This window comes from Euphorbia lathyris, chromosome 2 (assembly GCF_963576675.1).
Source record: "Euphorbia lathyris chromosome 2, ddEupLath1.1, whole genome shotgun sequence".
NCBI lineage: Eukaryota > Viridiplantae > Streptophyta > Magnoliopsida > Malpighiales > Euphorbiaceae > Euphorbia > Euphorbia lathyris.
This window is the reverse complement of record NC_088911.1, coordinates 122,057,011-122,129,099: the sequence shown is the minus strand read 5'-3', so window position 1 is coordinate 122,129,099 and position 72,089 is coordinate 122,057,011. Positions and strand designations below refer to the sequence as shown.

The 72,089-nt window shown below is 35.2% G+C and overlaps 1 protein-coding gene and 1 non-coding gene across 2 annotated transcripts; one reads left to right on the top strand and one right to left on the bottom strand.

The window, feature by feature from the left end:
- Positions 1 to 1,759: 1,759 nt before the first annotated feature.
- LOC136221392 (small nucleolar RNA R71) lies at positions 1,760 to 1,866 on the bottom strand. The gene has a single exon (XR_010685156.1). It is a non-coding gene; the product is annotated as a small nucleolar RNA R71 (small nucleolar RNA).
- A 49,964-nt stretch (positions 1,867 to 51,830) lies between these two features.
- On the top strand, positions 51,831 to 63,869 carry LOC136219764 (long chain acyl-CoA synthetase 6, peroxisomal-like). The gene is made up of 23 exons (XM_066007294.1): positions 51,831 to 52,191; positions 53,767 to 53,827; positions 53,927 to 54,004; positions 54,121 to 54,192; positions 54,283 to 54,364; positions 54,525 to 54,630; positions 54,716 to 54,792; positions 58,240 to 58,284; positions 58,404 to 58,490; positions 59,011 to 59,100; positions 59,211 to 59,290; positions 59,387 to 59,480; positions 59,893 to 59,981; positions 60,071 to 60,159; positions 61,290 to 61,419; positions 61,517 to 61,635; positions 61,739 to 61,862; positions 61,948 to 62,034; positions 62,275 to 62,378; positions 62,470 to 62,555; positions 62,965 to 63,051; positions 63,223 to 63,309; positions 63,420 to 63,869. The coding sequence occupies exons 1-23, from the start codon at positions 52,083 to 52,085 to the stop codon at positions 63,516 to 63,518; spliced, it is 2,082 nt and encodes a 693-aa protein (XP_065863366.1). The 5' UTR covers positions 51,831 to 52,082; the 3' UTR covers positions 63,519 to 63,869.
- The last annotated feature ends 8,220 nt before the right edge of the window (positions 63,870 to 72,089 follow it).

The following is a 72,089-nucleotide window of genomic DNA, read 5'->3' as shown; positions in this document are numbered from 1 at the left end:
GTTAAGAGTCGTGTCCGTTGTGAAAGGACGTCTTTATCCACTTGAACGAACGCGTTTCTTGGATTTTCAGCATGTGTTAAATGCTCTTGGTGAATTTCTGCACTTACCGAGGATAGTAATTCGCGGCCGTGAATGACGTAGCACTGAGCTTGAGCGACGGACGAAGGGGAGAATTGGTTGTACCGCGCGTGTCGCGGCCGCGGGTCTGAGATCCACTATTGCGGCCCGGCAGGTTTTCTTACTTCTTGCTTTCGTTCGTGTCCTCGACTTGGCGCTTTCGATTTACGTCGTCTTTGACTCCTTTTGTAGGGCTTTTCTTCTGTTTTAGATCCTTTTTCGTTCCTATTTGGATTTTACCAAATATTCAAGTACCTTGCAAGAAAGAAAGATATTCGAAAGTAAAAGTAATCTAAACAGATATAAATAACACAAATTCGTAATAAAAATGATGTAAATGTTAATGATATTCGAAAGTAAAAGTAATCTAAACAGATATCCCACTGTCGCGGCCCGGGTCTGGTGTTTTCATTAAAACGTAGTTAAATTCAAAATCATTACAAGGAAACTTTGTTGAACAACCTAAACAAGTTGGTACTTTTAATGTTAAAGATTAGTACCAGGTTGATTAGGGCACGATACTTTGGATTAAGATCGAAAGCAGTTCAAAGCCCAATACATTGAAGGAGCCTATGATATTACATTTTCATAATATACAAAGTTTAAAGTTGATTTCTTTGCTTAATGTAAATGAATACATTTAATTATCTTTTCTAAAAAGAACTAAGCGTTCCTGTTTTGTAAAATTCATCCCTAAATCAGAAGACATTTCTAACAATCGATTTATTCTAAATATAAAATCTTATTCCAGCATTTTCAAATACTCAAAGTTCATAAATTCAATTAAACAAATTTCCTAAATTCAATTAAACAATTTTCACTTTTTATTTACATTTAATAAATCTAACAAGTTCGAAATTAATAATTCAAAAATAAGTTTTTCGTTAAAAAACGTATCTCTGTGGGATCGATATTTTTATTACTACAAGCAAAACCGTGCACTTGCGGAAATCGCTCAACAAGTTTTTGGCGCCGTTGCCGGGGATACGCCAAAATTTTTGACAAAATTTTTGTTTTTCGTATTTTATTTTCGAATCTAGGTTTACACATTCTTTTTACAACTTTTATATTTTATTTATTTCAGTTTATTTAACATATTTATTTTCAATTTTGTTTTGAAGGTAGTTTGGTTCGTGCAACAATTTCAAGTTCATGCGCAGTTCGTGAAGTTCGGGCACGCCACTAGACCCTCTTGATCCAAAAATTGAAAGAACACTTAGAAAAAACAAAGACAAAACCCCCTTTAAAAACCAAATTAGTCCAGCCAGAAAATATGGCAACACTTATGGAGTACGCTAGGCCAGGAATGGCCGGTGTAACTAATAGTGTAGTTAGACCCCGTATAAACGCAAACCAATTTGAAATTAAGCATGCTTTGCTTAATATGTTGGAAAATAACGTAACGTTTTATGGGCTACCTCACGAAAATCCTAATACCCATTTGACAAATTTCTTAGAAATTTGTGACACTTTTAAAATTAGCGATGTGCCAGCCGAAGCAATCAAACTTCGTCTTTTTCCTTTTACTCTTAAGGATCGAGCCAAAGAATGGTTAACTTCTATGCCGGCCGCAACATTTGAAACTTGGGACCAACTTGCCCAAGCATTTTTATTGAAATATTTTCCTTTAGCAAAAACCGCAAGAATCATAAAAGAGTTGACATCTTTTTCTCAAAATGATAATGAAACTCTTTATGAGGCTTGGGAACGTTTTAAAGAACTTCAACGTTTATGCCCACACCACTCATTGCCAGATGCACTTTTAATGCAAACATTCTATAGTGGATTAAATCCTACGACTAGAGGGTCATTAGATGCTATGTCTGGAGGGTTATTTATGAAGAAGACATTCGCCCAAGCAAGAGAACTTTTGGAGGAAATGGCAATCAACAGCAGTATGTGGCCCGCAGAGCATGGACATATACCAATGGCAAAACCGTCACCCTCAGATACATCATCGGTTAAAGGTATAATGAATCTTGATCCAGTTGCGATGTTGCAAGCCCAAGTTTCTGCCTTATCGCACAAATTTGATAGGTTTATGGCACCGTGCGATCCTAATGGTACTCCGCTCCAAACAGATATTGATTACGAAGGTATGGATGTAATAGAACAGGTAAATTTTGTCCAAACTAATAATCCTTATTCTAATACTTATAATCCTGGATGGAGAGATCATCCTAACATTAACTGGAGAGATAATAATAATACAAGTGCTAATCAATATCGTAATAATAACTTTCAAAATCAATCAAAAGATACGATTAACACTTTATCTTCAAAAATCGACAAATTTATAGATGCTATGAATGGAAAAATAAGTAATCAAGATCAGCTTATTCAAAACCAATCATCTAGCATCCATAATTTGGAGGTTCAAATTGGACAACTTGCTAAATCAATTCCATCCCGCAAAGAGGGAAGTCTTTCCAGCCAAACGGAAGGAAATCCGAAAGAGCATGTAAAGGCTATCACTCTTCGTTCAGGGAAAAACTACTCAGATCCGGAAATACCCGGAGATTCAACTTTACCTGGAACTGATTTACAAAATTCCAAAGAAAATACATTAAAACAAAAAGATGCACAAATTGATTTTGGTAGGAAACCTTTTGTACCAAAACCACCTTTTCCACACAAGGTCCGAAATAAGGACCATGATAAACAACTTTTATCGTTTTTAGATAAACTTAAAAATTTGCATATAAATTTAACATTTATGGATGCAATTACGCAAATTCCTAATTATGGAAAGTTTTTGAAAGACTTAATTTCAAAAAAAATTAGTTGGGAAGGAATTTCATCCATTTCACTTACTGAAGATTGTAGTTCGATAGTATCAAGCAAATTACCTACTAAACTCAAAGATCCCGGATGCTTTACCATTCCGTGTAAATTGGGAGATATTGAATTCCCAAGTTGTCTTTGTGATTTAGGAGCTAGTATAAACTTGATGCCATTGTCTCTTTTTGATAAATTAGGTTTAGAAGAAGACATCAAACGTACTAATATGGTTTTGCAATTAGCGGATCAATCCACTAAAAGACCATATGGTATAATTGAGGACGTTTTAGTAAAAGTTGACAAAATTTATTTTTCCTACTGATTTTGTTATCTTAGATTTTGCTTATGATGCTAATTGTCCGCTAATCTTTGGTAGACCGTTCATGAACACGGGACGTGCTCTAGTCGATGTGTCAGAAGGAAAAGTAGTTTTAAGGATAGGAGACGATAAGATCGAATTTGACATAAATCGAGCAATGAAATATCCTATGGAGGATTTCGCTTGTATGAAACTTGATCTAGTTGAAGAATGTATTAACGACATTATTCAAAGAGAAGAAATAATAGAACCTATAATGGGTGAAGAATTGGAAGATAAGGACCCAGAGCCTTTGATTCGAGAAGATGGACCAGTTCCGCCTTCAGTAGTAGTTCCACCTAAATTAGAACTTAAAGAATTACCAAACCATTTGAGGTACACTTTCCTAGGCGGAAGTGATACTCTACCTATAATCATCTCTAACAAATTAACCGAAAATCAAGAAGAAAAATTGAAAGAAGTTGTTAGAAATAGAATAGGAAGTATGGGATGGCAGATTTCAGACTTAAAAGGAATTAATCCTAGTATTGTAATGCATAGGATTCACTTAGAAGAAGATAAGCCACCTAAAGCGGATAGACAAAGACGTTTAAATCCGAATATGAAAGAAGTAGTAAAAAATGAGATTACTAAACTTTTAGACAATGGAATCATTTATCCTATTTCGGATAGTGAATGGGTTAGTCCAATCCATTGTGTACCAAAAAAAGGAGGCATAACTGTAGTAAGGAATGATGAAGGTGAATTAATACCTACGCGAACCACCACCGGTTGGAGGGTTTGTATAGATTATAGGAACCTAAATAAGGCAACTAGGAAAGATCATTTTCCTTTGCCTTTCATTGATCAAATGATCGAAAGGATAGCCGGTCATGCCTTTTATTGTTTTCTAGACGGTTATTCCGGATTCTTTCAAATATATATTTACCCGGATGACCAAGATAAAACAACCTTCACGTGTCCTTATGGCACATTTGCATATAGGAGAATGCCTTTTGGTCTATGTAATGCACCAGCAACATTTCAATGTTGTATGACTGCAATTTTTAATGATTTCATTGAAGATTTCATGGAAGTATTTATGGATGATTTTTCAGTTTATGGAGATTCTTTTGATGCATGTTTAAAAAACTTAGATAGAGTTCTTTCTAGATGCGAAGAAACGAATTTAGTATTAAATTGGGAAAAATGTCATTTCATGGTTGATGAAGGAATTGTTTTAGGTCATAAAATATCTGAAAAAGGATTAGAAGTGGATAGAGCGAAAACTTCAGTGATAGAAAAATTGCCCCCGCCAACTACTATTAAGGGAGTAAAATCATTTCTAGGACATGCAGGATTTTACAGACGATTTATAAAAAACTTTTCTGTGATTTCCAAACCACTTAATAATTTGCTTATGAAAGATTCAACCTTTGATTTTAATGAAGATTGCATTAAAGCTTTCGAAACATTGAAAACAGCCTTAGTTAGTGCACCCATAATTGCTAAACCCGATTGGGATTTGCCTTTTGAAATCATGTGTGATGCAAGTGACCTAGCTGTAGGGTGTGTTTTAGGTCAAAGAAAGGATAAAAGATTACATGTTATATATTATGCGAGTCACACATTGTCCGGTGCACAGTTAAATTACACAACAACAGAAAAAGAAATGTTAGCCGTAGTATTTGCATGTGATAAGTTTAGGTCATACTTGTTAGGATCTAAAGTTATTATTTATACAGATCACGCAGATTTACGTTATTTATTTGCTAAGAAAGATGCAAAACCGCGTCTGATTAGATGGGTTTTGTTGTTACAAGAATTTGATATAGAAATTAAAGACAAAAAGGGAGTAGAAAACCTTATCGCCGATCATCTATCAAGGCTCGAAGATGAAAACGGTCCGATAGGAGAGACTATCGGTATACGAGATGATTTCCCTGATGAACATCTCTATCAGATTAAAAATGTCATATCCCCATGGTATGCGGATATAGCTAATTATCTCGCAGCCAATGTTGTTCCAGAAGGATTAAATTTCAACCAAAAGAAGAAATTCTTTTCTGATATTAAACAGTACCTTTGGGAAGATCCTTTCTTGTTTAGGACATGTGGTGATGGGATAATTAGAAGATGTGTTAGCGAAAATGAATATGAGTCTATAATATCGGAATACCACTCTAGTTCATATGGAGGGCATAATGGCACTAGCAAGACAGTGGCCAGAATATATGAATGTGGATTCTTTTGGCCTACGATGTTTAAAGACGTTCGTTTATTTATTACGCGTTGTGATAAATGCCAAAGAACAGGAAATTTAGGTAGAAAAGATGAGATGCCCCTCACGAACATATTGGAAGTTGAAATCTTTGACATGTGGGGAATAGATTTCATGAGACCTTTTCCGCCCTCTAATGGTAAAACTTATATTTTAGTAGCCGTAGATTATGTTTCGAAGTGGGTTGAAGCAATTGCGACCCCGACGAACGATTCTAGAGTTGTTACTGGTTTTCTTAAAGATTTATTTTGTAGATTTGGTTGTCCTAGAGTCATTGTTAGTGATGGCGGTACCCATTTCATAAACCGAAATTTTGATACACTTCTGAGGAAATATGGAGTACGTCACCGTGTGTCAACGCCATACCATCCTCAATCAAATGGTCAGGCGGAGATCTCGAATAGAGAACTCAAATGGATTCTAGAGAAAACAGTTTCGTCATCAAGAAAAGATTGGTCTAAAAAACTCAATAATGCGCTATGGGCATACCGTACTGCATTTAAGTCACCAATAGGAATGACTCCATATCGTTTGGTATATGGAAAAGCATGTCATTTACCAGTAGAATTAGAACATAAAGCCTATTGGGCTATTAGAAAACTTAATTTTGATTTACAACAAGCAGGAAAGAAACGTTTACTCGACTTAAATGAGTTAGTTGAGTTACGTCATCTATCTTATGAAAATGCGAAGATTTATAAAGAAAAATTGAAAAAATGGCACGATGCCAAGATTAAGGTCAAACAATTTAATGTTGGGGATAAGGTGCTGTTATTTAATTCACGGCTTCGTTTATTTCCAGAAAAACTTAGGTTCAGATGGACTGGACCATATTTGGTTCTCAATGTATTTGATTATGGAACTTTAGAAATTGAAGGACCTGACGGAGTTCGTTTTAAAGTTAACGGTAACAGATGTAAAATCTATTACGAAAATTTTTCAAACGAGGAAATTGCGTTCGTAACGTATTTTTCTGACGATTAATTCATTCAGATTTATTCCAATTTTACTTTTATTTTATTTTTCATTTTGTTTGTTTTTAATATGTTTTTAATGATTTTTAATTTTTACACATTCCAATTTTATGATTTTTCATTGTTAATAGACTTTATATTAGATTTTAGATACATGAAAATATGTTCAAGTCATAATTTTAATTAAATTCTAGGTATTTAATATGAATTAGAAGAAATTTAGTGATTCTCAGTTGAGAATTTGGAATTCTCAGTTGAGAATTCACATATTTAGAATTCTTAAAAAGGTAAGGACTTTTCTGAACTTACAGAGGATTTGGAATCCTCAGTTGAGAATTCAGAATTTTAAAATTTCAAGGGAAAGGAAGAGAAAACAAAAAAAAATTCTGAACTTACCAGGGATTGAAATCCTCGGCCGAGGATCAGAATTCTCTGTAACTTCAGCAGAAAAAAAAACACACAAATTTTTTTTAAATTAGCGTGCCGCGACCGCGGCTCAGTATCCTCGGTCGCGACACGATAAATTCTTGCAGACTCAGACCTGCGTTTTTCTTTTCCTGCAGACACAACTTTTCAGAAACGAAAAATTGAGTTTCTTCAATCTTCAGGAGGTCTGATTAAATACCTTTTCACTTCACAACAATACCTCATTTCATCCTAGGATTTTATAAATAAGTTATAAAGGATTGAAGTACTGTTACATTCTTTTCATCTCTGTCAGAATACCTCTCTGATATTCTTTCATCTTCATCAAACCAGAAACTAAGTTCAGAGATCTTTGCTTCCTTACCCATTTCCAAACAACATGACTTCTAAACACACACCATCTAAGAAATAGGTTTGTATGGTATTTTGTTTTCACACAATATGTAAATAGGTTTGTTTGTTTATAATTGAATTCATGTTTGATGTTTTACTTTATTTGTTCATGCATTTCTAATAAATCAATACTTTTTATTATTTCGTCTGAATACTGATTTTATGTCTGTTCAAATTTTATCAGTGATAATTAATCGCTCAGTATACTAACACACTTCACGATAATTCTCAGTTTATATTTGATATCTCTGTAACTATTACATGCGAAATTATTAAGTACATGACTCAGTTTCGAATCATTAAATATGTCGATTCATTTAACTTATATGATTAAGTGAACCTTACTGCTTCCTTCATTTTACTTCATAACTTTTATTCTTATCTTAATTGACTTAATTATATCATTTGTTATTTTCCCATTAATAAGGATAAACCTTTGGTTTACTTTCAATTTAATGTTTTCATATATGTTTTTAAGTTTCAGGTCTACCTGTTTTCATTTATAGGACATATTTACTCAAAAAATTGCACAAACAGAGTTTTATTCGCGTGTTTCAGCGATCGCGAGTCATGAATCTCGGTCACGACACACGATCTATAGGACGGAATTTGGATCTGATTTTGCACAATTTTTCAACTTTTTCCTATTCTTTCAATAACTCCTAAACACCTATATTTCACCCCTATATGTACTTATCCCTTACACAAACCTAACATCACCTTCCATTTTACCCAATTACACACTCCATACTCTTCCCCGTACAATTAAATCCACACCACATTACCTTTACTTTTACCAAATTTTTACCTACCCAATATACTTCTTTCCCAACCACACCTTTCACAGTTTTCCACACCATGCCTAAACATAAGAAGGGTAGCGTTGGGGATGAAGCGATTCGTCTTAAAGAGGATGGTAATGAGCAGACCCATTTTGGTGGGGATGACGATCTGCATTATGATGATGACAATATAGAGGAAGCAAAGCACAAATGGCATGTTGTGGAAGAGCACAACTTTGTTGGTGATTGCGTTAATTTTCAATAAAATTTCAACCAAATGAATGAGCAGAACCGGCACATGAATTTATGATCCGATGATATTGGTACAAATTTTCCAGACTTGTGTTCATGAATTACCTCGGTGGATTCCAACCTTAGTAGTTTAAGGAATGAACACACGTCAACCCGACGCCAGTTATTATCATTTTTCCGTCATTGAGGCGTAGTGATCACACTATCTCCACCGGATTCATCTTCACAAGAAAAGGTTTTATCTTATCTCTTCTTAATTATTTTATCTCTTATATTGCTTTACTTTTTCAGTTGGGTACAATTTTCAATTTTAATATCTTATGTTGGATGCTTTAATTTCATATATCTATATCTTATTTCGTACCATTTTTCGTGTTTTATCAAATTTTGCACCAATGAGGACATGGTCCAATTTAAGTGTGGGAGGAGATATTGCATATATCATTTTTAGTACGAATAAATGCAACGAATAAGAATAATTTTAAATGCAACATTCTTTTATGCAAATGCAACTTATATTGCAACACAAATTATTTAAATTATTTTTAGGTTATCATTATCGATAGAAATAATATATTTCTATACGGGTAATATTTTTCAAATTTTTCACAAATCTTCGACACGATTTTAAGTAAAATTATCTCGAGTGAATGTATTTAAGTAATAAATTCTTTATTTTTAATCTCTATTTCATATCATGAAATTCATGATACAATAAATCTTATTTTAAATTTTCAATTAGGTTTATAGGCACTAAATTGAACTAACAATTTTTTAGCTCGGTTTTGATTTTGTCTTACATTAACACCAATTGAAGTTTTTAAGGAAACTATAGCCATAATACATGTTGAATTTTAAGTCAATATAGGATGAATGTGCTAATTTTCTTTTTCCCAATTTACAAGTTATAATCAATAAATCGTATTCTTAACTTTTGGCCACGATTGAGACCAACCTTATCACAGTCGAGGTATGAAAGGGAAGAAATTAATAAGTAAAGCGTACTTTTGGCCACGGTTGCGACCACCCTTATCACAATCGAGGTATGAAAGGAACGTTTAAATTAGAAAAATTAAGCGTGTTTAAAGTTTAAAGTAACGATTGCGTCCACCCATGGCATGGTCGATACATCTTAAGCGAACACAAATAAAATGCATATAAAGTTACGATCGAGACCACCCTTATCACGGGCGTAACTAAGCAAATAAATTAAACTTAATACTCATATATAATAATTCAAGTTTGGGAAAGGAAATTTGGTGCTTTGAAATGCCTTGAGATGAAAAACTCAATAACATGCGTGCTTACATCGTCCCGAATACTTCAATTTAAACATTGAAATACAAGACGAATGATATATCGTATTTATACTAAGTTAGTTTGATATTTTGCGTATAAATTTTCCATGCGAAGTTAGTCTTTTCGGCTTAACTAATTTAAAAGATAAACACAAAGATCTATGTTTTATTTTCATAAAGAGATTAGTTAAGGAATAAATTCAGTGAAATTTTGCTCGGGACTAGCAAAAGATTAAGTGTGAAGATTTGTTAAGCCCAAAATATACCTAAAATATCATTAATATTTATATCATTTTTATTACAAATTCATGTTATTTATATCTGTTTAGATTACTTTTACTTTCGAATATCTTTCTTTCTTGCAAGGTGCCTGAATATTTGGTAAAATCCAAATAGGAACAAAAAAGGATCAAAAACAGAAGAAAAACCCTACAAAAGGAGTCAAAGACGACGTAAATCAAAAGCGCCAAGTCGAGGACACGAACGAAAGCAAAGAAACGGAAAACTCAGCATGCCGCGATCGCGAATTCACCACCCGCGACCGCGACACGCGTGGTTTAGCCACTTCTCCCCTTCGTCCATCGCTCAGCTCAGTACTACGTCATTCACGGCCGCGGATTACTATGCTCGGTAAGTGCAGAAAATTTACAAAGAGCATTTAACACATGCTGAAAATCCAAGAAACGCGTTCGTTCAAGTGGATAAAGACGTCCTTTCACAACGGACACGACTCTAAACTAAGGAACACATCACTTCAAACACAGCCCTTCAACACCTATAAATAAAGAGTTGATATGGAGAGAAAGGGTTGATATGAAATGTTATAATATAGATATAGAACCAGAGCGTAGAACTTATGTCTAAGTTCTAAGTAAAACATTTCGAAAGTTAGAAGTTCGATTCTGTAAAAAGCAATATGATGTACACACATTGTTTATAGTATAATTACAAACACAGTAGCGTTTAGATTCAGTCTTATTAGTTTACATTTTGGTAGAGGCCGTCCACATCCCTATAACGAAGATACAACGAGAAGATTGAGTAGAGGATCCGCCCCGGAGTCTGACAAACTCTAACGAAGCCCAAGGGAAGAATTGACAACCTTTCACTTGCAATCGTCAAAAGTTTCCATGCTTTCTGTTCTCTGTAAACTTGTTTCAATTTATATTTCATCTAATAAAGTTAGTTCTCTTCAATTCATTTTTAAGTAGCACTTATGGTAACCAATCCACTAAAGTGAGTTCTGGTGTTTTCATTAAAACGTAGTTAAATTCAAAATCATTACAAGGAAACTTTGTTGAACAACCTAAACAAGTTGGTACTTTTAATGTTAAAGATTAGTACCAGGTTGATTAGGGCACGATACTTTGGATTAAGATCGAAAGCAGTTCAAAGCCCAATACATTGAAGGAGCCTATGATATTACATTTTCATAATGTACAAAGTTTAAAGTTGATTTCTTTGCTTAATGTAAATGAATACATTTAATTATCTTTTCTAAAAAGAACTAAGCGTTCCTGTTTTGTAAAATTCATCCCTAAATCAGAAGACATTTCTAACAATCGATTTATTCTAAATATAAAATCTTATTCCATCATTTTCAAATACTCAAAGTTCATAAATTCAATTAAACAAATTTCCTAAATTCAATTAAACAATTTTCACTTTTTATTTACATTTAATAAATCTAACAAGTTCGAAATTAATAATTCAAAAATAAGTTTTTCGTTAAAAAACGTATCTCTGTGGGATCGATATTTTTATTACTACAAGCGAAACCGTGCACTTGCGGAAATCGCTCAACAATCATGGAGGTTTCAAACAAGTTTCGTACTCAATTGTTTGCGTAGGTACTTACCGAAACCTTTGCACAAAACCATAACTTTGAAATCACGCACTTGGCAAAACCAACCTGTGGTTTGTTTCTTAATTTTCTCAATCCCTTGTCTTTCGATTTCTTTTACTTGAGGACAAGTAAAACTTTAAAGTCCGAGGAGGTTTGATAGAGGTATTTTACCCCTATCTTTTAGCGTGATTTACGGGACAATTTCGGGTAAAATAAATAAGTTTAATTACAAAAATAAAGTGTTTTTAATAAAATAAAGAAATAAAAATAAATCTCGTACTTTTAGTTTATTTTCCTCGTTTTTGATTAGTTTAGGAAATAAAAACGTCAAGCTAACTCGGATCTCAAGATTTGTATTTCAGGTACGAGAAAGGAGCAAAAATCCACTAAATACGCGGGGCGTATTATCCTGTACGCGGGGCGTGAAACATAGTGCCAGAAATAATTGCCTTATCCGTAGGCACCATGTGGAACTGACTCAGCATACGCGGGGCGTATGACACACTAAGCGGGGCGTATGACACATGTCGGCAATAAATGGCCTAATCCTGAAAGTCAGACTGCACTGTCTCCCAGAGTCAACTATACCTACGCGGGGCGTACCACTATTTACGCAGGGCGTAAAAAGGCAGTTCTTCAACATAAAAGATCAGAGACTCTTTTACGCGGGGCGTACTTCAGCTACGCACGGCGTAAGGGCACCAATTCAGGCAATAAAATTCTAGAGACTCAAACACGTGGGGCGTATAATCCTCTACGCAGGGCGTACTTGAGTCAACAAGACAACGAATTGGTCCACATGCAGAAGATTTCTGACGGAATGGGCATTTACGCGGGGCGTAGACCAAAACACGCGGGGCGTATCATGGGATTCTGCACCAAATAATGTTGCTCCATGCTTGTGCTTTATGAAATTACAAACTTGCCCTTGCTTGATGTCTATAAATAGATAGCTCTTGAACTTCATTTGATACCAATTACATACTAGAGAGCTATACTATACTCTTTTCTTTCCTTGTAATTTAGATTCAGATTTTGTAGTTAAACTCTCCCCCTCGAGAGCTTGTTCGGTTGTTCCGGCATTCCATCAAAGTTCCGCTCCATCATTCGTCACCAAGCTCGAGAGTTCCACCTCCACGACCTAGGAGACGGCTTTGAGTCCGGTTAGCTAGTTCCAAGGGTGGATTCTCCCTTTTTACTTACTAATTAGCTTGTACTCTTCCTATGTACTAGGCTTGGTTGTATTTCATCTAAACACTTTCCATATTTATAATTTACGGCTTATAATCTCTATTTCCCTTTACGTGTTAATGTTTATTGCTTGTTTTGATATTGATAATTGATTATTGTGTAGGAGCACGCGATTACCGCCGCCATCCGGGCTATCTTTAGGGAATTATATAGGTGTTGCCTTACCGGAAGTGAAAAACCGGAAACCGTAGGAATTGACAAGCCACGGAATTTACGGGCCCTAATTTCTAGCTCCCCCGCATTAGACACGCCTTGACTAGGAATCACGTAGTCTAAGTACTTCACGGGTCCGTCTCACTACACTTGGTCGTCTTTGCAAGAGTAAACCATTATCCGTATACATTTAGAGTCGTTATTCATCGTGGTTATAACTTATCATACACACCCTGCTTCATAGAGTTTTAGCTACACGAATCTGTGTCGCCAATAGTTAGGAATAGTGTGTAGTTGTGTCTTACTTTACCCCAAAGTAATCACCGCTTAAATAACATACGAAACCGAGTCGTCTAATACTTGTAATTATAAATCTCATGGATTCGATACCCGGTCTTAACCGGATTATTACTTGATACGACGGGGTACACTTGCCCCTAAGTAGTCGTAGTGTCTAGTGGAGTTAGAACATTTAAAAGATCACATCCATATTCATAGCACATTCACCGCAATACACATTTAGTCGTCGTAAGAAACTCTACCCCTAGACTTTACGCCCATCAGTAGTTCTTGGATCATTTGCCCAAGTATCAAAAGAAAAATACAAGAGAGAAAATTCTGAAAGCACTCAAATACAAAAAGATCTTACACCAACTTTTCTATTCTCTGTGTAAATGATAGATTAATTGTTTTGTAATCATCTAAGGTGTTCTTTAGTTGAAAAAGAACAAGTGTGTGATCAATAGGAATATTGAGAGTGTTGAGCTGAGTACTTGGTTGTAAGTATTCAGTGGTAGAAAAATCTAAGTGCTGGGTTGTAGTACTTAGTAGGAGCTGAGTAGACGAATAGAGGACGTACTCTTGCATACTCACTGCCTTGTAAAGGGTTTGTGCTTTACCTTGAAAGAGCTCAGTATTGGATTGAAAATCCCAAGAGGAACTGGGGACTGGACGTAGGTAGAGAGGCCGAACCAGGATAAGTCGTGCTGAGTAACTTCTAAACTCTTTCTCTCAATATATATATATGTGCATGTATTGCTTGTTGTATTTACTCAGCTTATAAATTGTTAAAACTGAAACTGAGTAAATCTGAGTGCTAAGTTGGAAGCTGAACCTTCAAGTGTCAATTCCCAACTCTCAAGTCAAGCAGTCTTAGTCAGCATAGAACTAAAACTGTCTGACTAATCAAACGCCTGTGCTGACCAACACGCTGAGTTATCAAACTCTTAAAATAATTTTAAGTCAGCATAATTAAAAGCGAAAAAATTACATTAGTTCCTAACCCCCCCTTGGAACTAATTATTAGGGACCAACACAATTCAACATACTAAGGGAAGCTATCGGTATGTCTAATCCCCTTCAATAATTCTCTAGTGAATGTTGAGTGATTGGCATGTTGAGTGAAAATTTGAACACTGTGCAAATGCCATGCTGAGTAAAATAAACTACTACTGAGCTTGAAATGTAGAAAAATCACCCCATACTGAGTTGACATACATGTTGTGCGATTATCCTGAGTAGGTACATATACTGAGCAACTATCATATACTAAGTTAGGAATTCACCTTGATAAGAACTAGGTCCTCAGTATCACAAACGGTTCATTTTCTAGGAAAACTGCGCTAAAACCCACTTGCACCATTAAATGCCAACACGTGTAATAAATAGCACCTGGGAGAGTCAAACAATTATGAGACAACCCATGCGCCGAAAATGTCATAAATGACAGAATCTCTGTCGGTTGAACATCCCAAGGAAAAACGGCTAGTTCAATTAATAGGGCCGTTTTAGATCTTTATAAATAATGGAAGAATTACTCCTCAAAATCTCCTCACGTGTAAATCCCCTGGTATTCAGAATCTCTCTCTCTCTCTCAAAATTTCCACAAAAATCTCTGAAAATGTCCAACACTCAGAAAATCTCCGGTGAAAATTCCGGCAAATCAATCACCAATGAAAGCCCTAGATCTATTCCTCAATCCAACCTAACTCCGAGCAAACGCCGTCAAGCTGACCCAGCAAGCTCCTCAAAACAAAAGAAACCCAAGGCTAGAACCATGGTAAAAGTTCACACGAAAGTCAAAAACCTAGAAGTCCTAAAATGTCGCTGGTTCTCTCCCAGCTTCATTACCGCCGAAAAGCCATTCTGTGAATGGATTGAGAAGAACGAGTGGACAGGCCTCTTCTCTCTCCCCGGAACCACCTATCCTCGGATGGTTAGGGAATTCTACTCCGGTCTCCAAGTTGATAAGGACGATGTTGACTATCTGGAGACGCACGTTAAGGGTCACAAGATTATAATCACTCCGTCCTACTTGGCAACCTTACTCAACTTGCCTAACAAAGGAACCGAGTTTAGAACAACAAAGGAAAAGGTATCAACGGAAAAGCTTGACCAGATGAAGGGATTTTGCAAACCCAAAAATCACAAAGGAGAAATACCCAGCACTAGTATGGGGCAAAACCAGAAGATGGCGCACTACATATTGACCAACTTTATCTTCCCTAAACTCAACTCAGCCTCGTCTGCCTCCAACTTCGAGTAGTGCTTTATATGGCACATGCTAACCTATTGCCCACTCAATATGCCTGTGTTTTTTATTGGTGTACTTCAATGTGGAGGTAAGAAACTTCGACTAGGTTCTCTAATCACCAAAATCCTTGAAGATCACAAGATCGAGACAATCTCTGAGACTAAAAGTTTGGGATCAGAAATAACTGCGGCTCTGTTATTTGGGTTTCTATTCAACCAACCTTTAAAGGGAGTTGAAGATGCTGAGGAAGATGAGGAAGAAAACGATGATGACCAAGAAATCAAAGCTGAGCAAGAAGCAGATGATGCTGAGCCAGAAGATGAGCCTGAGAAAGGGAATGAGGTTCCTGCTGAGTCCCCTAAGGCAAAGAAGAAGAGAAAAGCACTAGCAACATGTGCGAAGGATATTGAAGATGTGCCCAGGAAGAAGCGGGCTATGACCAGAGGAAAGAATGTTGCTGCTGACCTACCTCAGGTTACACCTAAGTCAGTAGAGAAAAGGAAAGGGCAAGCTGAGCCCGAAGAAGAAAATGAAGAATCCCCTGAACAAACTCTAAAGAAGAAAAGTAGCAGTTCTGGGTTGAAAGTTGTTGAAACTGATCCCATTGATTGGGTTGTGACACACAAATCTCACTGCACTCAGAACATTGGGATTGATCTTGAGAAAACTCCAGTTGAGCAAGCTGATGAAGGGGAAGAACAAAGACAGGTTGACACTCAGCCTAATACTGAAGAAAAAGATCATGCTGAGCCGGATAATGTTGAGCAACATCAGGAAGCACGTGTTGAACAAGAAGAAGAAGATAATCAAAGAGAGGATCTGAATGTTGAAGCCGAGGTTCAGGATATAAATGTTCAAACTGACCCGTCACCTCCAAAAACTAAGTCCCTCAAAAGACTAAAAAAGAAAGCTGTTAAAACTCCTCTCATTGATCTCTTGGCAGATTCTCCATCTTTGGAGCAAACTACAGATCCATCCAATATCCAGTTCGAGTATTTTTCCCACCATGTTGAGTTTCCTCCTAAGGAACCGGAGCAAAATCAAGCCTCTGTTACTAGCACTGAGGAACATGCCAAGACTCCACAGAATCCAAATCCTGCCGAGCAAGATGTTAAGCCCAAAATATACCTAAAATATCATATATAAATACGTTAAATTTACATTGAATTCGTGCTAATTATATTCATTTAGAATACTTTTACGTCTTTATTTACTTCTTTGATGCAAGGTACTTAATTATTTGGTTAAATCCAAATAGGAGCTAAAACGGAGCTAAAATGGAGGAAAAACCTAAAAAACGTACCAAGAATGCATATCAGTCAGAAGAACGCTCAAGGAGGACGAGAAGCAGTCGAAAGACGGGGAGATAACTCTCTGTCGCGACTGAGATTTTCATAATCTCAATCGCGACTTACGAAAGGCGTCACGGAAGAAGAACGAAATCTTCAACTCGCCCCTGCACCCCCTGTCGCGACTGAGATTTTCAGAATCTCATATGAGATTTTCAGAATCTCATATGAGACAGCGAAGAATTCTGCATAGTTTTCACATGTTTAAATCCAAGAAACGCGTCTGTTCGTTTGGATAAAAGCGACCCTTCACCAGCGGACACGACCCTTCATTTACAACCCTTCACCAACTATAAATAAGTGATCCATTTAAGAAATTGGAGAGGTTGGAAAAGTTAGAGAAATTAGAGAAGAAAGTTATTATGTTGAGTTTCTGATTCAGAAAAGAATCAGAAAGTTAGATTACATTTCTGTGTAAACAAACTTGTTGTACACAAGTTGTTATTAGATTAGTTATAAACACAGTATTAGTTTAGTTTCTAAGGTTGATCAGAGACAAGTTTTCATTCTGGTAGTGGACTGACCAGTCTCTATTCCGAAGATCCAGCGAGAAGAATTGACGGCTGAAGCGTATGAGGTCTGACAAACCTACAGAGTTTGAGGGAAAGATTGACAACCCGGATCTCAAAGTTTTCGTTGCAATGCTCTCCAAGTTTCTACTTCTCTGTTAACTTGTGAAGATTCACATTTCATTAATGATATACTTATTTATTCAATACATTCCAATTACGGAAGTATCTGTCTTGTAATCAAAATCTCAAGACGGAACTGTTCTCTAAACTCGATATAATATTTCTATCTAATCCTAATTTACCCAAACCAATTCCATCAATTAAACGTATTTCTTTTATTAAACCTAAACACGTGATTAAAACTGAATTAAATAAAGTTTTAGTTAAAAAGCGTTCCCTGTGGGTTCGATATCTTTTATTACTACAAGCGTATACCGTGCACTTGCGGAAATCGCTCAACAAGTTTTTGGCACCGTTGCCGGGGAACGCCAAAATTTTTAACAAAAATTTATATTTTTCGTGTTTTATTCCGAACCTTGGTTTATAGTATATGTATTTATTTATTTTATATTTTTTATTATTTATTGAGGATGGTCACTAGGACTAAATCCTCGTTGTTATTTAACGTTTGCAATTAGATGTTTGCAGATAAAAAAATTCAAGTTTTTTCAAATATAAACTGGCGATTTGATCATCAATATAAATTCAGAGAAGGAGTCTACAGAAAAGAAATCCAGTACAGATACATCAGAAGGAAAAGAAAATTTTATGAAACAGGATGTCAGACGTGACAGATGATTCTTCTAGAAAATTTACCTCTTCCCAAACACATTTACCTCTTTTCTATACACTAACCCTTCACCAAAACATCATTTCGCTTTGTACAAAAATTATTCAATTCCTACATTACACCCACATAATTTCTTCTTTTATCATATCATTTCCTTAAACACCTACATTTATCTCTCCAAGAAATAGCCGATCAACTTTTCTCAGACAGATATATTAGAAAGTAGGAATGGGGAATACAGTCCTTGAAATTATCTTATCCCCCAGGAAGGAATTGTCAATTTTTACCATAGTTTCAACAGTTTCGGTTCATGTGCGTAGTTCCAGTTCGTGCACAAAACTAGAAGTTCGGGCATTCAACCGCAATCAGTAGATCCTTGAATTGAGAAAACGCTAAAAAAAAGAAAGCGCTTAAAAAAATAAAAAAAATAAAAAAAATAAAAGAAAAAAAAGAGAAGGAAAAAAAATAATAATTTCAAAGTTTGGGATACAGTTCTACTTTCTTTTATTCCTGCTTGAAATTATTCCCAGGTAAGTAAACAGAACCATTATTTAGAACCGGTTTAGATAATTGACTATGTCCATAATTTTGATTCTCCTTGAGAATTCTTAAGGATTATCTCATTTTTAGTTTTTAATATTTCATATTCTAATTTTTACATTTTATTTTAGTTTAATTTTTATATTCATCTTTAGCTTAGCAATAATGATTAGATTAGAAATAATAAAAAAAATTCATTGAAAGATATTGAAAATATGCTATGTATCTTAAATATTTGTACTTAAGGAGGAAAATGTCTTTAGATTTAAAGAAATCTCAATTGAATTAAAATCACATGTAATTTAAGTTTCTGATTGTATAGAGATTTTTAAACAAATCTCTACAGTGATTTTTATTTGACGTTTTATAAATTTCTGAACTTACTGAGAATTTTTAATTCTCAACTAAGATTTTACAATTCTCTATAGAACTAGGGAGGACCAATGCAAAGCATTCCTTGCCAATTGGCAAGACGTGTCGCGATCGATATTCCAATTTCTCGACCATGACACGCATAATTTTCAATAGGATATCTTTTGTTCTATGAAAATTAATTTATTTAGTTTTCATATTTTTTTAATTTTTAGTTTTTCTTATCTTTTGTTCATAGTTTTTATTTTTATTTCTTTTTAATTTAATTTATTTTTATTTTAATTTTTAGGTTAATTTATTTTTGTTTTTATTTTTATTTATTTTTATTTTCTGGTTTTTGTGTACAAATAAGTTTTGTAAAATTAAATTCAAATTTAGTCATGTTTTGAAAATTTTCATAGAGTGTTAAGTGTTTTTGAGAAAATATATATCCAGAAATCTCAGTTGAGATTCCGGAAATCTCAGTTGAGATTTTCTGTATTTTAACATTTTGAAACAACTGCAAGGGATTACAGACATCTGATTTCAAAATTTCTGTCAGTTAAATCATAGAGGTATCATTTTGACATCTTTTATTTTTAAACAGACACAACCTTTCACTTATGTATCTTATGTATTCCTATAGGCTCAGAATTATTCATTTCATTTCATCTTTCATCTTTCAGAATTCTGAATTTCTTTCTTCAATTCTAAATCCTACAGACACAATCTTATCTCACAAACATGACCAAATCTCTGAAAAATGCTAGGAAGAACACTTCTGCTCGAAGCAAGAGAGTTGATATCTCTTTACGCTATGGAGCATGGTTTCCAATCTACAATCATGATGAGGGGAAATGTTATTTAAGGTTTTGATATGCATAATTCTGTGGCATGTTGTATCTGGACGAGTTCCTGAACAAAGAACTCGGGATAAGCGATGACATGAATCACTATCTGACAAATTTGGGATGGACCAAGTTTGCTTCTATGAAGTTTCCTATAATTGGGAACTGGGTATGAGAGTTTCTGTCTACCGTTCGGTTCGTCAATAAGAGGCGTCTTCATCTCAGTTTTCGATGTGAGGGTAAGATGTTCACTTTTGGATACCCTGAACTTCATTCTTGGTTTGGTTTTCCACCACGGGACACCACTCCACACCATCCTGGCAGAGATATGACTTTTGCAGATATATGGAGAATGTTGACAGGATTTTGGAGATTCAATCCAAGTCTTGCCTACAACAAATCAATAAATTCTAACTCCATGCTGTTTTTGCACAAATTTCTCTGTCATAGTCTATTTGGTCGAGTCAGAAGCAGTGTCGTCCAGGATACTGATTTATATGTGCTAGGTGATATTTTCCAAGGTAACACAGTTAATTCCTCAAAAAATTTGATGGAGGGATTAGTTGCCGCTTCCCGTTCGAAAAATCGGACAATTGGGTTTGGAAATATTATATGTGGGATAATCCTAGGAGCCAAAGGATCAGTTTTTGTTCCTTGGACTGATAAGGAACCATTTTCCATAATGAATTACGAGTTTCTGGAAAATGAGGGACTTGTAAAAAGAGAGTTTCGTTCTGGTCCAAAATTTCTTTCTCTTACAGAAAGAGAAATCTTCGTTCAAGCAAAGATTGACCGGGCCACTGTTCGTCATATTCTAATTCATCGGGATACAATTTGAGTTTATATAGTTTGTTTGTAAATAGTGTATATATGTTTGATGTTTTTATGTCTATATGTAATAAGGTATTATATTGTATTTCCTTTGTTTATGATTAATAAAAGTGCATTAATTCTTTCCTTAATTTCTTTTATTTAAGGAACAACCTTTGGTTTTCCTTTGATTTAATGTATCAGTTTTGTTTCTCTCAGTTTCAGGAATTAATACATAGCATTAATGTCACTTAATTACAAGAGGAATTGAATTAGCCATGTTCAAATTGTCAAAAACAGTCCCAATTTTACCCAGAATTTCCAAAATCTCAGTTGAGATTCTGAATTCTCAGTTGAGACAGCAAGAGGACCACTTTCAGCAAAAATTTCGACCCCCTACGTACTTGCTGTCGCGACTGAGATTTTGAAAATCTCAGTCGCGACTTGCGACTTCCAGTCATGGGATTTGGGCGAAATTTTGCCTCTTTTCCTATTCCTACTCTAATTACTTACCTATTCATCTATCCTAATCAATACCTATTACTTACACCTATTTAAATCACCTATTTTACACCAATCAACCATCTTTTCTCTTCCCAATACCAAGATTCACTCATCTTCCCCATAAATCCTTACCCTATTCATCTTCTTCTTCCCTAATTCATCACCATTATCTTTTACTCTCCCTTTCATCCTTTCATATTTTCTTCATCTCTTTCACCAAATTTCACAAACAAAATGCCTAGACAAAAGACCGTTGCTAACAAAGCTAAGGCCACTGTTGAGCGATTTCCGCAAGTGCACGGTATACGCTTGTAGTAATAAAAGATATCGAACCCACATAGAATGCTTTTTAACTAAAACTTTATTTAATTCGGTTTTAATCACGTGTTTAGGTTTAATAAAAGAAATACGTTTAGTTGATGGAATTGGTTTTGGTAAATTAGGATTAGATAGAAGTATTATATCGAGTTTAGAGAACAGTTCTGTCTTGAGATTTTGATTACAAGACAGATGCTTCTGTAATTGGAATAAATAGAAGGTATAAAACTTATTTTCATTAAGCAAAGAAAACAACTTTAACTTTGTAAAGATTATGGACATGTAATAATATAGGGATTTATTCAATTAAATGGCTTTGAATCGTAGAAATCTCTCTGGATCGGAGCAGATTGCTACCTTAATCAAACTAGTATTTTATGTCTGATAAGCCGCGATCAACGATCATGTCATCCATAAAAACTAAATCTGTCAAGTGTTCAACAAAGTTCTTATATGAATAAGATGGAATAGAACGTTTTAATAAAAACACCAATTTATCATTTTGAAAATCATATTGTCAGAACAATATCAAAATAACAATAGTAAGAATGTATTGAATAAATAAGTATATCATCAATGAAATGTGAATTTTCACAAGTTAACAGAGAAGTAGAAACTTGGATAGCATTGCAACGAAAACTGTGAGATCCGGGTTGTCAATCTTTCCCTCAAACTCCGTAGGTGCGTCAAACCTCATTCGCTTCAGCCGTCAATTCTTCTCACTGGATCTTCGGAATAGAGACTGGTCAGTCCACTACCAGAATGAAAACTTGTCTCTGATCAATCTTAGAAACTAAACTAATACTGTGTTTATAACTAATCTAATAACAACTTGTGTATAGCAAGTTTGTTTACACAGAAATGAAATCTAACTTTCTGATTCTTTTCTGAATCAGAAACTCAACATAATAACTTTCTTCTCTAATTTCTCTAACTTTTCCAACCTTGATTTCTTGAAATGGATCACTTATTTATAGTTGGTGAAGGGTTGTAATTGATGGGTCGTGTCCGTTGGTGAAGAGTCGTTTTTATCCAAACGAACAGACGCGTTTTTTGGATTTAAACATGTGAAAATTGTGCAGAATTCTTCGCTGTCTCATATGAGATTCCGAAAATCTCATATGACATTCTAAAAATCTCAGTCGCGGCAGGGGGTGCAGGGGCGAGTTGAAAATTGCATTTTTCCGGAATTTGGCTTTCATAAGTCGCGACTGAGATTATGAAAATCTCAGTCGTGACAGAGAGTTATCTCCCTATCTCTCGACTGCTTCTCGTCCTCCTTGAGTGTTCTTCTGACTGATATGCATTCTCGGTACGTTTTTTAGGTTTTTCCTCCATGTTAGCTCCGTTTTAGCTCCTATTTGGATTTAACCAAATAATTAAGTACCTTGCATCAAAGAAGTAAATAAAGACGTAAAAGTATTCTAAATGAATATATTTACAACGATTTCAATGTAAATTTAACGTATTTATATATGATATTTTAGGTATATTTTGGGCTTAACAAACTCCCACACTTAAGCTTTTGCTAGTCCCGAGCAAAATTTCACTGAATTTACTCTTTAATCAATCTCTTTATAAATAGAACATATATCCATATATTCCTTTTTAAATTAGTTAAACCGTAAGATAAACTTTTCATGGTAAATTTATACGCAAAGCATCAAACTAGCTAGTATAAAAGAGATATATTACTCGTCTTGTATTTCAATTTTTATATTGAAGTATTCGGGACGGTGTAAGCACGCATGTTTTTGAATCTTTCGTCTCAAGGCATTTCTAAGCACAAAATTTCCTTTCCCAAACCTAAACTACTACAAATATAGATTTATTAAGGACTTAGGTTTGATATATTTGCTTAGTCACGCCCGTGATAAGGGTGGTCTCGTCTGTGACTTTATTTGAATTAATTTGCTTTTGTGTTCGTTTAAGAGGTACCGACTATGTCATGGGTGGACGCAATCGTTACTTAAAACTTTAAACACGTTTTATTTTGCTTTAATTTCTAACGTTCCTTTCATACCTCGATTGTGATAAGGTTGGTCGCAATCGTGGCCAAAAGTAAACGGTACTTAATGTTCTTCCCTTTCATACCTCGATTGTGATAAGGTTGGTCTCAATCGTGGCCAAAAGTTAAGAATACGACTACTTGATTTAATTAACACGAGTTATAAAATGAAAATTATAAATTGGGAAAAGAAAAATAGCACATTCATCCTATATTGACTTGAAATTCAACATGTATTATGGCTAAAGTTTCCTTAAAAACTTCAATTGGTTTTTAATGTAAGACGAAAAATAATATCGAGCTAAAAAGCTAAAGTTGTTAGTTTGATTTATGCCTATAAACCTAATTGAAAATTGAAAATAAGATTTATATTTATCATGAACTCATGATATAAAATAGAGATTTGAAACTAAAGAAATTTTACTTATATACATTTACTCGAGACGTTTTTGATAAAATTGTATCGGAGATTTGTAAAAATATTTGTAAAAATATTGCCCGTATAAAAATATTATTTCTACCAATAATGATAACCTTAAAATATGCTTATCATTATTTTGAGAGTTAAAGTGTTGCACATTATATATAAAAAATGTTGCATTTGTTTTTGAAAAATGTTACATATTATACTTTACTTAAACTTGAATAACAACATGCATTTATACTTAAAATAGCATTGATTCTCATTCGTTGCATTCATTCGTACTTTAAGATTAAAACGAATATGAAATATCTCCTCCCACACTTAATTTGGACCATGTCCTCATTGGTGCAAAAATTGATAAAACACGAAAAAAAAGTACGAAATAAACCATATGAATTAGAATTGAAAATAATAGTACGATAACATTCAAACATAATAAGAAAGAAAATTGTACCAAACATAATTAAAAATATTGTACCAAACTTGACAAAAAAAATAATAGTAACGAAAAGGAGTGAAAAGATAGAAAGGATAAAACCTATCAAGGTGAACTCGGTGGAGAAGGTGTAGTCTCAACTCCTTGGCGTCGGAAGAAAGATAACAACCGGTGACGAGTAGATTTGTGCTCACGTCTCAACGTAGTGATATTGGCATCCACCGTGTTTATCCTCGAACTCATTTCGGTATTGTTGGCAACGACTTCATCTAACCGCAAATTCATGTGACGGTTATGCTCGTTCATTTGTTGCAAAACACGTTGCCATCCAACTTGTTCTTCATCATTCGGTTCCACATTTGCTTGCTCGTTGGCATTGGCATCAACATGCTCCTCCTCCTCCTCCTCTTCATCAAATTCCTCTTCATCTTCCTCATCATCATCTTGGGCACCCAAACCTTGAGAACTCGAAGCTTCACTACCCATGGTAGCAAAAACACGTCTTGTACGAGCTTCATAAGAGATAAAGGCGGGCGGTCCCATTTTCTTCAATAAATTGGCCCTTTGAAGTGTCGTGAGATCCAATGAAGGTAAACCAACATGGGGCATATTTTGATAATCTACTAATTCACCCCGAGCACCCAAAACAATGCCGGTAATTAAATTACCCATAGGCACTTGCTGATTGCGGGACTTGGAAGCTCGAACTAAATTAGTAAATATCATATCGATACTATCAATGGTCAAACTCTTAAAAATACTATCCAACACAAACAAATCACGAACTTGCACCTTTGAACTTTTAACCCGACCAAATAAGGAAAATGATAAAAACTTATGAAAGAAGAAGATACAATCATCCTTAAGTAGCTTACTAGATGTATTTTTTGGATTAAAAATATCTAAGTCGGTCAAAGAGTGCCAAACCGTGTGTGCATTAAAAGTCTTTGGTTTGGAATAAAAATTCCGAGTAGGAAAACCAAACCATCGGTTCATTGTCGCATACCCAACTTCAAACAAACTCCACTATTACGAAAAGAGATAAGTCATTTCTTCTTATCATAGGTTAGAGTAACCAAAAATTCAATAATATGCGATTTAATACTAGGAAAACGCATACTAGAAAATCGTTTCCAACCAAGAACGGAAAGAAATTCATCAATACGCTCGGTAAAAGAAAGTGTGTTTACCGTGTCGGTGTCAAGAAAAAGCATGTCGACGAACTCTATTTGGCTATTAGAAAATCGGTGATATTTGCGTCCTTCGGCCTCCGTCGCAATATCGAATGGTGCTCCATATTGAACCCGTAATCGATTAACTTCGGTGGCCTTAGCTTTGTTAGCAACGGTCTTTTGTCTAGGCATTTTGTTTGTGAAATTTGGTGAATGAGATGAAGAAATTTGAAAGAATGAAAGGAAGAGTAAAAGATAATGGTGGTGAATTAGGGAAGAAGAAGATGAATAGGGTAAAGATTTATGGGGAAGATGAGTGAATCTTGGTATTGGGAAGAGAAAAGATGATTGATTGGTGTAAAAAGAGGTGATTTAAATAGGTGTAAGTAATAGGTATTGATTAGGATAGTTGAATAGGTAAGTAATTAGAGTAGGAATAGGAAAAGAGGTAAAATTCGCCCCTAATCCCGTGACTGGAAGTCGCAAGTCGCGACTGAGATTTTCAAAATCTCAGTCGCGACAGCAAGTACGTAGGGGGTCGAAATTTTTGCTGAAAGTGGTCCTCTTGCTGTCTCAACTGAGAATTCAGAATCTCAACTGATATTTTGGAAATTCTGGGTAAAATTGGGACTGTTTTTGATGATTTTAACACTTCTAAACCAATTCCTCTTATAATTAAGTGACATTAATGTGAATATTAATCCCTGAAACTGAGATAAACAAAACTGAAACATTAAATTAAAGGAAAACCAAGGGTTGTTCCTTAAATAAAAGAATTAAACTAAGGAATTAATGCACTTTTATTTATTATTATCAAAAATATAAACAATGCCTTATTATATATATTACATAAAAACATCTTACTCCTAAAAATACAAAATATAAACACTCGTATATATAATAAAACCAAACAGAAACTCATATGATATCCCTAAGTAGATGACAGATGACGTGCATTGGCCCTATTAATCTTCGTTTGAATGAAGACTTACCTTTCTGGTGCAGAAAGGAATGTTGGACCAGAACGAAAAACGCGTTTTACAAGCCCCTCGTTCTCCAAGAACTCGTAGTCTAGAATAAGGAACGGTTCTGTATCAGTCCAAGGGAAAGAAATGGTTCCCTTGGCTCCTAGTATGATTCCACAAATGATGTTGGCGAACCCAATCTTCCGGTTCTTCGAACGGGAAGCGGCAACTAACCCCTCCATTAGAATCTTTGAGGAGTTCACTGAGTTACCTTGGAAAATGTCGCCCAACACATAGAGATCAGTATCTTTCACAACATTGCTACTGACTCGACCAAAAAGGCTGTGACAGAGGAATTTATGCAGATACAGCATGGAATTAGAAATTAATGGATTTGTTGAAGGCAAGACGTGGATTGAATCGCCAAAATCCTGTTAACATCCTCCATATATCTCTAGAAGTCATATCCCTTCCAGGATGGTGTTGAGTTGTGTCTCGGGGTGGAAAACCAAACCAAGTATGTAGTTCTGGATATCCAAAAGTGAAGACCTGCCCCTCACAACGAAAACTGAGACGAACACGTCTCTTATTGACGAATCGAACAGTGGATAAAAATTCCAGAACCCAATTTCCAATTATAGGAAATTTCATAGAAGCAAATTTGGTCCATCCCAAATTAGTAAGATAGCGATTCATGTCATCGCTTATCCCGAGTTCCTCATTCAGAAACTCGTCCATATACATCATGCCAAAGAATTGAGCATATCTGAACTACAGAAAATGTTTCCCTTCGTCATGGTTATAAATTGGAAACCATGCACCATAACGATCAGAGATATCAACTTTCCCGCTTTGAGCAGAAGTGTGTTTTTGAACATTTTTCAAAGACTTAGTCATGTCTGTGAGAGAGAAGAAAATGATGTCTGTAGGATTGAGAATTTGAGAAAGAAATTCAGAAAGATGAAATGAAATGGAAGAAGTCTGATCCTACAGGAATATATAAGACCTATAAGTGAAAGGTTGTGTCTGTTAAAAAGAAAAAGGTGCCAAAGTGATACCTCTTTGATGCAACTGACAGAAATTTTAAAGAAAGAAGACTGTAACCCCTTACAGTTATTTCAATTGCAAAAAGACAGAAAATCTCAACTGAGATTTTCGGAATCTCAACTGAGATTTCCAAATCCTGAAACATGGAAAATCTCAACTGAGATTTCTGCATATTTAATTTCTCAATAACACTTAACACTTTATGAAAATAGATTTCAAAACATGACTAAATTTGATTTTTATTTTACAAAACTTATTTGTACACAAAAACCAGAAATAAAAATAAATAAAAATAAAAACAAAAATAAATTAACCTAAAAATTAAAATAAAAATAAATTAAATTAAAAATAAAGAAAAATAAAAATTATGAACATATAATAAGAAAAACTAAAAAAAAATTAAAAATATGAAAACGAAATAAATTAATTTTTATAGAACAAAAGATATCTTATTGAAAATTATGCGTGTCATGATCGAGAAATTGGAATATCGATCGCGACTTGTCTTGCCCATTGGCAAGGAATGCATGCATTGGTCCTCCCTAGTTCTATAGAGCAACAAAAAATTCTCAGTAAGTTCAGAAATTTATAAAACGTCAAATAAAAATAAAAATCACTGTAGAGATTTGTTTAAAAATCTCTATATAATCAGAAACTTAAATTTTGTGTGATTTTTAACTCAATTGAGATTTTTTAAATCTAAAGACACTTTCCTCATTAAGTACAAATATTTAAGATACATAACATATTTTCAATAAATTTTTTTATTTCTAATCTAATCATTATTGCTAAACTAAAAATGAATATAAAAATTAAACTAAAATGAAATATAAAAATTAGAATATGAAATATTAAAAACTAAAAATATGATAATCCTTAAGAATTCTCAAGGAGAATCAAAATTATTGGCAGGGTCAATTATCTAGACCGGTTCTAAATAATGGTTTTGTTTACTTACCTGAGAATAATTTCAAGTGGGAATAAAAGAAAGTAGAAATGTATCCCAAACTTTGAAATTATTATTTTTTTTCCTTCTCTTTTTTTTCTTTTATTTTTTTTATTTTTTTTAGCGCTTTCTTTTTAGCGTTTTCTCAATTTAAGGATCTAATGATTTCGGTTGAATGTCCGAACTTCTGGTTCTGGCCACGAACAAAAACTACGCACATTAACTGAAACTTTCAAAACTATATTAAAAGTATACAATTCCTTCCTGGCGGATAAGATAATTTCATCGACTGTATTCCTCATTTCCGTTTTTTTTTTGATATATCTGTCTGAGAAGAGTTGATCGGCTAATTCTTAGAGAGATAAATGTAAGTGTTTAAGGAAGTGATATGAATAAAGAAAAAGAAATTATTTGGTTTTAATGTAGGGTTTGTATAAATTTGTTCACAAAGAGAAATGATGTTTTTGGTGAAGGGTTTAGTGTATAGAAAAGAGGTAAAGGTGTTTGGGAAAAAGGTAAATTTTTCTGGAAAAATTATATCTGTCACGTCTGACACCCTGTTTCAAAAATTTCCTTTCCTTTCTGATGTATCTGTATACTGGATTTCTTTTCTGTAGACTCCTTCTGTGAATTTATATTGATGATCAAATCTCCAGTTTATCTTTGAAAAAACTTGAATTTTTTTTATCTGCAAACATCTAATTGCAAACGTTAAATAACAACGAGGATTTAGTCCTAGCGACCATCCTCAAAAATAATAAAAAAAACTATAAAGTAAATAAATACATATGGTAAAAACCAAGGTTCGGAATAAAACACGAAAAATATAAATTTTTGTTAAAAATTTGGCGGTCCCCGGCAACGGCGCCAAAAACTTGTTGAGCGATTTCCGCAAGTGCACGGTATACGCTTGTAGTAATAAAAGATATCGAACCCACAGGGAACGCTTTTTAACTAAAACTTTATTTAATTCGGTTTTAATCACGTGTTTAGGTTTAATAAAAGAAATACGTTTAGTTGATGGAATTGGTTTTGGTAAATTAGGATTAGATAGAAGTATTATATCGAGTTTAGAGAACAGTTCTGTCTTGAGATTTTGATTACAAGACAGATGCTTCCGTAATTGGAATAAATAGAAGGTATAAAACTTATTTTCATTAAGCAAAGAAAACAACTTTAACTTTGTAAAGATTATGGACATGTAATAATATAGGGATTTATTCAATTAAATGGCTTTGAACCGTAGAAATCTCTCTGGATCGGAGCAGATTGCTGCCTTAATCAAACTAGTATTTTATGTCTGATAAGCCGCGATCAGCGATCATGTCATCCATAAAAACTAAATCTGTCAAGTGTTCAACAAAGTTCTTATATGAATAAGATGGAATAGAACGTTTTAATAAAAACACCAATTTATCATTTTGAAAATCATATTGTCAGAACAATATCAAAATAACAATAGTAAGAATGTATTGAATAAATAAGTATATCATTAATGAAATGTGAATTTTCACAAGTTAACAGAGAAGTAGAAACTTGGATAGCATTGCAACGAAAACTTTGAGATCCGGGTTGTCAATCTTTCCCTCAAACTCCGTAGGTGCGTCAAACCTCATTCGCTTCAGCCGTCAATTCTTCTCGCTGGATCTTCGGAATAGAGACTGGTCAGTCCACTACCAGAATGAAAACTTGTCTCTGATCAACCTTAGAAACTAAACTAATACTGTGTTTATAACTAATCTAATAACAACTTGTGTACAGCAAGTTTGTTTACACAGAAATGTAATCTATCTTTCTGATTCTTTTCTGAATCAGAAACTCAACATAATAACTTTCTTCTCTAATTTCTCTAACTTTTCCAACCTCTCCAATTTCTGAAATGGATCACTTATTTATAGTTGGTGAAGGGTTGTAAATGAAGGGTCGTGTCCGCTGGTGAAGGGTCGCTTTTATCCAAACGAACAGACGCGTTTCTTGGATTTAAACATGTGAAAATTGTGCAGAATTCTTCGCTGTCTCATATGAGATTCCGAAAATCTCATATGAGATTCTGAAAATCTCAGTCGTGACAGGGGGTGCAGGGGCAAGTTCAAAATTGCATTTTTCCGGAATTTGGCTTTTGTAAGTCGCGACTGAGATTATGAAAATCTCAGTCGCGACAGAGAGTTATCTCCCTGTCTCTCGACTGCTTCTCGTCCTCCTTGAGCGTTGTTCTGACTGATATGCATTCTCGGTACGTTTTTTAGGTTTTTCCTCCATTTTAGCTCCGTTTTAGCTCTTATTTGGATTTAACCAAATAATTAAGTACCTTGCATCAAAGAAGTAAATAAAGACGTAAAAGTATTCTAAATGAATATATTTACAACGATTTCAATGTAAATTTAACGTATTTATATATGATATTTTAGGTATATTTTGGGCTTAACAGCCACCGAAGTCAATCGATTACGGGTTCAATATGGAGCACCGTTCGATATTGCGACGGAAGCCGAAGGACGCAAATATCGCCGATTTTCTAATAGCCAAATAGAGTTCGTCGACATGCTTTTTCTCAACACCGATACGGTAAACACACTTTCTTTTATCGAACATATTGATGAATATCTATCCGTTCTTGGTTGGAAACGATTTTCTAATATGCGTTTTCCTAGTCTTAAATCGCATATTATTGAGTTTTTGGTTACTTTAACCTATGACAAGAAGAAAGGAGTTATCTCTTTTTGGAATAATGGAGTTCGTTTTGAAGTTGGGTATGCGGCCATGAACCGTTGGTTTGGACTTCCTACTCGGAATTTTTATTCCAAACCAAAGACTTTTAATTCACACACGGTTTGGCAATCTTTAACCGGTTTAGATGTTTTTAATCCAAAGAATACATCTAGTAAGCTACTTAAGGATGATTGTATCTTCTTCTTTCACAAGTTTTTATCATTTTCCTTATTTGGTCGGGTTGAAAGTTCAAAAGTGCAAGTTCGTGATTTGTTTGTGTTGGATAGTATTTTTAAGAATTTGACCGTTGATAGTATTGAGATGATATTTACTAATTTAGTTCGGGTTTCCAAATCCCATAATAAGCAAGTGCCAATGGGTACTTTACTTACCGGCATTGTTTTGGGTGCTCGAGGTGAATTAGCGGATTATCAAAATATGCCTCATATCGGTTTACCTTCCTTGGATATTACGGCACTTCAAAGAGCCAATTTATTGAAGAAATTGGGACCACCCGCATTTATCTCCTATGACGATCGTACAAGACGTGTTTTTGCTACCTTGGGTGGTGAAGCTTCAAGTTCTCAAGGTTTTGGTGCCCAAGTTGATGATGAAGAGGATAATGAGGACTTTGACGAAGAGGAGGAGGAGGAGAATGTTGATGTTCATGATCAAGAGCAAGCCAATGTGGAACCAAATGTTGAAGAACAAGTTGGATGGCAACGTGTTTTGCAACAAATGAACGAGCATAACCGTCACATGAATTTGCGGTTAGATGAAGTCGTTGCCAACAATACCGAAATGAGTTCGAGGATAACCACGGTGGATGCCAATATCACTACGTTGAGACGTGAGCACACATCTACTCGTCGCCGGTTGCTATCTTTCTTCCGACGCCAAGGAGTTGAGACTACGCCTTCTCCACCGAGTTCACCTTGATAGGTTTTATCCTTTCCAACTTTAACTCATTTTCGTTATTGTCATTATGTCTTGTTAAGTTTGGTACAATTTTCTTTATTATTATGTTTGAATGTTTTCGTACTATATTTTTCAATTCTAATTCGTATGGTTTATTTCGTACTATTTTTCGTGTTTTATCGCTTTTTGCACCAATGAGGACATGGTCCAAATTAAGTGTGGGAGGATATATTTCATATTCATTTTAATTTTAAGTACGAATGAATGCAACGAATGAGAATGAATGCTATTTATTTAAATATAAATGCATAGTGTTATTCAATTTTAAGTAAAATATAATATGCAACATTTTGCAAAATCAATTGCAACATTTTTATAATACGTGCAACATTTTTCAAAACTAATGACAATTTTTCATAAACGTAAAATTTTTTGTTAACTATATTTTTCATATGTTTCAAACACTTTAACTTTCAAAATAATGTTAAGCATATTTTAAAGGTTATCATTATTGATAGAAATAATATTTCTATACGGGCAATATTTTTACAAATCTCCGATACGATTTTATAAAAAACGTCTCGAGTAAATGTATATAAGTAAAATTTCTTTAGTTTCAAATCTCTATTTTATATCATGAGTTCATGATAAATATAAATCTTATTTTCAATTTTCAATTAGGTTTATAGGCATAAATCAAACTAACAACTTTAGCTTTTTAGCTCGGTATGATTTTTCGTCTTACATTAAAAACCAATTGAAGTTTTTAAGGAAACTTTAGCCATAATACATGTTGAATTTCAAGTCAATATAGGATGAATGTGCTATTTTTCTTTCCCAATTTTATTTTCGTGTTAATTTAATCAAGTAGCCGTATTCTTAACTTTTGGCCACGATTGAGACCAACCTTATCACAATCGAGGTATGAAAGGGAAGAACATTAAGTACCGTTAACTTTTGGCCACGATTGCGACCACCCTTATCACAGTCGAGGTATGAAAGGAACGTTAGAAATTAAAGCAAAATTAAACGTGTTTAAAGTTTTAAGTAACGATTGCGTCCACCCATGGCATGGTCGGTACCTCTTAAACAAACACAAAAGCAAATTAATTTATATTAAGTCACGGACGAGACCACCCTTATCACGGGCGTGACTGAGAAAATATATTAAACCTAAGTCCTTAATAAATCTATATTTGTAATAGTTTAGGTTTGGGAAAAGAAATTTTGTGCTTAGAAATGCCTTGAGACAAAAGATTCGAAAAACATGCGTGCTTACACCGTCCCGAATACTTCAATATAAAAATTGAGATACAAGACGAATGATATATCTCTTTTTCACTAGCTAGTTTGATACTTTGCGTATAAATTTACCATGAAAAGTTTATCTTTCGGTTTAACTAATTTAAAGAGGAATATATGGATATATGTTCTATTTATAAAGAGATTGATTAAAGAGTAAATTCAGTGAAATTTTGCTCGGGACTAGTAAAAGCTTAAGTGTGGGAGTTTGTTAAGCCCAAAATATACCTAAAATATCATATATAAATACGTTAAATTTACATTGAATTCGTGCTAATTATATTCATTTAGAATACTTTTACGTCTTTATTTACTTCTTTGATGCAAGGTACTTAATTATTTGGTTAAATCCAAATAGGAGCTAAAACGGAGCTAAAATGGAGGAAAAACCTAAAAAATGTACCAAGAATGCATATCAGTTAGAAGAACGCTCGAGGAGGACGAGAAGCAGTCGAAAGACGGGGAGATAACTCTCTGTCGCGACTGAGATTTTCATAATCTTAGTCACGACTTACGAAAGGCGTCACGGAAGAAGAACGAAATCTTCAACTCGCCCCTGCACCCCCTGTCGCGACTGAGATTTTCAGAATCTCATATGAGACAGCGAAGAATTCTGCACAATTTTCACATGTTTAAATCCAAGAAACGCGTCTGTTCGTTTGGATAAAAGCGACCCTTCACCAGCGGACACGACCCTTCATTTACAACCCTTCACCAACTATAAAAAAGTGATCCATTTCAGAAATTGGAGAGGTTGGAAAAGTTAGAGAAATTAGAGAAGAAAGTTATTATGTTGAGTTTCTGATTCAGAAAAGAATCAGAAAGTTAGATTACATTTCTGTGTAAACAAACTTGCTGTACACAAGTTGTTATTAGATTAGTTATAAACACAGTATCAGTTTAGTTTCAAAGGTTGATCAGAGACAAGTTTTCATTCTGGTAGTGGACTGACCAGTCTCTATTCCGAAGATCCAGCGAGAAGAATTGACGGCTGAAGCGTATGAGGTCTGACAAACCTACAGAGTTTGAGGGAAAGATTGACAACCCGGATCTCAAAGTTTTCGTTGCAATGCTCTCCAAGTTTCTACTTCTCTGTTAACTTGTGAAGATTCACATTTCATTAATGATATACTTATTTATTCAATACATTCTTTTTGTTGTTATTTTGATATTGTTCTGAAAAAATGATTTTCAAAATGATAAATTTGTGTTTTTATTAAAACGTTCTATTCAATCTTATTCATATAAGAACTTTGTTGAACACTTGACAGATTTAGTTTTTATGGATGATATGATCGCTGATCGCGGCTTATCAGACATAAAATACTAGTTTGATTAAGGTAGCAATCTGCTCCGATCCAGAGAGATTTCTACGGTTCAAAGCCATTTAATTGAGTAAATCCCTATATTGTTACATGTCCATAATCTTTCCAAAGTTAAAGTTGTTTTCTTTGCTTTATGAAAATAAGTTTTATACCTTCTATTTTATTCCAATTACGGAAGTATCTGTCTTGTAATCAAAATCTCAAGACGGAACTGTTCTCTAAACTCGATATAATATTTCTATCTAATCCTAATTTACCCAAACCAATTCCATCAATTAAACGTATTTCTTTTATTAAACCTAAACACGTGATTAAAACTGAATTAAATAAAGTTTTAGTTAAAAAGCGTTCCTTGTGGGTTCGATATCTTTTATTACTACAAGCGTATACCGTGCACTTGCGGAAATCGCTCAACACAAGAGCTCGAAGATCCAGCCACTCAACACGGGGAGAAAACTATGGATCCACCTATTCACACTCATGAAGAACCAAATACTCAAGCTAATAAGAAGCAAACTCCACCACCATCCAGCTCCACCTCCATTCCTGCGTCTCAGCCAAATTCCACTGGTCAATTTGCATACCTTAGTGCAACTCAATCTGGTCGTCGAATCATAGAAATGGCTCAATCTTTTCTCCAGGAGTTCACCACTTCTGATGCTGCTGGGTCTGCTCATCCTGAGTCACCAAATGTCCCTGCCATTACTCAACTTTTTACTGAAATTAAAGGACTCAAGGATCTTATCAGTGTTATGACATTCGTCCAAACACAGCAACCTACGTAAGATCACATTGCCAAACTGACTGAGCTGCTACTTCTGATGGTAAACCACATGAACACCCTTGACGGTAAACTTAACAATCTCTCTGCACCAAATCCAGGATATGCAACTTTGACTGAGTTGGATCAACACTTTGCCAAACTGAGAACAGACCTGCCCAACCTTGGGACAACGGCCAATCCAGCGTATGCCACATCTGCTGAGTTGCATGAATGCTTTGCCAAGCTGACTGCTGATCTCACGTGTACACGAGAGCTCGTTTCCTCCACTTCTCAATGTACAATTGATCAACTCATTGAAGCCGTGAGTCTTCTCAATGTCAACCAAGCTCAGATGGATGTTGACCCCATCACCAATGATAATCTGTCAAAACTTTCACAAGGTATTCTGCAAGCCACTCGCTCCGATAATGCTCAACGCATCTTCTATGACTCTGCCCTACTGAAGATGTATCATCAATCCTTTGCTCAGATTCCCAGCTCTCTTACTTGGCTTAGTAAGTCCCATGAGTGTATTATCAACCTGATCACTGAGTCCATCCCAGTTCCTCGAAACGTTCGAGATGATTGTGTTCCTGTGATAGATGGCTTGAGTGAAAGCACAAAGAGATTACAGCGCTATTCAAATGTTCTATCCTTTGCTGCGAGAAATGACACCTTTGTTTATAAACCCGATGCTGGCAAAACGGGGGAGAGAACTCAAGATGGAACTCAACAAAGGGCAGGTACATCATGAAGCAAAGAGAAAGGAAAGGGTGAGAAAGGAAAGGGTAAGGCTGTGTGAAGAAGAGAGATTAGTGAGGGCAGGTACATCAGGAAGCAAAGAGAAAGGAAAGGGTGAGAAAGGAAAGGGTGAGAAAGGAAAGGGTAAGGCTGTCTGAAGAAGAGAGATTAGTGAAACTTAAGTTTTTTTTCTATTTTGTGGGCACAAGAATTTTGTATGTTTTACTCTCTATCCAATAAACCGTGTTTTTTATTCTGTCCAAATGCCATGCTTATCAATGCACATTAACATAAGCAAATTGAACAAACAAATACTCAGTATACATAATGAGTATTCAAGTATTTCTGAAAGCAGACCAAGACTCAAAATAAATTAGAACTGAATCTAGTCAGTACACACATTCTTAGTTTGTCTCAAATAAATCTTGGAAGGTTTAAGAGGTAAATTAACAAATGCAACCCTTACGGGGGAGAAATTTCAGAAATATGAAAAATAAATCAATCATGGGGAATTTCAAAACTGAGTTCCATAATTATGCATTTTGCCAACATCAAAATGGGGGAGTTTGTTGAAACACATTTCCATAAGATTTTGATTTGACAAAATCATCCATGATTAAGAGACAATTAAATTTAGGTGCTTTATTTTAATTGTACTAATCCGTTTGTTCAATGTTGAGTATGAATATAAATAAAGATAAATATAAAAAGTAAGACAGGAAGAAGTCAGCATGAGATGAACAAAACAAGCTAAGTGGAATAAAACTCAGCATAACAAACCGCAACAACAACTGTCTTACGAAGTTGAGCTGACTAAAAATATACTCAGCTCTGAAATTGGAAAAGACAATGATTTACGCAGTAGAAGTTGAGTGATCCTTCAGGACAGCATGAAAAAGTCGTTTGCTAAAAGACAATGATTACCGCCCCTCTGTACCAATAATTGAATCCTTGGAAATACTCAGAAGACACATTCCGAGATGTATGGGTCAATGGATTATTGGTAAAGGACAACTGGCACAAAAAGACAAGCTAGACACAAGAAGACAAGCCTGACGTCTGAAGGAAAGCAGAGGAAGGGAATGGCCGGAACAGTCTGAAGCTGACTAGAATCTGTCCCCTAAAAGAGCCGTTTTAACATTAACGGCTAAATCATTTCAAAACGATCCAACACAGATTTTCCCTATATAAGGACAATCAAACTTCTTGGATCATTGCCGATTTACAAAAAGAAAAGTACAAGAGAGAAAAGATACAAAAGCACTTAGATACAAAAGAGATCTTACACCCATCTTCCATTCTTTGTGTAAATGCTAGAGTGATTACTTGTAATCTTCTAAAGTGTTCTTTATTTGAAAAGGAACAAGTGTTTATCAATTGTAACATTGAGAGTGTTGTGCTGAGTGTTTGGCTGTAAACATTCAGTGGTAGAGAAATCTAGGTGTTGGGTTGTAGCACTTAGTAGGAGTTGAGTAGACGAATAGAGGAATGTACTCTTGCATATTCAACTGCCTTGTAATCGGTTTGTGCTCTACCTTTAAAGAGCTCAATATTGGATTCTAAAAGCCCAGAGGACTCTGGGGACTGGACGTAGGCGGAGAGGCCGAACCAGGATAAGTGATACTGAGTAATCTCTAAACTCTCTCTCAATATATATATTTGCATGTGTTGTGTGTGAAGTTTACTTAGCATATAAAATTGTTTAAAGTTGACTCTGAGTAATTTCAAGTGCTGAGTTAGAAGCTGACCTCCAAGAGTGTCAATATCTAACTTACAAATAAAACAGCCTTAGTCAATATCCGGCCAAAGCAGTCTTGTAACATATCTGGCCGAGCTGACCAAAAGCTGAGTTGACAAACTCACCAAATAACTAAGTCAGCATATTAATTAAACGAAAAAAAAATTATATTAGTTCCTAACCCCCCCTTGGAACTAATCACACGGGACCAACAGACCCATCTTGTTCCAATGGTCTTCTGACTTCTTGGATGTGGCACTAACTCCTATATATCGTTTCTTCTGAATTGATCAAGTTCCTCTTGCATTGCGCTCATCCAGAATTCATCGTTCTCAGCATCAGCGAAGTTCTTTGGTTCCTGAACTGAGACGAAGGCTACGTTGCTGAGGCATCTCCTGAGTTGATTTCTTATCATCAGGGTATTCTCAACGGCATCAAGAATAGCACTCTCTGAGTGTCCTCTTGGTATCCTTATCTCCTTTGGTAGATTGATATCTTGTGCTATTTGTGTTTCAACAATCTCTGTAGGTCTAGACTGGTCAGTGAAAACAATTTGAGGTTCACTTTTACCTTTGGTCAGCCCTTGAGGGAATGACTCAGCGGCTGTATCTTGATCAGCGGGTACTGAGTGTGGATCATCCTTAGTCAGTGGGAGATATCTTCCTGCAGGGTTAGTTTCGTCGAACTCAACATGTACTGACTCTTCTAAAACTTGAGTTCGTTTATTGAAAACTCTGTATGCTTTGCTGTTTGTTGAGTAGCCTAAAAAGATAGCCTCATCAGCTTTTGAGTCAAACTTAGCTAAGCTATCTTTGGTGTTTAAAATAAAACATTTACAGCCAAAGGCTCGAAAATATCCAATGTTGGGCTTTCGTCCTTTCCAAAGTTCGTAGGGGGTTTTCTTTAGTATATGTCTAACAAGAGCCCTATTAAGAATATAGCACGCTGTGTTAACAGCTTCTCCCCAAAAGTACTTTGGAAGCCTATGCTCACTCAGCATTGTCCTGGCTATTTCAACCAAGGTTCTGTTCTTCCTTTCAACAACCCCATTTTGTTAAGGCGTCCTAGGAGCAGAAAAATTATGGTCAATGCCGCTGGCTTCACAGAATTCAACAAACTATTGGTTTTTGAATTCTCCACCATTATCACTTCGGATGTGAGCCAATTTTAGGTCTTTATCATTTTCAAGTTTTCTAACCAAATTTGAAAATGTCTCAAAGGTCTCATCCTTGCTACTCAGCAAGATGATCCAAGTGTACCGAGAAAAGTCATCTACAATGACCAAGGAAAATCTTATTCCACCCAGACTCAGCGGCTGGCCTGGACCGAAGAGATCCAAGTGTAGTAACTCTAACGGACGCTTAGTTGAGACAATATTTTTGCTATGAAAAGATTGTTTGGTTTGTTTTCCAGCTTGGCAAGCGTGGCATAGTTGATCTTTTTCAAATTTAAGTTCTGGCAGTCCCTCAACCAATTGCTTTCTTGCTAATTTGGCCAGGAGGTCCATGCTTACATGACCAAGTCTCCTGTGCCATAGCCAGGAATTTTATTCCTTTGAAACTAAGCATACAGTTTTTGAAAACTTTTTCTCTAAGTTTAGCATGAAGACATTATCAATGCGAGGGGCAGTTAAAATTAACTCATTAGTTTTACCCTCGAATATTTTACATCCAGTGTCATCAAATATAACTTTTCTCCCATTGTCACATAGCTGAGCTACGCTGAGTAAGTTATATTTGAGTCCGCTGACTAGGGAGACAGACTCAATAGTAGGATTACCTCCAATGGTTCCTGACCCTACTATCTTACTCTTTTTGTTGTCTCCAAAACTTACGCTTCCTCCTCGTTTACGCTCAAATGTGATGAACTGAGTTTCATCACCAGTCATATGCCTCGAGCATGCGCTGTCAATATACCACATCTTTGACTTCTCAGCACATCTCAGGCTTACCTGCAATGTAACTAGTTACTTTTAGGTACCCAATTCTTTTTGGGTCCTTTCTTGTTAGGTTCAACAGGTAAAGCATCATATTTTATTTTATGGCGGCATACATGGACTGTATGGCCATTCTTTCCACAGAAGTAACAGCTGACCTTCCGTTTAGGATTTCTCACTGACTGGTCAGCACCCTAGTGCTGAGCGTGCCAGCACACCTTTGTGGTGTGTCCTTTCTTCCCACAGAAGTCACACTGGACATTCCGCTGAGGATTCCATCTCTGCTGACCAGTACTTCGGTACCGAGTATTCAGAGGAATATTTCTTTTGTTTGGAACCTTTAGTTGGTTCTGAATGGATGTGACGTCATTTCTCAGTTTTTTAGAATCTGATTGGACCTCAGAGACAACCTTTTGCATAATTCCAATGTTACTATGCAAATCTGAGTTGTCCTAAAGAAGATATCGAAGGTCACTCAGTTTGACCTCCTCAACCTCGTCACATCGCCTGCTGAGTGCTCTAACCTTTTTATTACACTTTTTGACAAGTGTGTAAAGATCACTCAGGGCATTAACCATTTCATTTCTGAGCAAGGGTAGTGATATTACCTCAGTTGACTATTCCTCATCATCAGATGCAATGGAGGGGTCAGCATGCTCAGAAGCACATGGCTCAGCAAGTTCATCAGCCATGAAACAAATCTTCGCTGACTCAGTGGCATCAGCTTCAGATGATGATGAATCATCACTATCACTCCAGGTTGCCACCATTGCCTTCTTGCCGTTCTTTCTTTCTTTCCTCAGCGAGGGACAGCTTGACTTGATATGGCCAGTTTGATGACATTCAAAGCAAGTAATGGGCTTTGAGCTGTCCTTCTTGTACTTGCTGTCGTTGGAGTCAGCTTTGTACTTATCAAACTTTTTATAAGGCTTCTTAGAATATCTGTCATTCTTTTTGAACAACCTTTTCATCTTTCTGGTAAACATAGCCATCTCTTCATCGTCTATTGAGCTTCCATCGGTGGAGTCAGCTTTCATGACAAGAGACTTTTGCTTCTTATCTTCAGACTTTTCCTTCACCTCGAAATTCTTCATCGAGATCTCATGGGTCAGCAGTGAGCCGATGAGTTCATCATACTTATAGGTGGTTAAGTCTTGAGCTTCCTCAACAGCGGTCTTCTTTGCTTGCCAGTTTTTAGGAAGACTCCTAAGAATCTTCTTGACTTGTTCTTCCTCAGTGAAGATCTTCCCAAGTCTTTTGAGCTCATTGATGATGTTTGTAAACCTTGCATTCATGTCAGAAATTCCTTCATCATCGTTCATTTCGAACAGCTCATACAGTCTCATCTGCTGGTTCACCTTGGACTCTTTCACTTTGTTGGTTCCTTCGTAGGTGACCTCCAGCTTCTTCCAGATCTCTTGCGCTGACTCACAACCTGAAATCTTGTTATATTCTGCAGCATCAAGCGCACAGTGAAGCATGTTTATAGCCGAAGCATGGTTTTGTAGCTTTTTGAGATCATCTTCTGTCCATTTGGCCTCAGCTTTGACAACTGTTTGGCTAGCCACAACTTCAATAGGAATAAATGGGCCTTGGACTATTGAAAGCCATGCACTCATATTTGTTGCCTGAATAAAGTTTTTCATCCTATTCTTCCAGAAGGTGTAGTTAGACCCGAAGAATAGGGGAGGCCGAGTAATGGACAGCCCCTCAGGTAAGATCTGAGTTGTCTGGTTTCCTGGGAGAAACCGAGTGCTGTTTTCAGCCATAGTGGGGATCAGCTCAAGGTAGTTAAACCTTTCACAGTGAGCTTTCAGCTCTGATACCACTTGTTGGTCCCTTACAACGTAACAAGTTAGTTCTAAGGGGGGTGATAGGAACTATTTAAAATTTTAGTACGTTAAGGCTGACTTCTTTTTCTTTGAAAAAGGATTACACAGCGCGCTGAGTGAATTAAGGCACTAGCTTAGTCAACAGGTGACTAAGTCAGCTTCTTTCTTTGAGTCAGGAGATAACACTTGAGTCTATTCCTGAACTCAGATACTCAACACACACAACTCAGCGTGACCTCTTTACTTGGTCAGTTTTGTTTAAGCAAGCAATATATATATTAAGGAGTTTAAGGTTAGAAAGATGTTACTCAACAGATTTATCCAGGTTCGGCCTCTAAGCCTACGTCCTGTCCCCGGAACACGTTCCGAGCTTTCGAATTCTTTACTGAGCTCTTTAACGGTAGAGCATCAAACCTTTTACAACTTAGAAGATGAGTATAACAAGAGTACCTTCCTCTATACCTCTACTCACTCCTAATCTCTCGCTGAGTACTATAACCGAGTACTCAGCCTCTCCTTTCTAATCTCTAGAAATGATAAAAAAATTTCCTAAACAACAATTGCTAAGACACCTTAGATGATTGAATAATCACTCTAGACTTTTACACAAAAGATATAGAATTTGGTGTAAGTATTTGCTTTGCTTTTTCTTACAGAACTTTGAGTAGAATTTTGGTCAGCGTAATGGCTTGATAAAGTTCTGTGTTGAATGAAGCAACTGAAAGGCCCTATTTATAGAGACGTCTGAGGCATCAGTCATTTCGAATTTCGAAATAACCATTGGAGGGAAACGGCTTCCTGTCGTTGTCACTCAGTCCTTCTCAGTGCTCTTGGCCAATCAGATTCAAGTATCTTCTGTCTTCGATCAGAGCTGAGCAGCTTTTAGTCAGTCCAGTAGAATGTCTCTCCATTTTTGGTAAGGTCAACTAGACAGCTTTCTGTGTCTTCTGAACTTTACCCAAAGTAGAAATACTTTGTCTGGAAGTTGTTCTTGCTCAGCTGCTGTCTTGTACTCTTTGTCGATACAACTCAGCAGCTTCATTCCGAAGTTGTTCAACGAAGGTCTTCTCGATCCTTCTTTCGCTGAGCTACGTTTTGTACATAACGGCGGCGTTTTGCACACGCGGGCCGAGTGGTCTTGATCTGTTTGACTTGGGCTTTGACTTGGGCTTTGACTTCCGTATTGGGCTTTAAGCCTTTTAGTCTTTATGTCTTATAAGCAATTTAACTCAACATTGAACAAACACATTAGTGTAATAAATCAAAGCATTTAAACTTAGTGTGTTTAGAATATATTTAATTTTACTTAAATAATTTTGTCAAATCAAAATCATGTGGAAAGGTGTTTCAACAGTTGCCACCATTGCCTTCTTGCTGTTCTTTCTTTCTTTCCTCATCATGGGACAGCTTGACTTGATATGGCCAGTTTGATGACATTCAAAGCATGTAATGGGCTTTGAGCTGTCCTTCTTGTACTTGCTGTCGCTGGACTCAGCTTTGTACTTATCAAACTTCTTGTAAGGCTTCTTAGAATATTTGTCATTCTTTCTGAACAGCCTTTTCATCTTTCTAGTGAACATAGCCATTTCTTCGTCGTCTGTTGAGCTCCCATTAGTGGAGTCAACTTTCATGACAAGAGACTTTTGCTTCTTGTCTTCAGACTTTTCCTTCACCTCGAAGTTCTTCATTGATATCTCGTGGGTCAGCAGCAAGCCAATGAGTTCATCATACTTGTAGGTGGTTAAGTCTTGAGCTTCCTCAACAGCAGTTTTCTTTGCTTGCCAGCTTTTAGGAAAACTCCTAAGAATCTTCTTGACTTGATCTTCCTCAGTGAAGATCTTTCCAAGTCTCTTGAGCTCGTTGATTATGTTTGTGAACCTTGCGTTCATGTCAGAGATTCCTTCATCATCATTCATTTCAAACAGCTCGTACAACCTCATGTGCTGGTTGACCTTGGATTCCTTCACCTTGTTGGTTCCTTCATAGGTGACCTCCAGCTTCTTCCAAATCTCCTGCGCTGACTCACAACCTGAAATCTTGTTGTATTCTGCAGCATCTAAAGCACAGTGAAGCATGTTTATAGCCGAAGCATGATTTTGTAGCTTCTTGAGGTCATCCTCTATCCATCTAGTCTCATCTTTGACAACCGTTTGGCCATCAATAGTTTCAACAGGAACAAATGGGCCTTGGACTATAGATAGCCACGCACTCATATTTGTTGCCTGAATGAAATTTTTCATTGTATTCTTCCAAAAGGTATAGTTAGACCCGAAGAATAGAGGAGGCCGAGTTATGGACAGACCCTCAGGTAAAATCTGAGTTGTCAGATTTCATGGGAGAAACCGAGTGATGTTCTCAGCCATAGTGGGGATCAGCTCAAGGTAGTTAAACCTTGCACAGTGAGCTTTTAAGCTCTGATACCACTTGTTGGTCCCTTATAACGTGACAAGTTAGTTCCAAGGGGGGGATAGGAACTATTTAAAATTTTGTCCGTTAAGGCTGACTTCTTTTCTTATGAAAAGGTTTACACAGCGTCACTAAGTAGATTCAAGACACAAGCTTAGTTAACTTGTGACTAAGTCTGCTTCTTTACTTGAGTCAGGAAATAGCACTTAGAGTCTATTCCTGAACTCAGCTTCTTAGTAGACTTAACTCAGCGTGAGTTCTTTACTTAGTCAGTTTTATAGCAAGCAGTATATATTAAAGGAGTTTAAGGGTTAGAAAGATATTACTCAGCAGACTTATCCTGGTTCGGCCTCTCCGCCTACGTCTAGTCCCCGGAACTCGTTCCGAGCTTTTTGAATTCTCTACTGAGCTCTTTAAAGGTAGAGCACGAAACCTTTTACAGATAGAAGCTGAGTATAACAAGAGTACCTTCCTCTATACCTCTACTCACTCATATATCTACCGCTGAGTACTATAACCGAGTACTCAGCCTCTCCTTTCTATTCTTCTAGAAATGATAAAGTGTTTGCCCTAAACAACAATTGCTAAGACACTTTAGATGATTGAAAATCACTCTAGACTTTTACACAATAATATAGAAATTGGTGTAAGGTATTTGCTTTGCTTTTCTCACAGAAACTTCAAGTATAAATTTGGTCAGCGTTTCGACTAATTGAAGATCTGCATCGGTTGAAGCAAATGGATGGCCTTTATATAGTGACACTTGAGGCACCTGGTCATTTCGAATTTCGAAATAACCGTTGGAGGGAAACGGCTTCCTGTCGTTGTCACTCTGGGCGTGCTCAGCGTCGTTGGCCAATAGGATTCACGCATCTTCTTTCCACGGCAGCTTTTCATCCTTGAAACAAAATGTTTCGACATTTAAGGCAAAGTCCATGAGACAGCTTCCTGCGCCTTCTGAACTTTACCCAAAGTAGAATTACTTTGTCTGGAAGTTGATCGTTGCTTGCCACTGTCCAGACTGCATTGTCGTCCAACTCAGCAGCTTCCACTTGAAGCTTTTGCTTCAAAGGCTTCTTGATCCTTCTTTCGCTGAGTCGTCGTTTTACTTGATACGGCTTCGTTTTGAACTCTTGGGCCGAATGGTCTTGATGTGTTGACTTGGGCTTGAGTTTCATTTTGAGGGCCTTTGGGCTTTTTAATCTTAATGTCTTGTAAACAATTCAACTCAACATTGAACAAACACATTAGTGTAATAAATCAAAGCATTTAAATTTAATGTGTTAGAATATTTTTATCATTACTTAAATAATTTTGTCAAATCAAAATCATGTATCAAGGCGTTTCAACAATAATAATGCAAAGTGAGTTTTTTTTTTGTCAACGTCTCTTTAATTTTGCTTCTCCTTTCTTATTGGTAACTTTTTTTGATATTTGCTCAACTCTAGGAGCGCCAATACGGCTCAAACGTTACCCTTTAGAACCCAAGCCAATCGTAGAACTTAGGTCGTCTAGCTTTGGGTCCTAGAGAGTGGGCCTATTATGAGAAGCTAACAATCCAAAAATTCACAGATCTAACTATCACTTGCACTTCCCATGTATCTTTTCCTTTTCTTTTTTGTTTTTTATAGTGTTTTTAAGCCTTATTCTTTCGTTGACTCTAGTTCTTTTTTAGGGGTTTGTTGCCATAATGGAGGCTTGCCACAAGCCCCAGAGTGCGACATAATGCTTTTAAAACCATAATAAGAAACTAGTTGCTCAGGAAGAAGCTATCCAGTTGGCCAATAATCGTCTCACCATTCTATAGAAGAGATAGAGAAGACTAAGGGCAAGCTCATTGAATCTCATGCTGCCAAAGCATAAGCTTGTAAGAGCGAGGCAAAAGCTTTGAAGAAAGCTAGGCAAGCCACAGATGATCTAGCGAAGAAGGCAAATGATGTTGAGCAGACCGTGAGGGAAAGAGACAATATCATCCGGGAAAAGTAGGTCCTCATCATAAAGAAAGATGATGAAATATGCGATCTCTTTAAAGAAGTCCTGAAAGAGGGTAATATTATTGCTTATTACTCTGCGGAAGCAAATGTTTTGAAGGCGAGTCTTCTGTGGGTATAGTGGGAGCGTGATGAACTTTATAAGAGAGAAGTGGAGTTGAAGAAATGTGAGAATTAAGCTCAAACTTTGAGAGCTTATAAGGCTATGCTAAAACATAGTGTTATTTTCCTTGAGAAAGAGCGAGTTGAGCTGGTGGCTAATCTGGATATGCAAAAAGACAAACATTTAAGTGGTTTGGAGGAACTATAGGGTTGCCATTTGAACAAATGTTGAACCCAAATGCCGATGATGTTGAGGGAGAAGTATCCAGATAAAGATTTCAATTTCTGGGTCAACCTTTATCCTCCGGAGGATGATGAGGTTGCTAAGAACATCCCAATCTTGACGAATCCCTAGACTCAAAAGTTCCTCTTGAAGACGAAGTGGTCAATGAGCATAGAGGCTCAAAAGAAGAAAATAACCCAATTGTGCCTTCTTCATAGTTTTTTTTATTTATAATGAACAATATTTGGAATTTTTTCTTTATAGTTTTAAAGCGTTGATTTTATTACATTTATGCATGTTTCATTTTTGGCGTACGATCTTTTGTTTTGTTTGATCGAATATTACTCTGAAACATATTAACTTAATTGAATTGAAATCATTATAAACTGATAAAGAGGATGTATACTCTTAAAATGCTTAACTAAAGATTGTGACCGAGATCCTTGTAGCATGAATAAGATCGACCTTTAATAATAATCTAAAGATTTCTGAAAAAATTTGAAGTATTCCTTAATATGTAAATTTCAGCTGCCAAATGGTAGGAGTTCAGATATAATTACAAGTATGTTTAGGTTGAACATTCTTTACAATGCTTACATGATCGACAATCAAAGGATGGGATCCTAAGTGACCAATGTAGTGAGACCGAAGGTCAGTTGTAGTATTTATGAAGAGATTGCTACATTCCAAGTTCGTGGAACTAGCTTGCCCGTTAAGTCCTTCAAACGGTAAGTGTGTGTGCTTATGCATTCGTTTACTTAGAACAACCCTTCCTAGTTAGCTCCCATCTTGCCTTTCCCTTCATAAGCCAGCGACTCTTTGGCAATTCATAGTATTAAATCCCATGTATATAATTTCCTAGGTCTCGTTTCCTATTATGAGCTGTTGTGATTCGCTAACTATATGCAACCATTCTAATTGCCACAGGATCTTGCTTTTATTCAAGTAGGTCAAGTTTTTCCCACATATTTCCTTCGTTATCTACTTCTAAATAGAAAATTGATCTTGGGATAGAGGCTCAAATTCTACCGAAATAAAATCTTCTAAGTCGTATGTAAAGGAGAATGGGGTTTCTCCCATAGAGGTTCTAGGAGTTGTTCGGTATACCCAAAGAGAACTATGCAATTTTTCCACCTAAGTTATTTTGAGTGCCTCTAGCCTCGTCTTTAGTCGGTGGAAGATAGTTTAGTTTATAACCTTACTCACCTTGTTAGTTTGAGGGTGAGATACTGAGGTAAACCAGAGCTTGATGTGTAGTTTTTCATAGTAAGTTCTGAAGGCATGTAAATCAAATTGTTTGTGGTTATCTGAAATTATAGTGTGGGGGATTCCAAACCTACTAAGTATGGAGTGGTCCATGAAGTCAATTATCTATTTGGATGTGATGGATGAAACAGCTTCAGCCTCAACCCATTTGGTAAAGTGATTGATGACTATGATAAGGTATTCCTTTGATACTGCACTTCGGGGAAAGACCCTACTATATCAATGCCCCTGTGTTGCAAATGGCCATGTTGGATGGATGGCTTTTCTTATTTCTGTTGGGGTTTTGATATGAGGCAAATAAGCTTGGAAAGGTTTGCATTTGCTAACGAAATCAACTGCATCTTGCGTCATCTTGGGCCAGTAGAAGCCCTGTAGTCAAGCTTTCCATACTAAGGTATCTTTGCCTCCATGGTTGCCACAAAAACCTTCTTGAATCTCTTCTAGTATGTATTTAGTGTATGTGAAGCCAACATATTTGATCAATGGGTGGTAGAAGGACCTCTAGTAGAGAATATCATCTGTTATTGCATGTCGACTCGATTTTTGGATGATTTTGATTTATTTCATTCTATCCTCTAGCAAGGTTTATGTTGTCAAGTAAGAGAAAATGAGATAGAACCACTCATTGCTCAAGTATATCGCCATTACCTCTACCCCATCGATGATTGGCTTTGGTATGACCTTAATGCGATATAGAGATAGTCATGCTCCGTTAGGGTTCGATGCGACTTTGGCTAGCTGATTTGTTTCACAGTTCTCATCTCTAAGGATACGTTTGGTCTCCACATTCCCCATTTCTTGCTGCCCTGAAGCCATGGGTCGTCTTGATAAAGCCAAATATTGCTTCATTATGGATTTTTTAGCCTTGTAGCTACTCGAGAGTTGGCTGACCACTAATTTTAAATTGCTTTTGGGGACTACTCTCTCTGGCTTTATGATGTTCTGGATTCTCATTCCTTGAAGTATGGCTCCATTTTTTTTTGCTACGGTGTTGGAGGCGGAGAAGGCCAACGCCGCAACGTACTGAAGGGAGATTTCGTTGGGTCCCTTGATGTAAGCCCCAATTCCTGCTCTGTCCTTGCTAGAAATTTCATCAACGAAAATGTCCCATAGAAAAAGATTATGGCGAGTCTGTTAACTGGCGACTTCACTCTGATGCCTAAGTTAGGAGAGTATAGGATTAGAGCACTAAGCAATTTGAGAGCAAATTGCAATAAAAGCGTGTGTATATATATATAATCTAAGGTAAGTTGCGAGCACCGGCTGACGAGTTTACACATGTGCTCCCTACAAATATGATGTGACTTTCATAATCAATGTGTGTGTATATATATATATATATATATATATATGCTCGCAACTTACCTTAGATTCCTCATAAGACATGTATTAACTTATGACTGATGGACGCATTTTAGATAGTTAGTAATATATCCAAATTAGGGTTCCCTAATCCTAGTCATCATTTAAGGGTCCTGATCTAAAAAGGATTTAGAGACTACTCTGTTGGTCTATGTGCCTTGAAAAATTGTATGGTCTTCCTTACTCTAGACGTCCCTATAAATTTAGGATGAAGACACATGGATCTTGATATTTTTCGGATAATATATTTATAACTTTTTTTCTCTTCAATACTTGTTCTCCCATCAAAATTTTATCACATCAGTTTTTTCTCGTAGTAATACCAAACTTGAAAGAAATCTCTTGTTCTCATTTTTCCATCCTATTATTTGTCTCTCGTATAATTTTTTTAACGCATAATATAATTATGGGATAAAGTGTAAAAATACCTCTAACGTTTACAACCAGGATCAATTTTACCCTAACGTCTAAAATGATGTAATCTTACCCCTAACGTTGGCAGTCAAGAGCAATTTTACCCCTAATGTTGACAAGTTGGATCAATTCCAGACAGTATTATAAAATTGAGATATGTTGTTCCTTATTCTGCACCAATTACACGTGTGTTGATTCTAAAAAAAGGATTTCATATTTTTTATGATTTAATAATAGAATTGAAAATTAAAAAATTTTAAATTCGGCGAAATATTTGAATTTTTTTCCAACTCATATAAAATACATTATTTTTTTTAAAATTTTTTTTCGTTTTATCATATGTTTGTGACATGTTATTAATGAGTGATAAAATGACGCACATTTGAATTGTAAATGACAAGATTCATGATTGAGAAGATAATTTGATACATTATTTCTTAAATTACGCCAACTTGTCAACGTTATGGATAAAATTGTTGTTGGCTACCAACCTTAGAGATAAAATTGTACCATTTTAGAAGTTAGAGATAAAATTGCTCCCGACTGTAAATGTTAATGGTATTTTTGCACCCTATCCTATAATTATTCTACTTTATTCTCATTAATTTTAGTTAAAATATTATAATTATATTTATATTAAGTATCAGAAATTGAACAGATTTTCTATGGCCATATAGTCCATTGAACATTAATGTAAACTTATTCCTTTTATCATTATTTTTTGAACCAAACAGTTGAATAATATTAAAATATAAATAAGTATTCCATTTCTTATCCGTTCCATTCAATGAAATAATACTAATTTATTTATGATCTGGTCCATCGTGCAAACCAAACATTATCTTAAGATATGTTAATTAAGACTTTATAGAATATCCAAGACTACATCTCCATTTCCATTCCCCTTGCCAAACACTGCGTACTTAATGCCTCAAAATCTTTTGTTTTTCTTGTAAAAAAAGCTGTGATACTTGTCAAAGATAATGGACCAAATTTTCTTTTTTTTTAAACTTAGCTTTGTTGTTTACTTGTTAATTCAATGTTAGTAGATCATTAAAGATATAAAACTAGTTTAAGATTCTCATTTGATAAACATAAACTACAGTGAAAAAGGACTTTACCTTTTACATATATATTATTTAATAGATATCTTTTTATGAATAATATACAACTTATTTTGTTGAATTGAAAAATAAAATTCTCAACTGTGTACTTTTCCCTTTTGAAGGACAATTATTTATTAAAATAGATTTCAAACAAGGACAAATCATATGCAACTAATTATAAAAAAGTTCAGGAAAGTATCAGTATTAGGAATAAAAGATATTAATAATTATAATTGTTAATTATATGTTGGGGTAAATTACACCTAGGCCATTCAACTTTTTATTATGATTTTGAAAATTTAAAATTTTATTTTATTTTATTTTATTTTTTTGGTTAAACCCTGCGGTACTACTGTTCTTAATTTTTTTTATTCTGAAAATGATTATTTAAAGAATCAAGCTAAAAGAAAATGGTGAATTATAAAATTTGATGGTTCCATAAAAAAAAAAAATACTTTTAAGATTTTAAAAGTACAAAGAGTATGTTTTGAAGTGGTTAGCTTGGGCTGTTGGAGCCGAGTTTTGACCTGCTCATTTTCGGTTGGCCATATCGAATCGAGCTTTGAGCTCGGTTCAAGTTCAAATGTATGAGCTCAGCTCGTTTATCTTGTTCACAAGCTTAGTACGTAGGCTGTTCATTTATTTTGTTCACGAGCTGTTTACGAACTGGCTCGTTTATTTTGTTCACGAGCTTAGCTCGCAGACTGCTCATTTATTTTGTTCACGAGCTTTGCTCGCGAGCAGCTTGTTAAGCATGTTAATGAACAAGCTCGTTTATTGTGTCCGTGAATGAAATAATAGTAGATAAAATAATAATATGTTTAACAAATGAAATAAATACAAATTTACATGCATAAACATTAAACATCTCATTTTAATCCCTTTAAACAATAAATAAAAAATAGATCTATCTATTATTAAATAATAAACATCTCCTTCGATATCATTTATGAGCTTTTATAAAGTTTGTTCATAAATTTGTTCACGAGCCTGTTCATGAGTTTTTGAACCGAGTTTTATTGTGCTCAAACTCGGCTCGTTAATGAATGGAGCTTCTAAATCGTGTTCACACGGCTCATTTATAAATTGAACCGCTGAATTTTTATCGAGTCAAACACCGAACCCTATATGAACCCAATCCTTAGCTCGCAGTAAAAGCAATAAAAAGTTGAAGAGCTTGAGGAATGGCAAAACGAGTAATAATTTTAATTAAAAAATAATGACAATTATAATTGCTAAAAAAATGATAAGAATAAAAAAAATGAAGGATAAAAGTAAACTGAGCCGGCAATGAATTCATTTCACGACAAGAAATCGCCACGCTAAGCTATAACAGAGAAGAAATCAAATCAGTATTAAGAAGAAGGTAGTTTTGTCATCTCTAACGGTTGATCCATTCATCATTATCATTATTGAAAAGCGTGCCATCCTTATTTATCTCTTCACAATTCTCAATCTCTGATTCCCGGGAAACAAACACAAACCATATATACTTTGCTTATTAACTACCTTTGTAATTCTTGCTGCTGCTATCAACATCAATATGGATTCAGCTCAGCGGCGTATTCAAGCCATCAATGACCACCTTATCGACGCCGGTGATTCTCCTTCTCAGCTCCATTTAAACACCACAGCTGCCGAGTTTTGCTCTGGTAACTCTCTCCTTCTGATGCACTTCAGTTTTTCATTTGACCCTTCTCCAGATTTGATTGGTTATGAGGAGGTTGATCTTTCTTAAAAGGGCATAGATCATTCTAATTGGTGTTTCTGTTCGTTTTTTTGTTCTATTTTATGAACGAGGTGATTAATTTCTGGGTTGAAGTATGTTTACTTTGACAATTACAGTTCTCTAGGTTTTATTTTTTCCTTGCTATTTTCATGTTCTCTGCACTGGTGCAATAATTGATTATTTCCCTTTTCTGTTTTGGATAGGAGATAGCAGTTGGGCAAGTTATGCTATCAATTTTAAATTTCCTTACTATTTATTGTCATAGGGGTCCTAAGAGTCAGTTAAGTAGTTAACTGATAGTTTTGAGTGCCCAGACAACTATCGCCATAAAAGAGTCTATCCCAGCTAAAGCCTTAATAGGTTGTTATTTCAACAAACATTTATTTATTTTTTATTATGTCTCCTGAAAAAGCTAATTCCACCCTGAAGTCCAATTTTTATGTGGTTGCAAATGTTAAGAGGGGCACCCAAACGATAAAGATTTAAGATTTATTATCAGGACTAAAGTTTGAATGCGTGGAGAGGAGGGGGGTTTAACTTATATTATAGTGAGACTATGTATACGAAATGATTTAGGGATTTAAAGAAGTCCCCCGGATTGTGAATTGTGTGTGGTTTTCGCCACTGTGCCTTCCTAGGATGTGACCACCAGCTGAAGTGTGTGATGAAGTGATTGAAAGTTATATGCCGGATTCTGATATATGTAGTCAGGGGACATCTGTGGTGTTTAAGGTTGCAACTCATGAACAAGCTTCAAATCATTGCTATTTAAAGGTGTTTCTTAGGGGTTATAAGTTTGGACCAAGCTGGTATAATTTGAGAGAATAAGAGGTTGGGATTCCTGTCATTTTTTTTTTTTATACAATAGCAGAAAACTTCCCAAGGAGAATTCAGGGAATCTAATAGCAATGGAAGGGAAAAAATTAGAGTTGGTAGCAGTCTGATACGTCAATGGAGACACATTGGAGACTGTTAGGCCTTCAAATGTTGTGCATTCTTCCATCCAAATAGAAGAGACCAATACCAATTCAACATTTCGGCAAAAACTGTTATTTGGATATGCTGATAACCTCTTCTAAAAGCTTTTCATAGCATAATAATGAAAGAAAAAGATTATTATCATTCTGACTGATATATGTCACGTAATACACGTCCCAAAATATCAGTCTTTGGTAGATTATCAAGGATCATTGCCTGAAAAAATCCTTGCAGAGATAAGATAATAACCTAAGTTTAATGCCCCAAGGGGTTGGGCCTGACAGTAATCAGCTAATGTTTAAAGCTGGATGTTCCTGGTCCGAACCTTGGGGAGGTAGGAGGTAAAAACTTTATTTGGATTTAAGAAAAAAAAAACCTAAGTTTAATGACCAATGTAAATGTACTTCAGCCTGGTTGGCTGCATTTTCTGTTTTTTTTTTTTATGTATTTTTTCCCTTTCCATTTTTTGCTTTGTATATGTACTTCAATGCTGTTGATGCTGATACTGTACTCCAAACAGAGCAGGGTTACAGTGTTGCGCTTCCAGAGAAATTACAGACGGGCAAATGGAATGTATACAGGTGCTTGTTTAGGCATTATTCTTGTGTTTTGTCTTCATTGTCTCTGATTTAATCATTTGTTATTTTTCATTTACATTTCATTTCTTTTTCATGTGGCAGGTCTGTCCGTTCTCCTTTGAAGCTAGTGAGCAGATTTCCTGATCATCCGGATATTGGTACATTGCATGATAATTTTGTGTAAGAATCCATTCTCTGCATGACTTGTGCAAGTTATAGCTGCGTCTTTCTGTAGAATTTGGAGTATCGAGTTAACACTCTTATAAGCTAAAGATGGTCCAACTCTGTGAATATAGGCGAGCAGTTGATACTTTCCGAGATTACAAATATCTGGGTACACGAATTCGGGTTGATGGAACAGTAGGAGAGTAAGTTCCGTATAAGCTTAATGATTTTCTATATTTTTGGTTGCTACTGCCTACATTCACCTCACCCTTTTCCCCCCTACGTCATGCTAGCTATAAATGGATGACATATGGAGAAGCAGGTACTGCACGGACAGCAATAGGTTCTGGCCTAAGGTATCATGGAATACAAAAGGTGAGTATGAAGACACAATCGGATGCTAAAATAAGTTTCCAGTGTTGTCCTAGTCATTCGATTTTATATTTAGATGCGAATTCTTCATTCAGATACCCAACTGAGATTCTCTGATTGATCCCTCTTGAAATCTGATAATTTATTTATTTGATTGTGACAGGGATCTTGTATTGGATTGTATTTCATCAACAGACCAGAGTGGCTCATTGTTGATCATGCCTGCTCTGCATACTGTTATATATCAGTTCCTTTATATGACACTCTTGGTCTGTCACTGGTGAAAAAAACAAAATTCGAGTTCATTTCTGTCACATATTTGAATCTTAAAGATAACTGTTGCTCACTCTGCAGGTCCAGATGCTGTAAAGTACATTGTAAATCATGCTGACGTTCAAGCGATATTTTGTGTGCCCCAAACTTTACACACAGTGAGTTATATATGGAATCGGCAAATGTCTTAGATGTAATCTTATCTCAAGAATATAACATGATAAATGATATTTTTTTTTAATTGAAGTTTCTTTTTGGTTGCAGAGATGTAATTGATAAATATATGCAACGGTGCTTTTTATTAGGTTTAGAATTACTATTATGTTGCACATGAAGCAAATGCACTTGCATTGCTGTTCCAATAACAGACTGAACAATTATGCTACTCAATTGATCAAAAATTACAAGACCAGCAGGTCATCGCGGATTGATGTTTGTTGTTTTCTTTATATGTCTGTAGTAATTAATATTTAAGAGTTTGGAACCAACATAAACTTCTATTGAACTTCAGGAAATTTATACATCAATACAGACATCAGTTACAACTGACTTCCATAACTTCTCCTAAACGTATGCATTAACTAAATAACTTCTCCTGAATTCAAAATAATTAAATAAAACATTATCTCATAATAAATTAACTAAGGCACATTTCCAACAAACTCCTCATTGCCTTAGTATTTACAAAACCTTCTGGCTGCTCAACAAAAATTTCTTCAAGAAGATAGCCATTTAGAAAGGCTGATTTAACATCGAATTGGTAAAGCTTCCATCCATTTTGTGCAGCCAATGCCAATAACATTCTGATGGTGTCCAAGCCTGCAACAGGAGCAAAAGTTTCTGAAAAATCCACACCAGAAACTTCCCTTTAACAACTAGCCTCGCTTTGTGTTTGTTGACAGAACCATCAGCATTGAGTTTGGTTCCGAAAACCCATTTAACTCCAATTTTCTTTCTATTTTGAGGCATGTCAACTAGCTCCCAAGTGTCATTCTTCTCAATCATATGAAACTCTTCTTTCATGGCTTCTATCCATTTGTCATCCTTCTCGGCTTCTTTAAATTCCGATGGCTCAAAAACAGAAACATTACTTCTTTCATAGATATTAGATAGAGATCTTGTGCCACGAACAGGAACATCATCCATCTTTTCATCAAGAATCTGCAAATTTGTTGGAGATTGCCTTTCAAGTGACTCCTCCCAACTCCATTGTTTATCTTCCATGAACTTGACATTTGGGCTCACAATAATTTTCCCATTTTGTGGTTGGAAAATTCTGTTAGCTTTTGAAGTGCTGAACCATGCCTCAAATGGTGTTTTTCCTTGCACAGCTCTAGTGGGCAGCCTGTTTTGTAGAAAACCTGCAGTACTTGTTGCTTCCGCCCAAACACTTTTTGGCAATTCCTTTTCATGAAGCATGCATCTAGCCATCTCCATGACACTCCGATTCTTTCTCTCACTTACACCGTTCTGTTGTGGTGTGTAAGGTGTTGTAAGTTGATTGCTAACATGACTTGCTGGTGTTGCTTGCTCATCCTCCATCAAATTCAAGGCAAAACTTTTGGCTTTCATCTTCACTTTAAACACATATTTGCCCCTTGTATCCTTGATGAAGCACCACTTGTCTTCAAAAATAACTTTGAAGCCCTTTTCAACAAGGTGTCCAACACTAAGCAAGTTTTGATCAATGTCAGGCACGTATAAAACATCAGTAATATGTTTTACACCTGCTAAGCTTTCAATGGCCACTGTTCCTTTTCCTTTCACTGAGATAAACTCACCATTTCCAATTTTGACTTTAGAAATGAGAGTTTTATCTATTTCTGTGAAAAGAGTTTGATCGTTGGTCATGTGATTTGTGCAACCACTATCTATCAACCACGCATCACTGAAGGTGTTGTTAATTGCAAAACACGTTGCCACAAAGAGTTGCTCTTCATCTTGTTCTTCTGTAACTTTTGCGGCTTCACTTTGTTGTGATCTGCAAACCTTTTCCATGTGGCCCATATTACCACATTTCCTGCACTTGATGTCAGGCCGCCACCAGCATCTTTTTGCCATATGATTCATCTTCTTGCAATGTGGGCAAGGTGTGCTCACATCATTTTTGTTATCACTGCTGAACTTGTTCTTCTTCTTCTCCTTGTAATTTTTGTCTTCGCTGCCTCCTGAACTTTCAGTTTTGGCCTTGAAAGCACCCTCTACCATTTCTTCTTTTCTCATCATTCTCCTTTGCTCTTGAGCCTGTAAAGCATTCACTAATTCTGCCAAAGATATGTTTGACAGATCTTTAGACTCCTCCAAAGAAGAAATCTTAGACTCATATTTTTCTGGCAAAGTAACAAAGATTTTTTGGACAATTCTCTCATCAGAGAACTCCTTACCAAGCAGCCTAACTTTGTTAACGATGCCCATCAACTTGTCACATCTTCAGCATCTCAAATTCTCTAATCAAATTGAGCACCTGCATGTTCTTGGTTCTTTCATTTCCCTGGTACTCCTTCTTGATGTAGTCCCATATTCCAGACTCATAATTCTAGTAAATATGGTGTTGGAAACAGAATAAAAAAGACAGGCTTTAGCTTTTGACTTCCTTGTCTTTCTCTCCTTATGATTCTTTATCAGTGCCATTGTTGGATTTAGTGGAAGCGGAGCAACTTCATAATCTTCTTCTACAGCCTCCCAAAGATCCAATGCTTCAAGATAAACCTTCATTTTAATAGCCCAAGCTTGATAATTCTGGCCATCAAAAACTAGTGCAGCAACCTGATTAAAAGATACTGCATCTGCTTCCATTCTCACAGATCCCTCAAGATAATATGCTCTGATACCAATTTGTAGTAATTAATATTTAAGAGTTTGGAACCAACATAAACTTCTATTGAACTTCAGGAAATTTATACATCAATACAGACATCAGTTACAACTGACTTCCGTAACTTCTCCTAAACATATGCAATAACTAAATAACTTCTCCTGAATTCAATTCAAAATAATTAAATAAAACATTATCTCATAATAAATTAACTAAGGCACATTTCCAACAGTTATAACAGTGTTCCAATCTATGCTAAATTTCTTGAGCTCTTCAACTGAGTTCAATGCCTGCATCCCAAATGAGGGGGATACATGACCAATGATGTTATTGCATTTGGACATGAATGATTGATTCTTAATAATCTAATCTTCATGCACATGTTTTCTTTTAGGTGATATGAGTTCCTTTGAGAGTGCAATATATCTAGATATATATGTATGTGTGTACTGTCAAAAGTTCAAATGCTAAACTTTTGATCCATAATGCTTTCAATGAAACATTCTTAATGTACCTTTCATGTATTGAACAAGAAGATTCATATCTTTTATATATTTTTAACTGCCAGTCACTTTAGTTTTATCCTCTCAAGACAAAAGAAGGGTGACCTAATATTTTCTTGTTTATTCTAGTCACTTCCTCGATGCTCATGTCATAAAATAAGTAAAATCATGCTCAAAAGCCTCTTCTCTGATAAATATTTCTAATTACTCATTTATCAAAATGGATGCTTCTGATTTTCCTTCCACAATGATTGTTACTGTTATTACTTTTTTTTTTTTTTTTGCAGATGCTGAGCTTCTTGTCTGAAATTCCAACTGTGCGTCTAATAGTGGTAAGAAATCATATTGATCTCTCTTGATTGAATCTTTGTGCATTGATGATGTTTTTTTGCTAAAGATGCAGTCAATTTCGTACTAGAGAGTGTTCTTATGTGCTTGTCCTGTTACATAGGTTGTTGGAGGGATGGATGATCAACTGCCGTCTCTTCCATCCTCGACTGGAGTTAAGATCATAACATATTCAAAACTGCTTAGTCAGGTAATTCCATATTTCTTCATGTATAGCATTGTTGATTGTTTCTACTTTTTGTGTATAACACACACCCACACACACTAAATCATGTCGTATGTTTCTCTTTAAGTAATTATAACGTTGCAAAATTTTTATGGATGCCATTATCTTTTAAAGTCATAGTCATATTCTGTTACGATCTAATTTTAAGAAATACAAATTTTTTTTCAAACAATTATCAGTTATGTTCGCCATAATTTTTTCAACTATAGTTTCTCGCAACGGTAAACGTTGTTGTCGTGTGACCAAGAGGTCACGGGTTCGAGTCTTAGGAGCAGCCTCTTGCCAAATAAATTGGCAGGGGAAGGCTTGCCCCCAGTACACCCTTGTGGTGGGACCCCTCTCCGGACCCTCGCTCAGCGGGGACGCTTAGTGCGACCGGGCCGCCCTTTTTTTTTTTATAGTTTCTCGCAACTCTGGCTCGAGTGCCACTTAATTTGCCTATCATTAGCATAACTTCTTTCTCATGTGATTGGTTCCTATTTAGGGCCGCAGTAACATTCAGCCATTTTGCCCACCAAAACCTGAAGACGTTGCGACAATTTGCTATACAAGTGGCACAACCGGGACACCAAAGGTATGACTACTCCTTGAACTTCATCTTTCTGATTCCGAAGTCAGAGATTTCTGTAATTGATTTAACTGCTTGTTGCAACTAAAAACAAATTATTGATAATATCTGGCTAGGGAGCCGCATTGTCCCATGAAAACTTGATTGCTAATGTTGCCGGAAGCAGTCTTGCTACAAAATTCGACCCATCAGATGTGTGAGTATTACAAACTTTTTCTATGAACTACAAGATTGAGGCAGCAGTTACAATCTAACTGCTTTTCCTTGGCTGAATAACTTGTCATTTTGCCAGTTACATTTCATATCTGCCTTTGGCTCACATTTATGAACGGGCAAACCAGGTCATCACAGTATATTATGGAGTTGCTGTTGGATTCTACCAGGGGGTATGACACTGCGCTGAAGTCTTGAAATATTCAATGGCATAAGAATTTATATCATTATCTTTCTGCAATGTGATATACGCTGCTTGAATTTTTACTTTGTTGGATAGGTGAAAACATTCATTTTTCATGTTCGGTCATAGGTTGGTCCCTTAAATTGGTGTCTGTCTTAGGCAGTGACACTGCCTATATGAATGTGTTATATATCAAGCATTCTTTTGTCACCTTTTTCATAAGTTACCTTATAAAACACATCACTTTTTAACTTATAATCATTTTAATCCAAATTAAACAGCTTATGTATTTTCCGTATCCATGAAGCCTTTCAGCAACTCACTTACATGTTCTCTTAGACAGTATTGTTTGTTTTCATTACTGAGAGTAATCAATGATGTTCTATGACCTATATGTGCAGGACAATTTGAAACTAATGGATGATATGGTTGCTCTAAGACCAACTATCTTCTGCAGTGTTCCTCGTCTGTATAATAGAATATATGCTGGGTGAGGTTATTGTCTGTTGCTGTTGAATTACCAATCTTATTGCAATTATTTTCTTCGCTGATGATTGAGCCAAACACCTTGACTTGCAGTATTACCAATGCTGTAAAGACCTCTGGTGCATTAAAGGAGAGATTATTTAATGCTGCTTACAATGCTAAAAAGCAAGCAATTTTGAATGGTAAATCAGTAGTACTTCTTGAGGCCTCTGTTATTGAGATTTTCCTCTTGTATGATGGAATTTATGTACCAAAATTGCATAGTGAATTTCCAAGTTACAAAATAATTTAAAGCTCTTATTAAGATGCATTTCGGACTTTTTGAATTCAAGGCATAACTTTTAAAAGCAAGTGAATTTTTTCGGCATTTGTATTGAAGGTGAATTTTGAGGTCAAGAATAACACAATAGAAAAATACCCATTTCAAAATCATATTTTTGTTCCATTCAAAACAATTAAGCTACCTTTGCAAGGAAAAGTATTTAATATAGATGCATGTATGCATCTCACAGTTGATTGCTTTAAAATATCAAACTTGTAGCATTTGTATCTAAGCGTTCATGAATACATTATACATGTAGCATGCCTTGTGCGAATCCATTGGGCTTGACTTGGGGGTTAAATGCACCATTGGTCACTGAACTTATATGGTTGTCTCAAAATGGTCACTCAATTTCAATTTATCTCAATAAAATCACTCAACTTTGAGTTTTGTCTCAATTGGGTCACTCCGCCGATTTTAGTGGTTAAAACGCATCGAAATAATGACATGTGTAACACATCAACATAAGTTAACCCAAATCTCTAACCGAAACAAAATGTGACAACCACGTCGGGTATTTTTATGAAAAAAACTAAATTTTTAATAAAAGTAATCGACATATGATAGCCAGGTGGCGCATATGTGGATGTCAGGTGTCGTTTCGGTTAGAAATATGAGTTGTCTCATATTGACGTGTCACTTACATCATCATTCCAATGTTTTTTAATCATTGAAATCGTCGGAGTGACCTAATTGAGACAAAACTCAAAGTTGAGTGATTTTATTGAGACAAATTGAAGTTGAGTGACCATTTTGAGACAACCATATAAGTTCAGTGACCAATGGTGCATTTAACCCCTTGACTTGGTGGACAAGCACAAGTAGATTGTTATCTTATGCTGAAGTTCAATAGAGAAAGATAGTACAGGATTCAAGGAAAGCATACCTCAAAATTTTCTACATAGAGTGTGATGAGTAACTAGTCTAAAGAGATTAGAGGTGATGGTGATATTATTTTGCATTGGATTGTTATTAGTACTATTGTTGCAGGTAGGAATCCATCTCCAATGTGGGACAGATTAGTATTTAATAAGATAAAGGGAAGACTTGGTGGACGAGTCCGATTTATTGGATCAGGTGCTTCACCCTTGTCTCCTGATGTCATGGAGTTCTTGAAGATGTAAGTTGATTGATTCTAGCATAGTGTATGCTATTGGCACGGAGCTTCTCCTTCTTTTAAATAAAATTATTATGTGAATGTTTGTGTTAATTTGCAGCTGCTTTGGTGGCCGTGTAACTGAAGGATATGGAATGACTGAGACCTCTTGTGTTATAAGTTCCGTAGACGAGACTGATGACTCAATTGGCCATGTTGGCTCTCCTAATCCAGCCTGTGGTGAGTTATGCCATGCATAGCAAACCAAAAACAGTTGCTCATGGTGATCTGTTTTTCTCGTGCGCTTGGAATAACAATATTGTAATCGGTATTACTTTTTCAGAAGTAAAGCTTGTGGATGTTCCAGAAATGAACTATACATCTGATGATCAACCCTATCCTCGTGGTGAAATTTGTGTAAGGGGTCCCATTGTTTTTCAAGGTTATCATAAAGATGAAGCACAGACGTAATTTCCTTACCTTTGGCTTGGTTTTATACTAGTGGCATGGTCATGGGATGATGAGTCTCTTAACATAATGAATGCCATGCAGGAGAAAAGTAATTGATGAAGATGGGTGGCTTCATACTGGAGATATAGGATTATGGCTCCCTGGAGGCCGTTTAAAGATTATCGATAGGTGAAAATGATGTTTTATCAATTATTCTTTGATTGAATTTGTAATTATCACTGTATCACAAGCATGTGCCTTGTATTCTGGTAGACATGAAAAGCACTTCACTTGAGGGAAGCTTACCTTCCGGATAGTAAGATGAATTCATAAAGTTATTTAGGATTTTCTTCTTTGGAGCTTAGAACTTAATTTTTGGAGCATGTGATGCCTCCGAATTTTAATAGAATCACTTCTTTGTTGGTACAGAAAGAAGAACATGTTTAAGTTGGCGCAGGGAGAGTACATAGCGCCGGAAAAAATTGAGAATGTGTATGCAAAATGCAAATTCATTGCCCAGTGTTTTGTTTATGGTAGGCAGATTTTGTTTCGTGCATCTCTCCGTCTCTCTCTTGACCTCATCTCTATACTCTACATGTTAACTCTTTATGCTTCTGTTGCTAGGGGATAGCCTGAAATCCTCCTTGGTAGCCATTGTTGCAGTGGACCCTGAAGTGATAAAAGCTTGGGCTTCTTCCGAAGGCATTAAGGTGGTATATTTTTCTTTTCAGAAGTTTGAGTTTTATGACAAAAAATTGAGTTAGTGTTACAGTGTTCTGCCTGTAGCATACAGATGTTGCATTTCCTCATTGTCGAAGAATTTGAAATTTAAAGCATTTTCCTACCTTTGCCCGATATATTTTGTTTTCTGCCTAGGTGAAATGGTTAGATTAATGTAACATTATAACTTGTTTTTTCCCCTAATCAAGTTTAAAATTTCCGAAGTCGAAAACCATTTGGATGAGAACAGCTTTTCAGCAAGATTAAAAATCTAACTTCAGTTGTGAACTTTTGATATATCATCTACTCTTCTGTGACTATGTATCTCATGGTCTTCATTTCACTTGTTACCATGTGTATTAAAGCTTTTACTAATCGGTCTCCGACAATTGATTGCAGTACGACAATTTGGAGCAATTATGTAATGATCCAAGAGCTAAGGCTGCTGTTCTTGCAGATATGGATGCTCTTGGAAAAGAAGCTAAGGTAACTCATCGAATGAAATAACAAGGCAGTTAATTCTTTTTGCAATTTTTACACGATAACACAGTTTACATAGACAACCTCGACTGACACGATCAGTGCTTTTATATTATATATAATTGTGTGAAATATATAGATAACCTTACACAATAACCTTGGCAAATTTTGTCACAGCTCCGAGGTTTTGAATTTGCAAAGGCCATAACTCTAGTGGCAGAACCATTTACAATGGAGAATGGTCTTCTCACTCCAACATTCAAGGCTAGTTCTTCCATCTTCTTGGAACGAAAAAAAGAAACTCGAGTCAGATTGTATGTCGTGAAAGATTTTACCTTGACAATGTCTGACTGATTATGCATGTTTTGTTTCAGGTTAAAAGACCACAGGCCAAGTCATACTTTGAGACTGCAATAGTGAAAATGTATGCAGATCTATCTGCTTCTGATATATCCCCTAAAGGCAAGCTGTGAAATTTACAAGCATATTTTGGGGCAACGACATCGTATCATCCTTCACACGGCAATAAATGAAGACCCGCCGCTTCACTTTCCGATTTATTTATTCTCAACAGATTTAATTATAGGAAAATATGATTAGTTTTCTAATATTGTACCTTTGATGATAATATGATGTAAAGTTTAAAGATTTTTTTTATCACGAAATAAAATCGAGGGACTATAATGTTAATAATGGGATCATATAGCATTAATGAATAGTCCAAATTAATGTATTAAAATGTGTGTTAGTTCATGCATTATACGAGATATCAACTCTTTTTATTCTAATCCAAAGTATATATGTAACACTCTGGTTCAATACCATATAGATATTATTTGCTCTGGTCCAAATCCAATACCTTAGGTTTCACGGTTTTAAAACGTGTTCATGTATTTGATTCCTAACTTACTAATAAGTCAATCACTCCTTATCCATTTTGATGTGAGATTCAGTTCATTCCTGCTCTTATCATCATCCCTTAGGGCCGCTTTTTGCTCAGGCATTCTAGCCGGCGCCACCCACTTCGGACCGAGTCGTTACAATATGTGCTTCTTTCCATAAATCATGAATATAAAAATAAAATAAAGCCAGAAAACAAACCAAAATTTACCAAAATTGTCAAATTCTTTATAAGGTAAATATTTTTGGAGGTTAGAGAAAAAGGCAAAAGTAACTAACATAGGTTGAAAGGTCTGTGATTCATATATGTTTGTAAAATGTAGGGGTGATTTGAATTGCAGGTGGGAATGAGCTTGTTAGTTACACTGTCTTCATCGCTGGTTCCTTGAATAAATGCATTTCAACAAATTTTCAAAATGTCATTACTTCAATTTGCTTTACAAAAATGGATGTTTAGAAAATAGAGAAAGCTTCGATCGAAAATAGTGATTGGAAAATAAAAACCGGTGGTTCCATGAAAATGTAGTTTTAAATAATTGTACTTTTTTACTTTTGAATTTTTCTATTTTGAGGTTATTATCAATCTTTTTTACTTAATGTTTAATTTAAATGATTGACTTTATTACTCAAACTAACTTTAATTGGTTAATCTTTTGAACTAATATTTTGCTATTTTCTTGGATAGAATGGTTATCCAAAATTGACTTGGTGAAAATAAAATTGAAAAATGTAAGTGTTCAACTGAATTTCGTGACATTTTGAAAAATTGGTTGACAAATTCAGGGACCAATAATTCATGTATATTCTGCATCTCTTTTCCACACATTGGTCCATTGAAGAATTTGAGTGCTTATATTCAAAGTTGAGTGAGGGATTCAAAATAATTATTCTCCATTAATTGAAATTGATTAAAGTAACTAAAAACTGTTCGGCATAAATGTATACTTACGTATAGCAAACAAACACTAGTTTAGTTGTACCTGTTTCATATCCTTTCAATTTTGATATCAACTTTGTAAGTTACTAGAAGGATAGGGAAAAAATTGATACATTTAATATATTTAAATTAAACTTAAAAATAGTGAATTTTCATTTTAAAAGAAAAAAATATAAATTATTTGATTAATAATAATAAGGCCTAATATAAAAATAACCCACTGAACTTGTTCAAATTTTGCAACTGTCCCCTCCAACTTTCAATTGTAACAACTTACCTCTTAAACTTGTCCAATTGTCAAACATAACCCCTCAAACTTTTCCAATTATAAAACATAACCCCAAATTGTTGACACGCATTGCAATTGAAGAAACACGTGAAATAAAAAAGCTGCAAACGCTCGTGAAATTTGATAATCAGATCTTTGGATAAAAAAAAAATCAGTATTTAAGTAACAAAATCCTCAATTCTTTAACTTTTTTTTCTTCTTTTTGTTATTCCTATTCGGTTTTTTAGTGATTTCTTGATTCAAAGTTTTGGGATATTATGATGGTGAAAATGTGTTTATGTGGAGAAATAGCTCTATTGAAGATTTCATGTCGTGATACGAATCCGGGGAAATGTTTTTACGGTTGCTTCAAGTACGGGGTAAAAAAAATCCCAATTTGGGGTTATGTTTTACAATTGGACAAGTTTGAGGGGTTATACTTTATAATTGGACAAGTTTGAGGGATAAGTTGTTACAATTGAAAGTTGAGGGGGGCAGTTGCAACATTTGGACAAGTTCAGGGGGTTATTTATGTATTAGGCCTAATAATAAATTTTAAAGACATAATACATCTTCAGCTTTTGAAGTTGTAAAAAAACTGCAACCGTAGACAAGTGTCTAATTCATCCTAAGAGGTATCTCAAAGAATTAAGATTGCTTCACGTATTATAAGGAGCTATGTAGCTTCTCAATTTAGTAATGTGTGATGTTTAACACGTCCCCTCCTGTCCAATTCATTTGGTGTGTGACGCTAATATCATTAGGACCCCAATATTAAACCATGACTCTGATAACATGTAAACAAATGCCCAACTCATAAAAAATGTACCTTAAAGGATAAAGATTACCTCATATATTTAAGGAGTCATGTAGAAAGTAACTCCCTCAAGTTGCTTTGGAGCAAGCGATTGAAACTTCAAAAAGTTACAACTAACCCTTTAATATCACGCGTTACCAATCACACACTGATATATGACATTTGAGAGAGTTAATTACAATGTTTTGAAATTCATGAGCCAGTTGCGGTTTTTAAATAATTTAAGGAGGTTGGAGATACAATAGGGCAATTTTAAAACATTGAAAGTGTTAATCTATTTTGTAGTCTTTCATTTTTTTTTTTTTTGGATCTACTCAAACTTCTTGTGTGTAAGATAGTTAGGAAAAATTGGCCAAAAATTGTAATTTGCATTGAAAAGGTAATACCACACGTTTGTTATTAGGTAGAGGCATTTGAGATCATTCCAGTGCAAAAGTGTAAACACATTTGAAAGGGTAATATTGGAAAAAATTGAACCAAAAAACTGAAATTGGTATTGTTCTTTCTTTCTCGTTTCTAGATACATGAATATTCATATGGATCTTAATGACCAAGTGAATTTGGTCATTCACCATTAGATCTAGACTTATTAAATCTAAGCCGCATGATGATTTGAATCTCCACCTTAAAATTCTAATAACCCTAGATCTAATGGTGAATGACCAAATATTGCATGGTCATTAAGGTCCATGTGATCAAAACCGAGATACAAAATGTTATAATTTCAACAATTATGGTTGAGCTGTTACCCGATAGTGATTACTTTTTGGGTTTGTTTGGTTCGCAGAATAGAGGGAGAATATAATAGCTATTCTAAAAAATATTTATTCTCACTTTTGGTTCAATATTTTTGATAAAATAGCTATTCCATAGAATGTCTATTCTTTATTTTCATTCAATAGATATTCTTCAATTTATCCAAGGAATAGTTATTTCTAATATTGTATTTTTGTAATTTACAAAATTACTTTCCATTGAATAATCAATCTTCCCTCTAGTCAATTTCTTAAATCCTATAAATTTTCACGAATCCATAATTTATATCATAAAAAAATGTGAAAAATAGAAAAACGTTAAAAAATGTAAATACATGAAAAATATGAAAATACGAAAAACGTGAATAACATGAAAACATTATAAAACACAAAAATATGAAAAAAAAACGCGAAAAACATGAAAACGTGAACAAACGCGAAAAATACGAAAAAAACAAACACACACGAAAAACACAAAACATGAATAACGCGAAAAAGTGACAAGACACGAAATATCCAAAAACGTGCAAAAATACGAAAACGCGAAAAATGCTAAAACAAAAAAAACGTGACAATACGTGAAAAACGCGATAAACATGAAAATATGAAAAACGTAAACAAAACACAGAAATGTAAAAAACACGAAAAAGTGAAAAAATACGAAAAACATGAAAAAACGTGAATAACACGAAAAAGTAACAAAAATGCGAAAATACTAAAACACGAAAAAAATGAAAACGCAAAAATGAAAAAACCAAAAAACTAAAACGTGAAAACGTGAAAAAACGAAAAAAACAAAGACATGAATAACATAAAAACGTGACAAAACACGAAAAATACGAAAAACAAAAGACTTGAAAACACGAAAAAACATAAAAAAAACATACCAAAAATACAAAAATATGAAAAAATGTTATAAACGCATTTTTCACATTCGTGTTTTTAACATTAAAAATGTTTTTCGCATTTTTTTGTGTTTATAACGTTTTTTCACGGTTTTGTGTTTTTCGCTTTTTCACATTTTCATGCTTTCCAATTTTTTTTTTAATGTTTTCCTATTTTTAACATTTTTTACTTTTCGTGATTTTCAAATTTTTTTTTTCATTTTTTTTTGTTTTCGCGTTTTCGTGTTTTTAACAAAATTTCACATTTTTTTCACGTTTTTCTGTTTTTAATATATTTTTCAGGTTTATCGTGTTTATAACCTTTTTTACATTTTCGTGTTTTCCACATATTTCACTTTTTTGTGTTTTTTGCATTCTCCTATTTTTATGGGGTTTTCTACATTTTTTCCTATTTTTGCACTTTCACAGCTTTCCACATCTCTATATTTTTTTTACGTTTTAGCGTTTACACTTTTTTGTGTGTTTTGCGTGTTTTTTTGTGTTAACCTGTTTATATGTTTTTCGCGTTTTCACCCTGATAAAATCCGAATATTATCCTGGGGGCAAAACCATAATAATCCATAAATAAAAGGATTGATTGGTATAAAGCATCACCATAGGGTCAGATCCGCCAAGTAAAGATTATGGCGTATGTCAGAAGTCATTCCCAAAGAGGAACCTCACCACAAGGATACGCCTCGTGGAGGCCATACGCCATGAAGGACCGATGTCCACCAGGACGGGATAGACACGTCTAAGGTGGATATGTCTATGTTGACACTGAGACGTTTCGCCAGGAATCCGTTATAAACGGTAGCATTAAATAGTTCATTGAAGGCCATAATGGTCGAAGTAAAGAATGTACCATTAACACATTAAAGTACATTAAATGCAAGACTATTTGACTATCACCTGGATGTCTACAGAATCTAATATAAATACCCTCATTCCAAGGTATCCAAGGTACACTTACTGATTCCATACTTTTGTGCTTATAGTTTATTAAGTATGTAACATAAATATTATTCATATCCAGTCTAATTCTAGAGCTCAAGAATGGATGAACAAGCGTATTAGAAATTATGAAAAGCTAGCCGAGCTTTATGGATAAGATAGGGCAACAAGACAATTTTCTGAAGATCCAATAGAGATTTTCAATAAAAGAAGAAATAACACGGATTTAACCCCTTTTTATAACACAATTGATGAAATTGATTTTGGGATTTCTCAAAATGATATAAGGTTGGAAAATGTGAGAGAATATGAAAATATTGATGATGATATATTGACATTGGATCTCTTAGAGGAAGAAAGCACTAAAGCACTTGAACCTCCGGTTTCCACAAAGTCAAAGAAAGTTAAAAAATGTAATAGTGATGAGGGCGGTTTCACAAACTTGCCTAATTCAATGGATATTATGGCTAATGCTATGAAGGAATCGCCAGAAAGGATGGCAAATGCGATATTAGCGAAAAATGTAACTCTAAATTATGATGTGTTGGCTTTACTTGAAGAGATGGGAGTTGAGTCAAATCTTATTCCACACGCATATGCTTTTCTAGAAAAAAAATCCAAACATGGTGGAAGCTTTGCTTAAGTTTCCAATACATCAATGCAAATATGTTTTGTTGGAGATGATGTAACCGTAATATGATGTTTGGAAGTTTGCATGTTGGATCAAAGAGATTTAGGACCGTTTTAGGTAGCCAAAAACTCATAGGAAGTAAAAAATCTTCACTTGAAAGTCACTGAAACTTAGTGAAAGTCATAAGGAACCGTTTGTCACTAGAATCTAGTGAAATTTGAAACTGTAGAACTGAAAGTCACTGAGATTGAGCGAAACCTAGAAATCTAAAATCCTAAAAGCCATTCGAAACTACCTGTAAGTCATCCCAGTACCCCCAATAACCAAAGTGACCGTCCCAAACCTTCGAAACCCCAGCCAAGTGCAAATAAAAAAATCGAGAGCAAAAAGGTGGGAGAGAGAGAGAGTAGTCTATGGTCGTCTTTAGGGTTAGAAAAGAAAGAAGACGATGAACAGTAAATGGTAAGGAGAGAGAGAGAATTTGAACTCGAAACGAGAGATATACTCCCTCCGGTCCACAATAGAAGTCTTTTAAGGTTAATGCACACTAATTAAGAAATGCAATTAATTTTAAGTAAAAGACTTTGTTACTCTTGTAATAATTACATCCACTAGTAACTTTATCTATTCTCAAGACAAAAAGTCAACTTAAATAGGGGTGTATTTGGTAAAAGTAAATTAATATGCATAGATTTAAGCAAAATGTCATGTATTGTGGAACAAAAAAAACTCCCTAGAAAGACTTCTATTGTGGACCGGAGGGAGTAAGAAGTGGCCGCAACAGTTGAGAGGGATGATAGAAGAGAGAATGATTTGCGCAATAATACCCCAAACCCTAAAATTAACCTATTAATACTCATTTTTTATTTGTAAATTCACCCCACCAGCTTATAATTTTTCACATTTTACCCAACATGTTTTTAACTTTATGTTTTGACCCCGTCGATCACAATCCATGTTCATTCAGGCCCCTCTGCATTTTCAATATTGACCCCATTTTCTGTAATTGCTTCAATCGAGTCCTTTTATATTTTCAAATTTTCCTCCCCTTGCTTTAGTTTGTTCAATTAACCCTTTCACTTTTATAAATCGACCCCTCTTTAACTCTTCCATTTCATAAATTAACCCCGCCTATTGTAAATTATTGCAATTCAATCCCACTGTTTTACAAAATTACCCTAGTTGTTCAAATAGTGTTCTTTTGGACCCTTCCACATTTCAATTCGACCCCCATTGTTTGAATTTGGTTCAATTAAGCTCTCACATATTTCAATTGCTCACTCGGTTTATCTAATTACTCAAATTGAGCCTCGCTTTTTATTATTTTGTTTCACTCATGTAATCCTCATTTTTTAAAATTGGGGAACCACAAAATTAATTACTCGGTGATTAGTCGAATACTCACTGGCACTCTAGTTGATCAATTTCCAATTTCACGTTTGTTTATCTTCTCTGACTTTATAAAAATTCATTATATATTTTATATTTTACTAATTTTTCCTTTCACTATCCATATTGTTTTTACTTATTTTGTCAAATCCTGATTTTAAAATCGTTGTATATAATCCCTCCCGGCTTCTATTAAATTGTATATATATATAGAATGAAAACGAGAATTAATTTGAGATATTATTTCAGATCTAAACAACATTTTATATATGTAAATAAACTTGTATAAAATTTATTTTATCATTTCCCGCGTACATGTCACGTACATGTCACGTACTCAGATTAAAATAATACTATTTACATGTGATATACACTAAAAACCACCAAAGCTAAAAACGATTCGAATTAACTCGAGAAAATTGCTTGGACCACTTCATAATACATCTAAAATGCACGTGTTTAAGATTCGTTTCTCATTTCCCTATACACAATATACAGGAAATTAAATCGAACTTTAAATTAATAAATACGATTATGTATACTCTATATATAATTTGACACTAAAGGAAATCCTAAAAAGTAATCGAAATTCGAATCGTAAGATCATTAATAGTACCAAAATATCATTAATAGTAAAAACAATAATAAAATAGCATACATGAAAACACAAAATATCATTAATAGTACCAATTTATTGGACGGAGTAAGGTGAGATTATGTCTATTCCCTACACATAACTGGAAAAACGAATCCGAATATATCTGCAGTATATCCTTACCAGAAATTAATAGAGTCAATCCATACATACCAGATGACCAATCACACCCTACCCATATTATCCAGATTATGATTGGTGGCTACTTGAAACACATAGAGAGCAACCACAATGACAAAAGGTAAAACAACATTACAATCAACCTCAAAAGTGGGGCCCACATGCAGGTTGAGAGAGGGACTAAGAAATGCTACATATTCCGACCAGACGATAAGAGCCATGCCGACAACAAGACCATCTGCGATGTGTAAGTTTCTCTCATTTGACCAGTGGCGGATCCATGAATCGACGTCCGGGGGGGCTAATTTTAGTCCGATTTTTAATTTTTCGAAGTCCAGCCTGTTAGGTCTGGACAAATTTTTTTAACCTTCTTCTAGCACACTTAAACTTTATAGTTTTTGTATGTTAGCTAAAAATTGTAACATTTTCACACTTTTTTATTTTTAGCTATAATTTTTTTTATAATTTTTATAAAATTTAATTTAGAAATTAAGTTAATTGAATCTCAAAAGTAAGAAATTGATTTTTTTTTATAGAAAATTGATTTGTTTTATAGAAAAGAGATAATAAATTCTTAAAAAAAGAGATATAATAAAAATAACTTCATATAAAACAATGAGGTTGGTGTGGTTTGAACTCATAACCTCTCACCTTAAAACAAAACTCTTAACCAACTCAACTACTTTAAACCTTTGATATAATACTACATAGGTTAAATATATACTAATATTTGG

Bases quoted from the DNA above. Each gene is read 5' to 3' on its own strand.
- LOC136219764 (XM_066007294.1), top strand. From the start codon at position 52,083: ATGGATTCAGCTCAGCGGCGTATTCAAGCCATCAATGACCACCTTATC. The intron at 53,828-53,926 runs GTGCTTGTTTAG...TTCATGTGGCAG, and splicing joins GGCAAATGGAATGTATACAG to GTCTGTCCGTTCTCCTTTGA. The intron at 58,491-59,010 runs GTAATTCCATAT...GTTCCTATTTAG, and splicing joins ATTCAAAACTGCTTAGTCAG to GGCCGCAGTAACATTCAGCC.